Source organism: Calliphora vicina, chromosome 4 (assembly GCF_958450345.1).
Source record: "Calliphora vicina chromosome 4, idCalVici1.1, whole genome shotgun sequence".
Classification (NCBI taxonomy): domain Eukaryota; kingdom Metazoa; phylum Arthropoda; class Insecta; order Diptera; family Calliphoridae; genus Calliphora; species Calliphora vicina.
Window position 1 is genome coordinate 107,952,570 of NC_088783.1, and position 71,780 is coordinate 108,024,349.

At 32.0% G+C, this 71,780-nt stretch overlaps 2 protein-coding genes across 2 annotated transcripts; one reads left to right on the forward strand and one right to left on the reverse strand.

The window, feature by feature from the left end:
• Positions 1-18,703: 18,703 nt before the first annotated feature.
• On the reverse strand, positions 18,704-19,612 carry LOC135959174 (C-type lectin 37Db-like). The gene is made up of 3 exons (XM_065510245.1): positions 19,478-19,612; positions 19,328-19,404; positions 18,704-19,246 (listed from the first exon to the last, which is right to left on the reverse strand). Exons 1-3 carry the CDS (start codon positions 19,572-19,574, stop codon positions 18,878-18,880), a joined length of 543 nt encoding a protein of 180 aa, XP_065366317.1. The 5' UTR covers positions 19,575-19,612; the 3' UTR covers positions 18,704-18,877.
• A 19,824-nt stretch (positions 19,613-39,436) lies between these two features.
• Positions 39,437-53,140, forward strand: LOC135958663 (uncharacterized). Its single transcript, XM_065509556.1, has 3 exons — positions 39,437-39,479; positions 52,281-52,415; positions 52,663-53,140. The coding sequence occupies exons 1-3, from the start codon at positions 39,437-39,439 to the stop codon at positions 52,887-52,889; spliced, it is 405 nt and encodes a 134-aa protein (XP_065365628.1). The 3' UTR covers positions 52,890-53,140.
• Positions 53,141-71,780: the final 18,640 nt, after the last annotated feature.

Sequence of the window (71,780 nt, forward strand, 5' to 3'; positions counted from 1 at the left end):
TACAAACGCATAATACCCTCCCCACTATGGTGGTGAGGGTATAAAAACTCAATCGGAAATACCTTGAATAAAGCAAAAACCGATTTTTTTCAAAAGTTAAAGTTATAACTGAGGTTAAACATTTATTTTGAAGGCAATTGGAAGAACTTTCAGGCGAAATAACAAATTTTATAAATAAAGGTGAATTCGCTCAGTTATTACGTCTGGAATATGGTGGAAAACGGAGTTTCTTCAAACTCTAGGATAAGATATCTCGAAAACCTGAAGTAATGGGCGAATTATTAGGTCAAATTCGGGTTTAGAGCAGCTCAGAACTTTGGATAGTTATACTCTGGTCTCAGGGTTAACAATTTGTCGGCCTGTGGTATTGGTTAAAAAAAGTACAGAAATAACTAGCTGTATTTATCCGTTTTCTCCCCTAACAGGATAGAATTTTAAAAATGGACCAAACACTTGCCTGCACTTTTTTCCATGGATGAAGATGTGTTTTAAAAGTTGTTCGTAAATATATTATTTTAGAAGATATAAAGCTACATCTCTCATATCAGTGGAGTTACTGTTTTATTATTTATGAATAAAGATTATATCTAGTCACTATTCATGCAATAGTCTTTCAAAAAAATCCTTGTATAAATTTCTAAATCTCGCCGTTAATTGATACTCAAGTGCTTTTATATTTCCCCAAAATAAGCAAAACATATTTGTAACGTTTATTTACCACCTTTATGCTTTGTTAGACCGCCATTTGTTTTTCGTAACAAAAGCATAATAAAAAGTCATATATTTGTCTTTAAAAATTTCTATATAATGAAAAATCTAACTATCCCTAAGCCCCATCCTTTGAAGACCAAAACTTTGTGTATTTTTTGTGTAACATGTGCCTATAAATGTTAAGTTAATGATGATGTATTTTTAATGGCGTTTTAGGTTTTTACCTTTTTTTGGCTTTATGTTAGTAAATATACAATATATTTTGAATTATAGCTTTTTTTCAGTTTAAACAAAAATAGCAAAGAACACTTTATAATAAGCAACATTTATAATTTCATAAAAAAATCATGCTAATATGTGTTTTACCTTGGTTTTTTCCAAATTTCCTTCAGGTATTGTGGCATAACTTAAGGAGAAGTTAAAATCGTCTTTTCATAGCATAGCTTAAGGCAAAGTTTCATTTTTGCTTCGTCTGCTTTTAGCTGGAAATTAAAATACAAAATTACAAAAGCAATTATATGAAAATTTTCTGTTTCATTTTCATTAGTGTTGAAATAAATTACCAACATAAATTTAGTTTTCTTTTTGTAAACAATTTAAGAGTTTTATAGGGCATACTTTAAGGCTGGGTGGTGAATTAAAGTTAAAGTTTTGTTAATGCGGGTAATTATTTAAAATGCTTAAATTAAGGGTTATTAGAAAGGAGTTTTAAAACATAAATTTATAAAAAAAATAATTCCTTTTTATTATTTATTTATAAAATACATTAAGTAGAAAGGGTTTAATGATTGTAATTAATGTCCTTGATAAAAATGCCTCTATAGTAAACATTAGTTTAATGTTTTGTATCATTACTTTACAAAACTGTAATTAAATTTAAAAAAATCTATCTTAAAGTAATCTTTCATTTCCCCCTAAATACTTTCTTCTAAAGAAAGACCAACAACTTTTCTCCATCAATATAAATATTAAAATAATTGCTGCAATAAACAGCTTGTTTGTTGAACACATTATTCGCTTTATCCCTGAACAACCAAAATAACTTGGTTATTTAAAGAAATCCTGCTAATTTTAGCACTACATCAACAATTGATTTATTGTTGGAAAAAGTGCCACTTCAAGGGGTAATCACAGTTTATTGTTAAACATAGTCTACTTATAGGATTAGTTGATGTTAACATTGTTAGGTGTTTGAGGTAAATATTTATTTATCAGTTTGGTAAATACTGTAAAACGCCTCAAGGCATACTACATTTTTATATTTTAACTTCTCCCTTCCAGCTACTATACTTTACTCACGAAGTTTGGGTTTATCAAAAAATCAGCCTAAAAGTATGCTGGGATTTTCTCTCTACTACATACATATTTAATCTTTCATTTCATTTACCAAATAAATCCTTCATTTGCCATTGTGTATATTTACAAATTCGTGAATACCATAAAATATTTTATACTCAATTCAAACCATAAACGAAAACACTCGTAATGAATTCCGTTGAACATTTGTTGAGGGATTTCATGTAATGGCTTTAGAGGGTTGTTTCTTGATTGTAAATATAATAAGGATTTATTTTAGTAAGACATACAGCAGGATATATGTACATATGCGTAAAATGTATACATTTCCATTTGATATGCGAATGTAAGTAAGTATAACAGAAGCTGTACTTATTTGGTAACCTATACCTCTAATTTTTTGATGGAATATTACATGTATAAGGAGTGGATATTGTAGAACATACATGCAGACATAAGAGATTGTAATTGACATAGGACAGAGGGTAAACTTAGAAGGCTTTTAGAAGCTAGGCCTACTTAATGGAATGAACTCAAATGTCTCCAGAAAGATTAAATATATGGGGCATTTCATTTCAAGTGAACCAACTTTTGAAATCGATGTCTTCCGATAAAATTTGCACCAAGGTTAGTTCTATTGGATAGTAACTCAGACATAATTTTTCAACGGTCGAGAACTCTTTGAGTTAGAGGGGGTCAAAATTAGACATCTTGGCCAATCAGATGTTTTTTCTTATCCATGTATCTTATTGTTCTTAGCAAAATGTGTCCCTAATAGCTCAGATAGCTCTTTCTTCAAACTTTCGAAAAAAAATATTAAAAAAAACAAGTAAGAGTGCTATATTCGGCTGTGCCGAATCTTATATACCCTTCACCAAATTATACTTCAAAATAAAAATTTTAAATATTTTTAGGTAAACAAAATTTTTTTTTTCCAAAGTTGTTTTTTTCATTTTTTGGGAAAAAAAATTTCTAATTGTTATTTTAATTTTTTTTTTTTAAATTTAAAAAATTTTTTTTTTGTTTTTTAAATTTTTTTTGTGAAAAAAAAATTCTGGTTAAAATTTTTTTTTCCGATTTTGACTCATTGTAGGTCCAACTTACTATGGTCTTATATACGTCGTTGCAAATGTCTTTGAAATATCTATCATTAGATATCCATATTGTCTATATTAATGTCTTAGTAATCCAGATATAGGTCAGAAATAGTTCAAAAATCGAGGTTGTCTTGGTTTTTTCCTCATATCTTAGCCATTTGTGGACCGATTTTGCTGATTTTAAATAAAAATTCTCGAAAGCATGTCTGACAGAACTATTGAAGATTTGGATCCCGAAGATATCTGGGGTCTTCAGAAAATTGATTTCAACAGACAGACGGACAGACAGACAGACGGAAATGGCTTAATCGACTCCGCTATCTATAAGGATCCATATACTTTATAGGGTCGGAAATGAAAAATGTAGAAATTACAAACGGAATGACAAACTTATATATACCCTTCTCACGAAGGTGAAGGGTATACAAATAAAAAAATTTTAATATTTTTTTTCCGAAGTCTTTTTTTCAAAATGGGCCTTTTTTTAAAAAAAACAAATAATATTTTCTATTAATACTTATTTGGCCCCTTAATGGGATGCGAGTTCAGTATTTATCAAAATAAATGCTTGGTAACTTAAAACATATAATTTTTGACTTTTTTTTGCATTGACCACCATAAGTGGCGAATGAGGGTATATATAAGTTTGTCATTCCGTGTGTAACATTGAGAAATATTCATCTGGGACCCAACAAAGTATATATATTATTGATCCTTATGAAATTCTAAGTCGACTGAGCCATGTCCGTCTGTCTGTCTGTGTAAAACACGCTCACGTCCAAAATAGGCAAACAAAATTGGTAAACTTACAAAAAAAAATGTTTATTGTTCTCCTAAGCAGTTTGGTATTGAAAATCAGCAAAATCGGTTCAGTGGAACAAGAGTTATGAACCAAAATGTGAGACAACCTATAAAAAAACTTGATAATTTTAACATAGTTTTGTGCAAATATATTGCAGATAATACCATAAAATTGCACACACGTTATTTTTATGTTAAAGGGACTAACTCTGGCGAAAATTATAAGAATCGGTCCATTATTTATCCTAGCCCCAATACAAATTTTTTCCCGAAATATGGTTATATGGTCTGTAAATGCCTACAAAATTGCAGTATCCACACAAAATTCAGAAAAAATAAGTTTCGTGTTTAAAAAAATTACAATTCCAAATTTTTTGTGGGTCGGCCCATATTTGACCGTAGCTTTCATATAAGGTCCACTCCCGAAACTCACTAAAATCCTCATAAATTTGTTACAAATATAGTTATCAGGTTGAAATTCGAAACAAATTTATTCAATATATACAAAAATCGATGTACCAAATTTTATGATGATAGGCCCATTATTGGTCATAGCCTCCATATAAGAACCACTTCAGGAAAACACATTAACCTGCACAAAAATCTGTACTGAACCAAAATTTTACACCGATCAGTAATTTGTATTAAAGAATCGAGCTACAAGATTTTTTAAATATTAAGGTCCACTTTTGTTAATAGCGTTGTTTATATGAAATTCTACAAAAATAGGCCTCATATACTTAGGACTATAATAGGTCATAGCTTCCATATATTGAATCAAAATAGTACACTGATCAGTAATTTGTATTCAAAAATCATAATACTGAATTTTGTGAATATCGGTACACAATTGGCCACAGCACCCATATAAGTCCATAAAAATCACGTTAAAATATTTTATGACAATCAATACATAATAGGTCATAGCTCCCATATAAGTCCCACAACCAAATATTTTGAAATTTGACCAAATATATTTGTATACCCTTTTTTATACTCTGTTTCTTCACTTCAGTTTAACAGGGAAAAATGTTTATCCAAACGTATTAACTAATTATTATGTATATAAATTGTTAAATTTCATACGTTTTAATAGGAATTTAAATTATAAATTGCTGAATTAAATACAATTTTTTGTACACTTGAAATAAAATATCTTCTGCGTAAACTAGTCTTTCTAACAATTGTTATATTATTTCAGTTGTTATACCATCATATTTAGGTGGAGGGTATTTAAGATTCGGCACGGCCGAATATAGTACTCTTACTTGTTTTCAAAATGGACCCTTTTATAATTTTTTTCTAACCTCAAACAAAAGCTTAGATATTTTCCTTGAAGACCCTTAGTGGAATGCGAGTGGTATATCTATCAAATAAAATATTGTTACGTTTTAACCTTTTCAAAACGTTGGTTTATTTCTTTTAAATAAACCGGATACTTTTGATTGCAAATAAAAGCCGTTTAGTAGTTTGAAAATTGTAACAACTTTTTATTTATTTAAAATGTACAACAACAGAATTAAATAGTCACTCAGTGTTTTTTTATATACGTATTTAAATTCGCAGAAATACAGACACACTTTATAATGTCAAAGCTCGTATATTTGAAGCCTAGAGCACACGCCATCTCTGGTGAACTTTCTACAATGTTCTTTATCTGTCAAAGCTCGTATATTCGAATATACGAGTCGCTGCAAACATTCAGCGTTGCCATACTTACGATCAATGATCAACTCAAAGCATTTATTTAATGTTAATAATGCCCACATATATGTTACAGTTTGAGAGGAACTGCTTTCAAAGAGCATTATGCAACTTTAAATCAGCCATTAAAATCGTTACAATTTTTGAATTATTTTTACAAAATCCCTTTTTTTAAAATATTTTTTTTTTTGCTCAAAATAACATATCGCTCATTTGCTGCAACAACGACATAACTCAAAATCCGGGTATTTTGAACTGAGTGAGTAATACAAAATAGTCTTTCATATAGCTTTATCAGTTTTAAAAAAAAGTCAATTATTTTTTGTATGAGAGTGTTTTTTCGTTGTAAACGTCAAAATTAAAATTCATATTTTCTCGTATATTGAACAAGTAAAAATTTGGGTTAAATACAGATTAGAAAGATATTAATATCTACTATTTAAATCAGGTTTCATTTCTGAAATTGCATGATTTGTTGAAAATTTATTTAAGAAATAGTAAAATGTCATAAAATATTCAAAGCCGTTTTTCTCGAAACGACTTTTTTTGAATTATGTCGTTGTTGCGGCAAATGAGCGATTTATATATGTTTCTTTCACTCCTCGAGGGAGCATAGGGCCATAACAAAGTGGTTCTAATAATCTCGATCGTCTGATCGATACACTTCGTCCGCAATCTCGAAAGTTGTCGCTTCCAGGTATGAGCTGGTCTCCCAACTCGTCTGCTTCTCTGAGTGTTCCAGTCTATGCATTTCTTGGCAATGTCATTGTCTGGTTTTCGGAGGATGAGGCCTAGCCATTATTTCCGATCGAATGGGCTGCTGATTTGCCGACATCCAAAGTTTGTTCTTGGATATTGTTACAGACAAGAAAATCGGTAACTTCTTTCGGAGGCATTTATTAAGAAACACTTGAAGACTTTGTGTATCACGTGATGCCATTTTCCAGGTCTCACATCCGTATAACAGATAGATTTTATGTTGGAGTTAAATAATTTGATTTTGGTTCGTTTCGAAATATTAGTCGATTTCCTCAGCGAAAGCCGTCTTGCACATTTCTGATTGATTGGAGAATTGTTGTCGAGAGTCTTTTGTTCATAATATGTGCAATTATCTTATTTAACATGCTTAACAAGGTTATGCCTCTCTAATTCTTTCTATTGGTCAAATCACCTTTTTTGGGATGATTTATGATGACTCCATCGGACAGATCGGCAGGCAAAGATTCATGAGTCCAAAATGATTTTATAATGGGTTACAGCAGTCGTACATTGGTTATTCGATCGGCTGCAAGCAGTTCTGGAGAGATATTATCCAAACTAGGAGATTTTTTTGGTTTGAGAGATCTTATCGCTTCAGTAGTTTCACTTATTTCAGGGCAACCAGTAGAGATGTCACCATTTGGTGTATGTAAAGCACATCCGCTAATGGGTTGACATTGAGCATTAGTTGTTGATAGCATACCGGAGTAAAAGCTTTCCCATAGTGTAACTTCATTTTTTAAAGGTCTGCTGTCGATTATTTTTCAAAACAACCGCGCCATTTTTTGCTAATAGTAATGGTCTATTTGGATTTCCGTTCGACTTTCAGGAAATACCCAAGTGATTTTGTGAACTCTTGGATGAGGGAATAATGGTTCGCCAATGACAACATTATTAATCCTGCAGAAACATTTTTTCATTCTCCGTTAATCGTCCTAGCCCATACCTACCCATTGAGCTCTATACATTGGTATTTCCGGGGCCTACCTGAGCGTTAAAGTAACCCATCACAATGACAATGTCGCCTTTATGCACTGCTGCGACTACGCTATCAAGAAGGTCATAAAAATAATCTTTAGTGGAGTCCTCGGAGTCTCCGTGGGGGCATAACATTGGACAAACGTATTCTGGCAGTAATGATTCGGTCGGAGTGAGGCTTCCAATCTATTAGGGCACGTTTTACCTGTTTTGATAGAGCGAATCCAGATTTATTCCAAATGATTTATCACAATCAATTGGTCCTAAAGAAATTTGAAAATCTACAATTATAGGGACAAATATATGCAAGCCGACATATATGCAGATAAATATCAATTGGCTTCTGGAAGTTGTGAATGAATTCGTTCATATTCTAAACGAAAGAAAACTGATTCGTTCGCATAAATATGAAGTTAGGGAAACCAAAATCAGTTTTCTTTCTCTTAGAATGTGAAACTGAACAAAATCTTGCTTATTTTCAAAACTTATCTCAACTTAGTCTTAAAGGTAAAACTAAACAACTGAGTATATAGAATAAGAGAGCGGTTTTGTGGCTTTTCCATAAGCAATATTAACATTTAATTGCCAGTGATGACCTTAGTCCCAGTAAAGAAGACTTTATATGGATGATGGCTTTCAGTCATTATGTTAGTCATTTAAGGCCTTTTGAAAGGTACAATAACAAAGTATTTTGCCCGCTGAGATCTGCCTATTTTAAAGATATTATTAAACTGATGCCTTATACAGCCATTTTGTGATGTTTTGTTATGTTTAGAACAGCATTTGTATTATAGATTTAATGGAGGGTTCTTAAAGGAAAATCTAGTTAGTTACAAGGCGATATTTATTTTAAAGTATATGGAAAATAAATTTATATTATAATGAATTTAACGGACTAGAATGAGTTGGATATCGGAGAAGCTAGAGCGGGAGAGCTTTCCTTGAGAACATGTAGATTTATTATGCACAACAAGTTCCAATTGTTTTCTATTAGTCTGTTTTAGAGAAGGTCTCTATTTTAAAAATTCAATATCACTGTGTGTAATTTTTTAAGCCATGGAAATATAACCATATACGAACACCAGAACGCGATAAAAGACCAAAAAAAAGACCGGTGCACAGTGGTTTAAAAACTTTTTTTTTTTGGAAATAATTCGGTATCTTGGGAACTATTGGAGATATTATTACGAAATTTCACATGGTTTGAGCTGAGGTGTTTTTGAGTTGATTTACGTTTGTTCAGCTTCCTAGCACTAATGGGGGCAAGTACGTATCCCCTCAAAGTTGGTCACCTTGGGTCTCAAATTTAAAAAAAAAAATCGGCAAAAAAATACGCTTAGAAGTGTAGGTTATCTCTATTAGTTGAAGAGATATTCAGGTTTATTGATTTATTTTTTTAATTTTGCTCGATCTTTTTATGGTTTTATTTTCAAAATATTAGCTATTTTGGCGATAAAATTCTAAATAAAATAAAACCAACTTGCTAACAGTTATCTCTCCCCTATAAAAAGTTATACGCATCCAAAGTAGGAACTTGTCAAAAGGAGCGCATTTTTTACGTTTTTCCCCAAAAAGCCCATATATTTTTTCTTTTGTAGAAAAAAATTTCTGCGGGACTATATATAATTTTTATATGATCCGGAAAGATAGCTTAATGCAAAAGCGTGTAAAGAAAAATTTGTCTCACTTAAGGGCACATATCACCCCGCAGCCCTATCCAAACATGGCCAATTTTAAAAGAAAAATTTCGGTTTGAGTAAAAAAGTCTTAAAAGGCAAAGCACCGATCCACGATAAAGCCTCATATTTTTATAACCCCATATGTTTCTTAAATACCTACTAAGTACTTTTACTATCATGCAGTAAATAACTTCACAGTAGGCACTTTTCTAAAAAAACTCAGTTTTTTGAACACATTTTCCCCGATTTAGGAATTTCAGTATTTGAAAATAAAAAAATTCAAAAATTCTAATGCCATTGATTTAAGGACATTTGAGTTTATATTAGATCCAAATTTTGTTATGTTATCTTTAATTGTTAAAATTTTACATTAATTCAAATTTTATATTTTTATTCGTGGAAAATCTCCATATGATTTTTTTTTTAGTTTTTAAGGTAAATGAAGTCCCAAAATTTTATAAAATTATTTAGTTTTACTAAAATATCAATCCTCAAGTCATAGTGTTTTCAACAATATCAAATACTTATATTAAAAGCCTTTATTTACTCCTCAGAAATTCCACAAACCTTGCTCCATTTGACAAGTTTGTACGTTTTTTCATATAATGGGGGCCTTGGTGTAATTTTTACAAAAAAGTGATAATTTTGATTTACTCTCTGAAGCATAGTAGTAGCCCTTGTCATAAAGAACAAAAATTTTGAACATATAAAATCAAAAATAAAACTTCATCTTCAAGATCAAAATCGCAAAAAACTTTAAAAAATTCAGGGGGAAAAAGGTAAAAAAAATCGATTTTTTTTTAAGTTTTTTTCGTTTTGCACTGTGTATGTTGCCAGTAAAATGTTGCTTAATCGTTATAATATTTTATTTTTCATAATGCCGAGAAAATCTCTAGATGTAGCCATATATTTGTCTGTAACCTGTTTCTCGGTTTCGAATGAAAATCAAAACGAACGAACGTTTGTCGCTTGAAGTTGAATGGAATTGAATTCATCTATATCAATAACCTTTATTGGACTTTGGGTTTATGTTTGTCGAAAACAGGGCACGATATGTTGATACCTCGTAACAAACTATTATTTTTCATGTTGAGATAATGATGCCAAATAATAGGATGGAGAAATCGTTTGACATCATTATCTTACTTTCAATGAAAATGTTAGTTATGAGGTGTTAATCCATGACCATCGATAAACTATCTTACTTGGCTTGAATCTACATATTATTGATTTAATAATTTTCAATTTCACTTGGTTTCATTTCGGTTTTATTTTAATTAACCTACTTTTGGGCTTTGTAAATATCAAATCCATTTCAGTCTGTTGCATGTGAGTATCTTAAAAGAGTAGGACAACCTATTTTTATCACTAGAATTCTATTGAAAAAATTAGTTTAAAAATCTGAAAGAAAAGCAAAAGAGAACATAGATTTTAGTTCTTTGAACCTGGGATTAGTTGAGTTTCTTGTTAGAATTAAGGAAAGCATTTAGCTTCTTTATCAGAATTTGTTTCCCCACAACAGCTAAATAAGTTGAGAGATCCTAAAATCTATTATTTTGCACAATATTTATCACATCCCTGTCCTTTTAGCTTTAGCTATTTTCAGCAAATCTAATAAAACCATTGAGGCCAGCAAAGTATTTTAATAGACACATCAACCGACTAGCTCTAACAAGAGAAAATACAAAATCACTACTTCCAATTCTCCTCCTACTCCCTGCTAACAAGCTGCTGTAATGCTTTTACCACCAAAATGTTGTAATTGCATCATGTGGTGTGCTATGGTATGATGCTATGTAGTAATTGTTGTTGCAACAGCAGCAGTTGCCTGCTACATGTCTGTTAATGTTAATGGCAGCTGCTTAGGGTCAGTCGATTCCTTTTCCCATTGTGTGCTGTTGTATTTTTTTCTTGCTTCTTCTAACATTTTAATACCATTTTTTTTTTACCAATACTTTAAAGCCCTCTTTACTTTACTGACTATTGAGTGTTGGCTCAATCTGATTTGGTTTAAAACATGTTTTCCTTTACTTTGTTTGGGTTTTTTTTTGTTCGATTTTACTTTGAAGTCTATATAAACGGATTTTTACACTTCCGTTTAAATTAGAAGCATAATAGAAGAGCTGGCAATATGTTTTTTTTATATTTTTTATTCCATTTTATGGGTTATAAAAGGAAGGGTTTATTGTAGGATAAATAGAGAAAGGATGTATTATTTTTTTCCTTCTTTACTATCACATTCACAACGTTGTTCAGCTAAAATTTCCGTTTTTAAAATAATTTTATAACAATTCTTTTTATTTTTGTTTAGGAATTTATACTGTTCTAGTTCGTTCTAGTTCTGTTCTAGTTCTGTTCTAGTTCTGTTCTAGTTCTGTTCTAGTTCTGTTCTAGTTCTGTTCTAGTTCTGTTCTAGTTCTGTTCTAGTTCTGTTCTAGTTCTGTTCTAGTTCTGTTCTAGTTCTGTTCTAGTTCTGTTCTAGTTCTGTTCTAGTTCTGTTCTAGTTCTGTTCTAGTTCTGTTCTAGTTCTGTTCTAGTTCTGTTCTAGTTCTGTTCTAGTTCTGTTCTAGTTCTGTTCTAGTTCTGTTCTAGTTCTGTTCTAGTTCTGTTCTAGTTCTGTTCTAGTTCTGTTCTAGTTCTGTTCTAGTTCTGTTCTAGTTCTGTTCTAGTTCTGTTCTAGTTCTGTTCTAGTTCTGTTCTAGTTCTGTTCTAGTTCTGTTCTAGTTCTGTTCTAGTTCTGTTCTAGTTCTGTTCTAGTTCTGTTCTAGTTCTGTTCTAGTTCTGTTCTAGTTCTGTTCTAGTTCTGTTCTAGTTCTGTTCTAGTTCTGTTCTAGTTCTGTTCTAGTTCTGTTCTAGTTCTGTTCTAGTTCTGTTCTAGTTCTGTTCTAGTTCTGTTCTAGTTCTGTTCTAGTTCTGTTCTAGTTCTGTTCTAGTTCTGTTCTAGTTCTGTTCTAGTTCTGTTCTAGTTCTGTTCTAGTTCTGTTCTAGTTCTGTTCTAGTTCTGTTCTAGTTCTGTTCTAGTTCTGTTCTAGTTCTGTTCTAGTTCTGTTCTAGTTCTGTTCTAGTTCTGTTCTAGTTCTGTTCTAGTTCTGTTCTAGTTCTGTTCTAGTTCTGTTCTAGTTCTGTTCTAGTTCTGTTCTAGTTCTGTTCTAGTTCTGTTCTAGTTCTGTTCTAGTTCTGTTCTAGTTCTGTTCTAGTTCTGTTCTAGTTCTGTTCTAGTTCTGTTCTAGTTCTGTTCTAGTTCTGTTCTAGTTCTGTTCTAGTTCTGTTCTAGTTCTGTTCTAGTTCTGTTCTAGTTCTGTTCTAGTTCTGTTCTAGTTCTGTTCTAGTTCTGTTCTAGTTCTGTTCTAGTTCTGTTCTAGTTCTGTTCTAGTTCTGTTCTAGTTCTGTTCTAGTTCTGTTCTAGTTCTGTTCTAGTTCTGTTCTAGTTCTGTTCTAGTTCTGTTCTAGTTCTGTTCTAGTTCTGTTCTAGTTCTGTTCTAGTTCTGTTCTAGTTCTGTTCTAGTTCTGTTCTAGTTCTGTTCTAGTTCTGTTCTAGTTCTGTTCTAGTTCTGTTCTAGTTCTGTTCTAGTTCTGTTCTAGTTCTGTTCTAGTTCTGTTCTAGTTCTGTTCTAGTTCTGTTCTAGTTCTGTTCTAGTTCTGTTCTAGTTCTGTTCTAGTTCTGTTCTAGTTCTGTTCTAGTTCTGTTCTAGTTCTGTTCTAGTTCTGTTCTAGTTCTGTTCTAGTTCTGTTCTAGTTCTGTTCTAGTTCTGTTCTAGTTCTGTTCTAGTTCTGTTCTAGTTCTGTTCTAGTTCTGTTCTAGTTCTGTTCTAGTTCTGTTCTAGTTCTGTTCTAGTTCTGTTCTAGTTCTGTTCTAGTTCTGTTCTAGTTCTGTTCTAGTTCTGTTCTAGTTCTGTTCTAGTTCTGTTCTAGTTCTGTTCTAGTTCTGTTCTAGTTCTGTTCTAGTTCTGTTCTAGTTCTGTTCTAGTTCTGTTCTAGTTCTGTTCTAGTTCTGTTCTAGTTCTGTTCTAGTTCTGTTCTAGTTCTGTTCTAGTTCTGTTCTAGTTCTGTTCTAGTTCTGTTCTAGTTCTGTTCTAGTTCTGTTCTAGTTCTGTTCTAGTTCTGTTCTAGTTCTGTTCTAGTTCTGTTCTAGTTCTGTTCTAGTTCTGTTCTAGTTCTGTTCTAGTTCTGTTCTAGTTCTGTTCTAGTTCTGTTCTAGTTCTGTTCTAGTTCTGTTCTAGTTCTGTTCTAGTTCTGTTCTAGTTCTGTTCTAGTTCTGTTCTAGTTCTGTTCTAGTTCTGTTCTAGTTCTGTTCTAGTTCTGTTCTAGTTCTGTTCTAGTTCTGTTCTAGTTCTGTTCTAGTTCTGTTCTAGTTCTGTTCTAGTTCTGTTCTAGTTCTGTTCTAGTTCTGTTCTAGTTCTGTTCTAGTTCTGTTCTAGTTCTGTTCTAGTTCTGTTCTAGTTCTGTTCTAGTTCTGTTCTAGTTCTGTTCTAGTTCTGTTCTAGTTCTGTTCTAGTTCTGTTCTAGTTCTGTTCTAGTTCTGTTCTAGTTCTGTTCTAGTTCTGTTCTAGTTCTGTTCTAGTTCTGTTCTAGTTCTGTTCTAGTTCTGTTCTAGTTCTGTTCTAGTTCTGTTCTAGTTCTGTTCTAGTTCTGTTCTAGTTCTGTTCTAGTTCTGTTCTAGTTCTGTTCTAGTTCTGTTCTAGTTCTGTTCTAGTTCTGTTCTAGTTCTGTTCTAGTTCTGTTCTAGTTCTGTTCTAGTTCTGTTCTAGTTCTGTTCTAGTTCTGTTCTAGTTCTGTTCTAGTTCTGTTCTAGTTCTGTTCTAGTTCTGTTCTAGTTCTGTTCTAGTTCTGTTCTAGTTCTGTTCTAGTTCTGTTCTAGTTCTGTTCTAGTTCTGTTCTAGTTCTGTTCTAGTTCTGTTCTAGTTCTGTTCTAGTTCTGTTCTAGTTCTGTTCTAGTTCTGTTCTAGTTCTGTTCTAGTTCTGTTCTAGTTCTGTTCTAGTTCTGTTCTAGTTCTGTTCTAGTTCTGTTCTAGTTCTGTTCTAGTTCTGTTCTAGTTCTGTTCTAGTTCTGTTCTAGTTCTGTTCTAGTTCTGTTCTAGTTCTGTTCTAGTTCTGTTCTAGTTCTGTTCTAGTTCTGTTCTAGTTCTGTTCTAGTTCTGTTCTAGTTCTGTTCTAGTTCTGTTCTAGTTCTGTTCTAGTTCTGTTCTAGTTCTGTTCTAGTTCTGTTCTAGTTCTGTTCTAGTTCTGTTCTAGTTCTGTTCTAGTTCTGTTCTAGTTCTGTTCTAGTTCTGTTCTAGTTCTGTTCTAGTTCTGTTCTAGTTCTGTTCTAGTTCTGTTCTAGTTCTGTTCTAGTTCTGTTCTAGTTCTGTTCTAGTTCTGTTCTAGTTCTGTTCTAGTTCTGTTCTAGTTCTGTTCTAGTTCTGTTCTAGTTCTGTTCTAGTTCTGTTCTAGTTCTGTTCTAGTTCTGTTCTAGTTCTGTTCTAGTTCTGTTCTAGTTCTGTTCTAGTTCTGTTCTAGTTCTGTTCTAGTTCTGTTCTAGTTCTGTTCTAGTTCTGTTCTAGTTCTGTTCTAGTTCTGTTCTAGTTCTGTTCTAGTTCTGTTCTAGTTCTGTTCTAGTTCTGTTCTAGTTCTGTTCTAGTTCTGTTCTAGTTCTGTTCTAGTTCTGTTCTAGTTCTGTTCTAGTTCTGTTCTAGTTCTGTTCTAGTTCTGTTCTAGTTCTGTTCTAGTTCTGTTCTAGTTCTGTTCTAGTTCTGTTCTAGTTCTGTTCTAGTTCTGTTCTAGTTCTGTTCTAGTTCTGTTCTAGTTCTGTTCTAGTTCTGTTCTAGTTCTGTTCTAGTTCTGTTCTAGTTCTGTTCTAGTTCTGTTCTAGTTCTGTTCTAGTTCTGTTCTAGTTCTGTTCTAGTTCTGTTCTAGTTCTGTTCTAGTTCTGTTCTAGTTCTGTTCTAGTTCGTTCTGTTCTAGTTCTGTTCTAGTTCTGTTCTAGTTCTGTTCTAGTTCTGTTCTAGTTCTGTTCTAGTTCTGTTCTAGTTCTGTTCTAGTTCTGTTCTAGTTCTGTTCTAGTTCTGTTCTAGTTCTGTTCTAGTTCTGTTCTAGTTCTGTTCTAGTTCTGTTCTAGTTCTGTTCTAGTTCTGTTCTAGTTCTGTTCTAGTTCTGTTCTAGTTCTGTTCTAGTTCTGTTCTAGTTCTGTTCTAGTTCTGTTCTAGTTCTGTTCTAGTTCTGTTCTGTTCTAGTTCTGTTCTAGTTCTGTTCTAGTTCTGTTCTAGTTCTGTTCTAGTTCTGTTCTAGTTCTGTTCTAGTTCTGTTCTAGTTCTGTTCTAGTTCTGTTCTAGTTCTGTTCTAGTTCTGTTCTAGTTCTGTTCTAGTTCTGTTCTAGTTCTGTTCTAGTTCTGTTCTAGTTCTGTTCTAGTTCTGTTCTAGTTCTGTTCTAGTTCTGTTCTAGTTCTGTTCTAGTTCTGTTCTAGTTCTGTTCTAGTTCTGTTCTAGTTCTGTTCTAGTTCTGTTCTAGTTCTGTTCTAGTTCTGTTCTAGTTCTGTTCTAGTTCTGTTCTAGTTCTGTTCTAGTTCTGTTCTAGTTCTGTTCTAGTTCTGTTCTAGTTCTGTTCTAGTTCTGTTCTAGTTCTGTTCTAGTTCTGTTCTAGTTCTGTTCTAGTTCTGTTCTAGTTCTGTTCTAGTTCTGTTCTAGTTCTGTTCTAGTTCTGTTCTAGTTCTGTTCTAGTTCTGTTCTAGTTCTGTTCTAGTTCTGTTCTAGTTCTGTTCTAGTTCTGTTCTAGTTCTGTTCTAGTTCTGTTCTAGTTCTGTTCTAGTTCTGTTCTAGTTCTGTTCTAGTTCTGTTCTAGTTCTGTTCTAGTTCTGTTCTAGTTCTGTTCTAGTTCTGTTCTAGTTCTGTTCTAGTTCTGTTCTAGTTCTGTTCTAGTTCTGTTCTAGTTCTGTTCTAGTTCTGTTCTAGTTCTGTTCTAGTTCTGTTCTAGTTCTGTTCTAGTTCTGTTCTAGTTCTGTTCTAGTTCTGTTCTAGTTCTGTTCTAGTTCTGTTCTAGTTCTGTTCTAGTTCTGTTCTAGTTCTGTTCTAGTTCTGTTCTAGTTCTGTTCTAGTTCTGTTCTAGTTCTGTTCTAGTTCTGTTCTAGTTCTGTTCTAGTTCTGTTCTAGTTCTGTTCTAGTTCTGTTCTAGTTCTGTTCTAGTTCTGTTCTAGTTCTGTTCTAGTTCTGTTCTAGTTCTGTTCTAGTTCTGTTCTAGTTCTGTTCTAGTTCTGTTCTAGTTCTGTTCTAGTTCTGTTCTAGTTCTGTTCTAGTTCTGTTCTAGTTCTGTTCTAGTTCTGTTCTAGTTCTGTTCTAGTTCTGTTCTAGTTCTGTTCTAGTTCTGTTCTAGTTCTGTTCTAGTTCTGTTCTAGTTCTGTTCTAGTTCTGTTCTAGTTCTGTTCTAGTTCTGTTCTAGTTCTGTTCTAGTTCTAGTTCTGTTCTAGTTCTGTTCTAGTTCTGTTCTAGTTCTGTTCTAGTTCTGTTCTAGTTCTGTTCTAGTTCTGTTCTAGTTCTGTTCTAGTTCTGTTCTAGTTCTGTTCTAGTTCTGTTCTAGTTCTGTTCTAGTTCTGTTCTAGTTCTGTTCTAGTTCTGTTCTGTTCTAGTTCTGTTCTAGTTCTGTTCTAGTTCTGTTCTAGTTCTGTTCTAGTTCTGTTCTAGTTCTGTTCTAGTTCTGTTCTAGTTCTGTTCTAGTTCTGTTCTAGTTCTGTTCTAGTTCTGTTCTAGTTCTGTTCTAGTTCTGTTCTAGTTCTGTTCTAGTTCTGTTCTAGTTCTGTTCTAGTTCTGTTCTAGTTCTGTTCTAGTTCTGTTCTAGTTCTGTTCTAGTTCTGTTCTAGTTCTGTTCTAGTTCTGTTCTAGTTCTGTTCTAGTTCTGTTCTAGTTCTGTTCTAGTTCTGTTCTAGTTCTGTTCTAGTTCTGTTCTAGTTCTGTTCTAGTTCTGTTCTAGTTCTGTTCTAGTTCTGTTCTAGTTCTGTTCTAGTTCTGTTCTAGTTCTGTTCTAGTTCTGTTCTAGTTCTGTTCTAGTTCTGTTCTAGTTCTGTTCTAGTTCTGTTCTAGTTCTGTTCTAGTTCTGTTCTAGTTCTGTTCTAGTTCTGTTCTAGTTCTGTTCTAGTTCTGTTCTAGTTCTGTTCTAGTTCTGTTCTAGTTCTGTTCTAGTTCTGTTCTAGTTCTGTTCTAGTTCTGTTCTAGTTCTGTTCTAGTTCTGTTCTAGTTCTGTTCTAGTTCTGTTCTAGTTCTGTTCTAGTTCTGTTCTAGTTCTGTTCTAGTTCTGTTCTAGTTCTGTTCTAGTTCTGTTCTAGTTCTGTTCTAGTTCTGTTCTAGTTCTGTTCTAGTTCTGTTCTAGTTCTGTTCTAGTTCTGTTCTAGTTCTGTTCTAGTTCTGTTCTAGTTCTGTTCTAGTTCTGTTCTAGTTCTGTTCTAGTTCTGTTCTAGTTCTGTTCTAGTTCTGTTCTAGTTCTGTTCTAGTTCTGTTCTAGTTCTGTTCTAGTTCTGTTCTAGTTCTGTTCTAGTTCTGTTCTAGTTCTGTTCTAGTTCTGTTCTAGTTCTGTTCTAGTTCTGTTCTAGTTCTGTTCTAGTTCTGTTCTAGTTCTGTTCTAGTTCTGTTCTAGTTCTGTTCTAGTTCTGTTCTAGTTCTGTTCTAGTTCTGTTCTAGTTCTGTTCTAGTTCTGTTCTAGTTCTGTTCTAGTTCTGTTCTAGTTCTGTTCTAGTTCTGTTCTAGTTCTGTTCTAGTTCTGTTCTAGTTCTGTTCTAGTTCTGTTCTAGTTCTGTTCTAGTTCTGTTCTAGTTCTGTTCTAGTTCTGTTCTAGTTCTGTTCTAGTTCTGTTCTAGTTCTGTTCTAGTTCTGTTCTAGTTCTGTTCTAGTTCTGTTCTAGTTCTGTTCTAGTTCTGTTCTAGTTCTGTTCTAGTTCTGTTCTAGTTCTGTTCTGTTCTAGTTCTGTTCTAGGTCTGTTCTAGTTCTGTTCTAGTTCTGTTCTAGTTCTGTTCTAGTTCTGTTCTGTTCTAGTTCTGTTCTAGGTCTGTTCTAGTTCTGTTCTAGTTCTGTTCTAGTTCTGTTCTAGTTCTGTTCTAGTTCTAGTTCTGTTCTAGTTCTGTTCTAGTTCTGTTCTAGTTCTGTTCTAGTTCTGTTCTAGTTCTGTTCTAGTTCTGTTCTAGTTCTGTTCTAGTTCTGTTCTAGTTCTGTTCTAGTTCTGTTCTAGTTCTGTTCTAGTTCTGTTCTAGTTCTGTTCTAGTTCTGTTCTAGTTCTGTTCTGTTCTAGTTCTGTTCTAGTTCTGTTCTAGTTCTGTTCTAGTTCTGTTCTAGTTCTGTTCTAGTTCTGTTCTAGTTCTGTTCTAGTTCTGTTCTAGTTCTGTTCTAGTTCTGTTCTGTTCTAGTTCTGTTCTAGTTCTGTTCTAGTTCTGTTCTAGTTCTGTTCTAGTTCTGTTCTAGTTCTGTTCTGTTCTAGTTCTGTTCTAGTTCTGTTCTAGTTCTGTTCTAGTTCTGTTCTAGTTCTGTTCTAGTTCTGTTCTAGTTCTGTTCTAGTTCTGTTCTAGTTCTGTTCTAGTTCTGTTCTAGTTCTGTTCTAGTTCTGTTCTAGTTCTGTTCTAGTTCTGTTCTAGTTCTGTTCTAGTTCTGTTCTAGTTCAGTTCTAGGTTAGTTCAGTTCTAATTCAGTTCAATATCTAATAACAAAATTCGTACTTATTTATTTTAATTGATATTTTAAAATGTTTTTTATTTAAATGTAACTTAATGATGATCAAACTGTCTTTACTTGCTAAAGTATTTACTAGTATTAAATATTATATTATTTAAATAGTTAATTCATTGCTGTGTTTCAATATGACAAAACTGTCTTTATATTCTTTAAAACTAAAAGCTTGTATCTTTAAGTGGCATGTATTACTAAAGTTATTGGTTTACTAGCTTCACAAATATAATGTGCTATTTTATCGCAGTCATAATCATTCATTTCAAACTGGTTGTTTCTTTTCCACAATATTACGCAATTCTCGATGCCATCATTGTTATCCGGTTGATCAACAGACCATACAGTATAGGCTACACGTTCACCAGTACGATACCAAGAGAAATCATCCTCCGATTCTAAATCAGAGGCTGATATCCACCAATTTTTTTTTCTGGGATAATATTTAATTAAATGATCTGATAAAGCTTGCCATTCATCCAGGGTATGAAAAGAGGCTAGGTTAGCGCCCATAGTAGCACAAGTCAATAAAGCTTTGAACCAACTAACCTATGTAAGATAAAAGTAAAAACCAAAGAAAATTAAAAATATTTTTGAATATATTTGTTAGTGCAATAATATTAATCTTACCTCCTCATCTCGTGCAAAATGATAGTATTTACCTCCCACTTTTTTAAAGGGATGTTCGCGATCCTCATTCGGTAAAACTAAATAAAAAAAAATAAACTTGAAAACGTGAAATTCCTGTAGTTACACAACAAATTATTAACAAATAATTACGAGTGAGAGTTAGACTGGTCATCCGGGGACTGGCATAGCAAAATGCTACTGTTGTTGCAATTAGAAGAAAACAAATTTTAAAAATATTTTGCCACATTGTATTCCGCGAACATGTGAATAGTGCTGAAGTTGCAATGAATTTGAATGTAGATTGAAAACAGTTTGTGTTATTTATTTATACAAGTTCTAAAAAACATGTGTGTTTAGATTTTTAATTAGTAAAATAAAATTAATATTTTTAATTGGAAATTCTTTGGTAAAGATGCTTGCCATTAGTGTGGAAATTAGAGTTAAATGTAGATATTTAGGTTAAATAAATAAATAGTCATAGTCAAGAGAAGAGTATTTAAATTTCCTCTGTTATGGTTATTAGAGCTGAAATCTATTCTCAAGGTTTTTTAATCTAAGGGTAGGAATATGTGAGAAATTTAGTAAAATTTATTTTAAATTTGTTCCTTATTTATATTAAAATTTTTCTGGTTTGTGGGGTATTTACCTTTTTCTCGCCCTGTATTTACTTTTAAAATATATAAACAGCAGCTAAATTCAAGTGATTTTATTTAAAAATTATAAACGAATTTTTGAAATTTCGAAAAATTATTTAATTGAAAATTTATTGAAATCCCATAATTTTTAATTTTAATTACTTATTTTACATTGATAAGCAGCTAAAACTTAATTTAAGGCAAAAAACTAAATTTCGAAATTAAGTTTGAATTTTCGAACATAAGCTAAAATTTAATTAACAAGTATTCACTAAAATTTACTTTAAAATATATTAAAAGCAGCTGATTTAAGTGATTTTACTAAAAAATTATAAGCAAAATTTAAAATTTTTAAAAATTTCATATTTCGAACTTCGCAAACAATTTTGAAATTCAATGATTTTAATATCGATTTCAAAGTAAAATAATAAAACTTGTTATTAAACATAAGCTAAAAATAAACTAGATTTAATTTACTTTTAAAATATATTTAATTTGTATGAGAAATTATAAAAAAAAAATTTCAAACTTATTTCGAACTTCGAAAACATGTCGAAATTCAATAATTTTCAAGATTTATTCATGATTTTTTATTGATAAGGTGTTAAAACCAATTAAAAAAAAAAAAAAAAAAAATCGAACTTAAGTTCGAATTTTCGAAAATTCAATAAAAATTGTGTACTTTGAAAATATATTAACACTAGCTGACCCGGTGCGCTTCGCCACACCAAGTAGAAGAAAGAAATAGTTCTATTAAGTCTGCCGCTCACTCGGGTCCATATAATCTTTATTTCATGTTTCTAAATTCATTGGTGAAGAAGTTACTAAAAGTACTAGTACTAGATTTAATTTACTTTTAAAATATATTTAATTTGTATGAGAAATTATAAAAAAAAATGTCGAACTTATTTCGAATTTCGAAAACATGTCGAAATTCAATAATTTTCAAGATTTATTTATGATTTTTCATTGATAAGGTGTTAAAACTAATTAAAAAAAAAAATGGAATTAAGTTCGAATAAAGTATCCCCTTGAATTTTCACTCACTTAGGACCATATATACTTGTAGTTTCCCACTCACTTGGTTCCATACAAGCTTTATTTCATGTTTCTAGGTTCATTGGTGAAGAAATTACAAAAAGTACCATTAGAATAAATAAAAAGTACCAAAAAGTCTCCCCCTAGAATTCTCACTCACTAAGGACCATGTATGCTTAATTTCAAGTTTCTAAGTCCATTATTATAGAAAATTAAAAAAAGTACCGTTATAATAAAGAAAAGTACCATGAAGCATCCGCTTGAATTTTCACTCACTTAGGACCATATATGCTTAATTTCATATCCATTATTATAGAAAATTCCAAAAAGTACCATTATAATAGAGAAAAAGTACCAAAAAGCAGACACTTGTGGATTCCCACCCACTCTGGCCAATGTAAGCTTTATTTCATGTTTCTAGGTTCATTGGTGAAGAAATTCCAAAATGTACCATTCGAATAAAGAAAAAAGTACCAAAAAGTCTCCCTCTAGAATTCTCACTCACTTAGGACCATATATGTTTAATTTCATGTTTCTAAGTCCATTGTCATATAAAATTCAAAAAGTACCATTAGATGCATAAAAAAGTACCTATAGTTCAGTTCTCACATTTTGGTACCTAAATATTGTACCCTTCACTCAGATACATATCAGCTAACTTTAATGTTGATAAGTGAAATAATTTAAAATATTAAAAAAAGGTACCATTAGGAGAAAAGTACCAATTTCCCTTTTCCTCCTTGAACACCCCTCAAGTTTGAAATTTAAAAATATTGCATTTTGCAAAAGTTGTTTATGCTACAGACATGTCTCAATCGATTAAAATCTGTGTTAATGTGCCCAATAAAAAAATATGTTTTAAAAAAGTGCCAAATTGTTTACCCGGATTTGGCCTAAAATACACCATGGCACTCGAGTTCCAAATAACAACCTGTTAGTTAATTTTTGTATGAATCCAGGAACCAATGTTAAAAGAATTATCAAAATTGGCTTAATAATTTCAAATATAATGTATTTTCCCTATTTTATCCCCTTTTTGGTACTTTTTTTATCTCCATTGCGGTGGTAAAATATTATTAAAATAATTTTCTGTATCGTGGTGGGAGCTCATAGTAAAATATATCAAATTATAGAAAAACATATTTTATGAAAAAGTACCAAAAATAAACACAATTTTTATTCCTTAAGGGTTCGAATTTCCAAAAAGTACCAAACTTATATTTTTTTATTTTTTGTTAATTAAAGAATACGATTTAAAATTTGTTTCTATGTTTATTGGTTTAAAAGATACATAGGGTGCAAAAAAGTACCAAAATACGGTTTTTATCCGTTTTCTCCCCTAAAAGTTTCGAATTTCCTAAAAGTACGAAACACCTGTCAGCTTATTTTTTTAATGGAGTAACATGCTATTTTAAGTTTTTTTCTATCTTTATTAGTCTTGAAAATATATGGTTACCAAATTTACCCGTTTTTACCCTTTTTTACCCCTTAAACGTTCGAATTTCCAAAAATCCCTTCTTATCGGATCGTTTTGGGGAGGGAGGAACCCACAGTTAAAATTTCATGTGGGAGGAACCCACAGTTAAAATTTCATGATTCCAAAAATCATGTTCGAAATTTTAAAATTTCGAAAATCTGAAAAAAATTATGTCATTTTTTTTTTTAATTTCTTTTTCTAACTTCTAAAATCTTTCGAAATTCAATAATTTTCACGATTTATTAACGATTTTACATTGAACTAATTTTAAACCAAAAAAAAAAAAATCGAAATTAAGTTCGAATTTTCGAACATACGCTAAAAAGTTTATATAAATTGTATACTTTCAAAATATATTAATATAGGCTGTTTGTTAGAGTATTTTCCTAAAAATCATATTCGAAATTTTATAATTTCGAAAAACTTAGTAATTTCGAACATTTTAAAATATAAAATTTTTATGTTTTATGATCAATTAAAATTTTTACATTGAACTAATTTTTACCAAAAATCAAAATTTCGGAATTAAGTTCGAATTTTCGAACATAAGCTAAAAACAATGGAAAATGCAGCATTTTGAAACATTTTCCCTAACAAATTATGAGTTAAGCTTTAAAATTTCTCAATCTTTTGAAATTTCAAATGTAATTTTTCAACGAAATATAAATTTAGTAGGATAATAATAATTTTTTTTACCTATTTCAGTTTAATACTTTATTTAGAAGCATTTTTTCACCACCATTATTGTGCTGGGATTCTTTGAACACATTTCTATTTGGAATCTATTTTATAGTATTTTTCATTTATTTTTTCGCTTCATAATACATTTTATTTTTTGTGGTTATTGAATGTCGTTTGCAAATACAAGATTTTGTAGTTTGCAACATACATACATCAATGTTGCAGTGGTTTTAAGTACTTTATGCTGTTGCAAGTTTAATTTGCTATACAAACAAACATACCAGTATAAACAATTTGCAACTGAATTTAGGTTTCCAAATACATTCTCTATCCGTAGTAAAATTTTTTTCTATTTCTATTTGTCTGTTTTATTTATTTTTTTGCTACTTTTATTTTTGGTTTACGTGTTAAATGTTTTTTTTTTTCTGGGAGGATTTTAAAACTGTGAAACAAAAACTCTGGTAAAAACTATAAATTGTATATGCAAATATTTTAAATGGAAATGAAATAGATTTCTGTTTTGCATATATTTTAATAAGCTTAATGGATGAACTTGGCAGGATTTTGGTAGGGTTTGTTTTACTAAATAAGTAATTGAACTAAAAAGCGAGATTTAATGAAAATATTAAGTAAATTTATACATATATTATAGATATAACAATGCTCAAAACAGTTTTAATTTACTTATAATAATTTAAAAGGAAAACTAAAATAAAACAAATAAATTATCATTTGCTACAGTAAAGGGAATTGAGTATAATAATTACCCATTCACAAAGAACTTAGTAAATCTGTTTTTAAAGCAAAATAATGAAGGCAAGCCAATACTTTCATCCCTTCCCTATATAAAGCTCATTCTGCTCCAATAAAGCAAAGTAATTAACTTTGACTAGAAGGGCGTTTAACATAAACTAATTTACAATCAATAATTTCCCATTAAATATTTTATACAAGAGAACCTTAATAAAGTTTAAAAATTCATTGACCTGTTGACACAAAAGTGCAAAAATAATTTATTCATAGAAAAATATTGTGTCCATTCGGGCAAATCAAATTACGCTACAATTAATAAAGAAGATTTAAAATGTTGCGGCAGCTAATTAAAATAAAATTTTGGAAAATAAAGAAAGGGTAATTGTATAGTATGGAAACAGAAACAAAACTGAAAAGAACTAGATAGAACTAGAACAGAACTAGAACAGAACTAGAACAGAACTAGAACAGAACTAGAACAGAACTAGAACAGAACTAGAACAGAACTAGAACAGAACTAGAACAGAACTAGAACAGAACTAGAACAGAACTAGAACAGAACTAGAACAGAACTAGAACAGAACTAGAACAGAACTAGAACAGAACTAGAACAGAACTAGAACAGAACTAGAACAGAACTAGAACAGAACTAGAACAGAACTAGAACAGAACTAGAACAGAACTAGAACAGAACTAGAACAGAACTAGAACAGAACTAGAACAGAACTAGAACAGAACTAGAACAGAACTAGAACAGAACTAGAACAGAACTAGAACAGAACTAGAACAGAACTAGAACAGAACTAGAACAGAACTAGAACAGAACTAGAACAGAACTAGAACAGAACTAGAACAGAACTAGAACAGAACTAGAACAGAACTAGAACAGAACTAGAACAGAACTAGAACAGAACTAGAACAGAACTAGAACAGAACTAGAACAGAACTAGAACAGAACTAGAACAGAACTAGAACAGAACTAGAACAGAACTAGAACAGAACTAGAACAGAACTAGAACAGAACTAGAACAGAACTAGAACAGAACTAGAACAGAACTAGAACAGAACTAGAACAGAACTAGAACAGAACTAGAACAGAACTAGAACAGAACTAGAACAGAACTAGAACAGAACTAGAACAGAACTAGAACAGAACTAGAACAGAACTAGAACAGAACTAGAACAGAACTAGAACAGAACTAGAACAGAACTAGAACAGAACTAGAACTAGAACAGAACTAGAACAGAACTAGAACAGAACTAGAACAGAACTAGAACAGAACTAGAACAGAACTAGAACAGAACTAGAACAGAACTAGAACAGAACTAGAACTAGAACAGAACTAGAACAGAACTAGAACTAGAACAGAACTAGAACTAGAACAGAACTAGAACAGAACTAGAACAGAACTAGAACAGAACTAGAACAGAACTAGAACAGAACTAGAACAGAACTAGAACAGAACTAGAACAGAACTAGAACAGAACTAGAACAGAACTAGAACAGAACTAGAACAGAACTAGAACAGAACTAGAACAGAACTAGAACAGAACTAGAACAGAACTAGAACAGAACTAGAACAGAACTAGAACAGAACTAGAACAGAACTAGAACAGAACTAGAACAGAACTAGAACTAGAACAGAACTAGAACAGAACTAGAACAGAACTAGAACAGAACTAGAACAGAACTAGAACAGAACTAGAACAGAACTAGAACAGAACTAGAACAGAACTAGAACAGAACTAGAACTAGAACAGAACTAGAACAGAACTAGAACAGAACTAGAACAGAACTAGAACAGAACTAGAACAGAACTAGAACAGAACTAGAACAGAACTAGAACAGAACTAGAACAGAACTAGAACAGAACTAGAACAGAACTAGAACAGAACTAGAACAGAACTAGAACAGAACTAGAACAGAACTAGAACAGAACTAGAACAGAACTAGAACAGAACTAGAACAGAACTAGAACAAAACTAGAACAGAACTAGAACAGAACTAGAACAGAACTAGAACAGAACTAGAACAGAACTAGAACAGAACTAGAACAGAACTAGAACAGAACTAGAACAGAACTAGAACAGAACTAGAACAGAACTGGAACAGAACTAGAACAGAACTAGAACAGAACTAGAACAGAACTAGAACAGAACTAGAACAGAACTAGAACAGAACTAGAACAGAACTAGAACAGAACTAGAACAGAACTAGAACAGAACTAGAACAGAACTAGAACAGAACTAGAACAGAACTAGAACAGAACTAGAACAGAACTAGAACAGAACTAGAACAGAACTAGAACAGAACTAGAACAGAACTAGAACAGAACTAGAACAGAACTAGAACAGAACTAGAACAGAACTAGAACAGAACTAGAACAGAACTAGAACAGAACTAGAACAGAACTAGAACAGAACTAGAACAGAACTAGAACAGAACTAGAACAGAACTAGAACAGAACTAGAACAGAACTAGAACAGAACTAGAACAGAACTAGAACAGAACTAGAACAGAACTAGAACAGAACTAGAACAGAACTAGAACAGAACTAGAACAGAACTAGAACAGAACTAGAACAGAACTAGAACAGAACTAGAACAGAACTAGAACAGAACTAGAACAGAACTAGAACAGAACTAGAACAGAACTAGAACAGAACTAGAACAGAACTAGAACTAGAACAGAACTAGAACAGAACTAGAACTAGAACAGAACTAGAACAGAACTAGAACTAGAACAGAACTAGAACAGAACTAGAACTAGAACAGAACTAGAACAGAACTAGAACAGAACTAGAACAGAACTAGAACAGAACTAGAACAGAACTAGAACAGAACTAGAACAGAACTAGAACAGAACTAGAACAGAACTAGAACAGAACTAGAACAGAACTAGAACAGAACTAGAACAGAACTAGAACAGAACTAGAACAGAACTAGAACAGAACTAGAACAGAACTAGAACAGAACTAGAACAGAACTAGAACAGAACTAGAACAGAACTAGAACAGAACTAGAACAGAACTAGAACAGAACTAGAACAGAACTAGAACAGAACTAGAACAGAACTAGAACAGAACTAGAACAGAACTAGAACAGAACTAGAACAGAACTAGAACAGAACTAGAACAGAACTAGAACAGAACTAGAACAGAACTAGAACAGAACTAGAACAGAACTAGAACAGAACTAGAACAGAACTAGAACAGAACTAGAACAGAACTAGAACAGAACTAGAACAGAACTAGAACAGAACTAGAACAGAACTAGAACAGAACTAGAACAGAACTAGAACAGAACTAGAACAGAACTAGAACAGAACTAGAACAGAACTAGAACAGAACTAGAACAGAACTAGAACAGAACTAGAACTAGAACAGAACTAGAACAGAACTAGAACTAGAACAGAACTAGAACTAGAACAGAACTAGAACAGAACTAGAACAGAACTAGAACAGAACTAGAACAGAACTAGAACAGAACTAGAACAGAACTAGAACAGAACTAGAACAGAACTAGAACAGAACTAGAACAGAACTAGAACAGAACTAGAACAGAACTAGAACAGAACTAGAACAGAACTAGAACAGAACTAGAACAGAACTAGAACAGAACTAGAACTAGAACAGAACTAGAACAGAACTAGAACAGAACTAGAACAGAACTAGAACAGAACTAGAACAGAACTAGAACAGAACTAGAACAGAACTAGAACAGAACTAGAACAGAACAGAACTAGAACAGAACTAGAACAGAACTAGAACAGAACTAGAACAGAACTAGAACAGAACTAGAACAGAACTAGAACAGAACTAGAACAGAACTAGAACAGAACTAGAACTAGAACAGAACTAGAACAGAACTAGAACAGAACTAGAACAGAACTAGAACAGAACTAGAACAGAACTAGAACAGAACTAGAACAGAACTAGAACAGAACTAGAACAGAACTAGAACAGAACTAGAACAGAACTAGAACAGAACTAGAACAGAACTAGAACAGAACTAGAACAGAACTAGAACAGAACTAGAACAGAACTAGAACAGAACTAGAACAGAACTAGAACAGAACTAGAACAGAACTAGAACAGAACTAGAACAGAACTAGAACAGAACTAGAACAGAACTAGAACAGAACTAGAACAGAACTAGAACAGAACTAGAACAGAACTAGAACAGAACTAGAACAGAACTAGAACAGAACTAGAACAGAACTAGAACAGAACTAGAACAGAACTAGAACAGAACTAGAACAGAACTAGAACAGAACTAGAACAGAACTAGAACAGAACTAGAACAGAACTAGAACAGAACTAGAACAGAACTAGAACAGAACTAGAACAGAACTAGAACAGAACTAGAACAGAACTAGAACAGAACTAGAACAGAACTAGAACAGAACTAGAACAGAACTAGAACAGAACTAGAACAGAACTAGAACAGAACTAGAACAGAACTAGAACAGAACTAGAACAGAACTAGAACAGAACTAGAACAGAACTAGAACAGAACTAGAACAGAACTAGAACAGAACTAGAACAGAACTAGAACAGAACTAGAACAGAACTAGAACAGAACTAGAACAGAACTAGAACAGAACTAGAACAGAACTAGAACAGAACTAGAACAGAACTAGAACAGAACTAGAACAGAACTAGAACAGAACTAGAACAGAACTAGAACAGAACTAGAACAGAACTAGAACAGAACTAGAACAGAACTAGAACAGAACTAGAACAGAACTAGAACAGAACTAGAACAGAACTAGAACAGAACTAGAACAGAACTAGAACAGAACTAGAACAGAACTAGAACAGAACTAGAACAGAACTAGAACAGAACTAGAACAGAACTAGAACAGAACTAGAACAGAACTAGAACAGAACTAGAACAGAACTAGAACAGAACTAGAACAGAACTAGAACAGAACTAGAACAGAACTAGAACAGAACTAGAACAGAACTAGAACAGAACTAGAACAGAACTAGAACAGAACTAGAACAGAACTAGAACAGAACTAGAACAGAACTAGAACAGAACTAGAACAGAACTAGAACAGAACTAGAACAGAACTAGAACAGAACTAGAACAGAACTAGAACAGAACTAGAACAGAACTAGAACAGAACTAGAACAGAACTAGAACAGAACTAGAACAGAACTAGAACAGAACTAGAACAGAACTAGAACAGAACTAGAACAGAACTAGAACAGAACTAGAACAGAACTAGAACAGAACTAGAACAGAACTAGAACAGAACTAGAACAGAACTAGAACAGAACTAGAACAGAACTAGAACAGAACTAGAACAGAACTAGAACAGAACTAGAACAGAACTAGAACAGAACTAGAACAGAACTAGAACAGAACTAGAACAGAACTAGAACAGAACTAGAACAGAACTAGAACAGAACTAGAACAGAACTAGAACAGAACTAGAACAGAACTAGAACAGAACTAGAACAGAACTAGAACAGAACTAGAACAGAACTAGAACAGAACTAGAACAGAACTAGAACAGAACTAGAACAGAACTAGAACAGAACTAGAACAGAACTAGAACAGAACTAGAACAGAACTAGAACAGAACTAGAACAGAACTAGAACAGAACTAGAACAGAACTAGAACAGAACTAGAACAGAACTAGAACAGAACTAGAACAGAACTAGAACAGAACTAGAACAGAACTAGAACAGAACTAGAACAGAACTAGAACAGAACTAGAACAGAACTAGAACAGAACTAGAACAGAACTAGAACAGAACTAGAACAGAACTAGAACAGAACTAGAACAGAACTAGAACAGAACTAGAACAGAACTAGAACAGAACTAGAACAGAACTAGAACAGAACTAGAACAGAACTAGAACAGAACTAGAACAGAACTAGAACAGAACTAGAACAGAACTAGAACAGAACTAGAACAGAACTAGAACAGAACTAGAACAGAACTAGAACAGAACTAGAACAGAACTAGAACAGAACTAGAACAGAACTAGAACAGAACTAGAACAGAACTAGAACAGAACTAGAACAGAACTAGAACAGAACTAGAACAGAACTAGAACAGAACTAGAACAGAACTAGAACAGAACTAGAACAGAACTAGAACAGAACTAGAACAGAACTAGAACAGAACTAGAACAGAACTAGAACAGAACTAGAACAGAACTAGAACAGAACTAGAACAGAACTAGAACAGAACTAGAACAGAACTAGAACAGAACTAGAACAGAACTAGAACAGAACTAGAACAGAACTAGAACAGAACTAGAACAGAACTAGAACAGAACTAGAACAGAACTAGAACAGAACTAGAACAGAACTAGAACAGAACTAGAACAGAACTAGAACAGAACTAGAACAGAACTAGAACAGAACTAGAACAGAACTAGAACAGAACTAGAACAGAACTAGAACAGAACTAGAACAGAACTAGAACAGAACTAGAACAGAACTAGAACAGAACTAGAACAGAACTAGAACAGAACTAGAACAGAACTAGAACAGAACTAGAACAGAACTAGAACAGAACTAGAACAGAACTAGAACAGAACTAGAACAGAACTAGAACAGAACTAGAACAGAACTAGAACAGAACTAGAACAGAACTAGAACAGAACTAGAACAGAACTAGAACAGAACTAGAACAGAACTAGAACAGAACTAGAACAGAACTAGAACAGAACTAGAACAGAACTAGAACAGAACTAGAACAGAACTAGAACAGAACTAGAACAGAACTAGAACAGAACTAGAACAGAACTAGAACAGAACTAGAACAGAACTAGAACAGAACTAGAACAGAACTAGAACAGAACTAGAACAGAACTAGAACAGAACTAGAACAGAACTAGAACAGAACTAGAACAGAACTAGAACAGAACTAGAACAGAACTAGAACAGAACTAGAACAGAACTAGAACAGAACTAGAACAGAACTAGAACAGAACTAGAACAGAACTAGAACAGAACTAGAACAGAACTAGAACAGAACTAGAACAGAACTAGAACAGAACTAGAACAGAACTAGAACAGAACTAGAACAGAACTAGAACAGAACTAGAACAGAACTAGAACAGAACTAGAACAGAACTAGAACAGAACTAGAACAGAACTAGAACAGAACTAGAACAGAACTAGAACAGAACTAGAACAGAACTAGAACAGAACTAGAACAGAACTAGAACAGAACTAGAACAGAACTAGAACAGAACTAGAACAGAACTAGAACAGAACTAGAACAGAACTAGAACAGAACTAGAACAGAACTAGAACAGAACTAGAACAGAACTAGAACAGAACTAGAACAGAACTAGAACAGAACTAGAACAGAACTAGAACAGAACTAGAACAGAACTAGAACAGAACTAGAACAGAACTAGAACAGAACTAGAACAGAACTAGAACAGAACTAGAACAGAACTAGAACAGAACTAGAACAGAACTAGAACAGAACTAGAACAGAACTAGAACAGAACTAGAACAGAACTAGAACAGAACTAGAACAGAACTAGAACAGAACTAGAACAGAACTAGAACAGAACTAGAACAGAACTAGAACAGAACTAGAACAGAACTAGAACAGAACTAGAACAGAACTAGAACAGAACTAGAACAGAACTAGAACAGAACTAGAACAGAACTAGAACAGAACTAGAACAGAACTAGAACAGAACTAGAACAGAACTAGAACAGAACTAGAACAGAACTAGAACAGAACTAGAACAGAACTAGAACAGAACTAGAACAGAACTAGAACAGAACTAGAACAGAACTAGAACAGAACTAGAACAGAACTAGAACAGAACTAGAACAGAACTAGAACAGAACTAGAACAGAACTAGAACAGAACTAGAACAGAACTAGAACAGAACTAGAACAGAACTAGAACAGAACTAGAACAGAACTAGAACAGAACTAGAACAGAACTAGAACAGAACTAGAACAGAACTAGAACAGAACTAGAACAGAACTAGAACAGAACTAGAACAGAACTAGAACAGAACTAGAACAGAACTAGAACAGAACTAGAACAGAACTAGAACAGAACTAGAACAGAACTAGAACAGAACTAGAACAGAACTAGAACAGAACTAGAACAGAACTAGAACAGAACTAGAACAGAACTAGAACAGAACTAGAACAGAACTAGAACAGAACTAGAACAGAACTAGAACAGAACTAGAACAGAACTAGAACAGAACTAGAACAGAACTAGAACAGAACTAGAACAGAACTAGAACAGAACTAGAACAGAACTAGAACAGAACTAGAACAGAACTAGAACAGAACTAGAACAGAACTAGAACAGAACTAGAACAGAACTAGAACAGAACTAGAACAGAACTAGAACAGAACTAGAACAGAACTAGAACAGAACTAGAACAGAACTAGAACAGAACTAGAACAGAACTAGAACAGAACTAGAACAGAACTAGAACAGAACTAGAACAGAACTAGAACAGAACTAGAACAGAACTAGAACAGAACTAGAACAGAACTAGAACAGAACTAGAACAGAACTAGAACAGAACTAGAACAGAACTAGAACAGAACTAGAACAGAACTAGAACAGAACTAGAACAGAACTAGAACAGAACTAGAACAGAACTAGAACAGAACTAGAACAGAACTAGAACAGAACTAGAACAGAACTAGAACAGAACTAGAACAGAACTAGAACAGAACTAGAACAGAACTAGAACAGAACTAGAACAGAACTAGAACAGAACTAGAACAGAACTAGAACAGAACTAGAACAGAACTAGAACAGAACTAGAACAGAACTAGAACAGAACTAGAACAGAACTAGAACAGAACTAGAACAGAACTAGAACAGAACTAGAACAGAACTAGAACAGAACTAGAACAGAACTAGAACAGAACTAGAACAGAACTAGAACAGAACTAGAACAGAACTAGAACAGAACTAGAACAGAACTAGAACAGAACTAGAACAGAACTAGAACAGAACTAGAACAGAACTAGAACAGAACTAGAACAGAACTAGAACAACTAGAACTAGAACAGAACTAGAACAGAACTAGAACAGAACTAGAACAGAACTAGAACAGAACTAGAACAGAACTAGAACAGAACTAGAACAGAACTAGAACAGAACTAGAACAGAACTAGAACAGAACTAGAACAGAACTAGAACAGAACTAGAACAGAACTAGAACAGAACTAGAACAGAACTAGAACAGAACTAGAACAGAACTAGAACAGAACTAGAACAGAACTAGAACAGAACTAGAACAGAACTAGAACAGAACTAGAACAGAACTAGAACAGAACTAGAACAGAACTAGAACAGAACTAGAACTAGAACAGAACTAGAACAGAACTAGAACAGAACTAGAACAGAACTAGAACAGAACTAGAACAGAACTAGAACAGAACTAGAACAGAACTAGAACAGAACTAGAACAGAACTAGAACAGAACTAGAACAGAACTAGAACAGAACTAGAACAGAACTAGAACAGAACTAGAACAGAACTAGAACAGAACTAGAACAGAACTAGAACAGAACTAGAACAGAACTAGAACAGAACTAGAACAGAACTAGAACAGAACTAGAACAGAACTAGAACAGAACTAGAACAGAACTAGAACAGAACTAGAACAGAACTAGAACAGAACTAGAACAGAACTAGAACAGAACTAGAACAGAACTAGAACAGAACTAGAACAGAACTAGAACAGAACTAGAACAGAACTAGAACAGAACTAGAACAGAACTAGAACAGAACTAGAACAGAACTAGAACAGAACTAGAACAGAACTAGAACAGAACTAGAACAGAACTAGAACAGAACTAGAACAGAACTAGAACAGAACTAGAACAGAACTAGAACAGAACTAGAACAGAACTAGAACAGAACTAGAACAGAACTAGAACAGAACTAGAACAGAACTAGAACAGAACTAGAACAGAACTAGAACAGAACTAGAACAGAACTAGAACTAGACAACTAGAACAGAACTAGAACAGAACTAGAACAGAACTAGAACAGAACTAGAACAGAACTAGAACAGAACTAGAACAGAACTAGAACAGAACTAGAACAGAACTAGAACAGAACTAGAACAGAACTAGAACAGAACTAGAACAGAACTAGAACAGAACTAGAACAGAACTAGAACAGAACTAGAACAGAACTAGAACAGAACTAGAACAGAACTAGAACAGAACTAGAACAGAACTAGAACAGAACTAGAACAGAACTAGAACAGAACTAGAACAGAACTAGAACAGAACTAGAACAGAACTAGAACAGAACTAGAACAGAACTAGAACAGAACTAGAACAGAACTAGAACAGAACTAGAACAGAACTAGAACAGAACTAGAACAGAACTAGAACAGAACTAGAACAGAACTAGAACAGAACTAGAACAGAACTAGAACAGAACTAGAACAGAACTAGAACAGAACTAGAACAGAACTAGAACAGAACTAGAACAGAACTAGAACAGAACTAGAACAGAACTAGAACAGAACTAGAACAGAACTAGAACAGAACTAGAACAGAACTAGAACAGAACTAGAACAGAACTAGAACAGAACTAGAACAGAACTAGAACAGAACTAGAACAGAACTAGAACAGAACTAGAACAGAACTAGAACAGAACTAGAACAGAACTAGAACAGAACTAGAACAGAACTAGAACAGAACTAGAACAGAACTAGAACAGAACTAGAACAGAACTAGAACAGAACTAGAACAGAACTAGAACAGAACTAGAACAGAACTAGAACAGAACTAGAACAGAACTAGAACAGAACTAGAACAGAACTAGAACAGAACTAGAACAGAACTAGAACAGAACTAGAACAGAACTAGAACAGAACTAGAACAGAACTAGAACAGAACTAGAACAGAACTAGAACAGAACTAGAACAGAACTAGAACAGAACTAGAACAGAACTAGAACAGAACTAGAACAGAACTAGAACAGAACTAGAACAGAACTAGAACAGAACTAGAACAGAACTAGAACAGAACTAGAACAGAACTAGAACAGAACTAGAACAGAACTAGAACAGAACTAGAACAGAACTAGAACAGAACTAGAACAGAACTAGAACAGAACTAGAACAGAACTAGAACAGAACTAGAACAGAACTAGAACAGAACTAGAACAGAACTAGAACAGAACTAGAACAGAACTAGAACAGAACTAGAACAGAACTAGAACAGAACTAGAACAGAACTAGAACAGAACTAGAACAGAACTAGAACAGAACTAGAACAGAACTAGAACAGAACTAGAACAGAACTAGAACAGAACTAGAACAGAACTAGAACAGAACTAGAACAGAACTAGAACAGAACTAGAACAGAACTAGAACAGAACTAGAACAGAACTAGAACAGAACTAGAACAGAACTAGAACAGAACTAGAACAGAACTAGAACAGAACTAGAACAGAACTAGAACAGAACTAGAACAGAACTAGAACAGAACTAGAACAGAACTAGAACAGAACTAGAACAGAACTAGAACAGAACTAGAACAGAACTAGAACAGAACTAGAACAGAACTAGAACAGAACTAGAACAGAACTAGAACAGAACTAGAACAGAACTAGAACAGAACTAGAACAGAACTAGAACAGAACTAGAACAGAACTAGAACTAGAACTAGAACAGAACTAGAACAGAACTAGAACAGAACTAGAACAGAACTAGAACAGAACTAGAACTAGAACTAGAACAGAACTAGAACAGAACTAGAACAGAACTAGAACAGAACTAGAACAGAACTAGAACAGAACTAGAACAGAACTAGAACAGAACTAGAACAGAACTAGAACAGAACTAGAACAGAACTAGAACAGAACTAGAACAGAACTAGAACAGAACTAGAACAGAACTAGAACAGAACTAGAACAGAACTAGAACAGAACTAGAACAGAACTAGAACAGAACTAGAACAGAACTAGAACAGAACTAGAACAGAACTAGAACAGAACTAGAACAGAACTAGAACAGAACTAGAACAGAACTAGAACAGAACTAGAACAGAACTAGAACAGAACTAGAACAGAACTAGAACAGAACTAGAACAGAACTAGAACAGAACTAGAACAGAACTAGAACAGAACTAGAACAGAACTAGAACAGAACTAGAACAGAACTAGAACAGAACTAGAACAGAACTAGAACAGAACTAGAACAGAACTAGAACAGAACTAGAACAGAACTAGAACAGAACTAGAACAGAACTAGAACAGAACTAGAACAGAACTAGAACAGAACTAGAACAGAACTAGAACAGAACTAGAACAGAACTAGAACAGAACTAGAACAGAACTAGAACAGAACTAGAACAGAACTAGAACAGAACTAGAACAGAACTAGAACAGAACTAGAACAGAACTAGAACAGAACTAGAACAGAACTAGAACAGAACTAGAACAGAACTAGAACAGAACTAGAACAGAACTAGAACAGAACTAGAACAGAACTAGAACAGAACTAGAACAGAACTAGAACAGAACTAGAACAGAACTAGAACAGAACTAGAACAGAACTAGAACAGAACTAGAACAGAACTAGAACAGAACTAGAACAGAACTAGAACAGAACTAGAACAGAACTAGAACAGAACTAGAACAGAACTAGAACAGAACTAGAACAGAACTAGAACAGAACTAGAACAGAACTAGAACAGAACTAGAACAGAACTAGAACAGAACTAGAACAGAACTAGAACAGAACTAGAACAGAACTAGAACAGAACTAGAACAGAACTAGAACAGAACTAGAACAGAACTAGAACAGAACTAGAACAGAACTAGAACAGAACTAGAACAGAACTAGAACAGAACTAGAACAGAACTAGAACAGAACTAGAACAGAACTAGAACAGAACTAGAACAGAACTAGAACAGAACTAGAACAGAACTAGAACAGAACTAGAACAGAACTAGAACAGAACTAGAACAGAACTAGAACAGAACTAGAACAGAACTAGAACAGAACTAGAACAGAACTAGAACAGAACTAGAACAGAACTAGAACAGAACTAGAACAGAACTAGAACAGAACTAGAACAGAACTAGAACAGAACTAGAACAGAACTAGAACAGAACTAGAACAGAACTAGAACAGAACTAGAACAGAACTAGAACAGAACTAGAACAGAACTAGAACAGAACTAGAACAGAACTAGAACAGAACTAGAACAGAACTAGAACAGAACTAGAACAGAACTAGAACAGAACTAGAACAGAACTAGAACAGAACTAGAACAGAACTAGAACAGAACTAGAACAGAACTAGAACAGAACTAGAACAGAACTAGAACTAGAACAGAACTAGAACAGAACTAGAACAGAACTAGAACAGAACTAGAACAGAACTAGAACAGAACTAGAACAGAACTAGAACAGAACTAGAACAGAACTAGAACAGAACTAGAACAGAACTAGAACAGAACTAGAACAGAACTAGAACAGAACTAGAACAGAACTAGAACAGAACTAGAACAGAACTAGAACAGAACTAGAACAGAACTAGAACAGAACTAGAACAGAACCAGAACAGAACTAGAAAAAAATTAGCTCAGTAAAACAACTGATTTTTTGTACTTATTTTGTTTATATTCCTTCTTTTAAACATAAAACCTAACCTCCCTACTACTTTGATTTATTAACTATTTAGACACTAAATTATTCCATTTAAATTCATAAATTATAAAGTCTATTATATTTTATTTGTGTGTTAATTAGTTTTGATTTTATATTCTATTAAATGTTGAAAGTATATCACATAAAATGTCAGCATTTAATCTCTAATGATTTTTATTTTCTATTTTTTTATGCATTTAATATGCATGGAATTTTAAATATATAATTATAAATGTGTCGGTTGCGAGTATTGTTGGGAAAATATGTGAAAATGGGAAAAAGGTAAAGGTTGACTGAAGTGAACACTACGGAAAGAATTCTCAAAATAGGAAAATATGAATATTATACTTTCAGTAGCTTATAATAAGGTCAATTAGAAAACCGAACAATATTTTATATATTTTGGGGCTAATTCTTCTGGCCAATGAATTTGCTTTAAAATAAATCAGTTTTGTTGAACTAGCATTTAAAAAGTTTCAAGTTTTATTAATTCCGAGAACTTCTATTACTTCCTCCTGTACAGTAGTTCTCCTTAACAATAACCATAAACAGAAATTCTATGTGGCTTTTGCGGCTTTAGAAATGTAGTGCTAAATTGTTTAACAAAAAAAGTTTGGTTGTTTAAAGTCGTTTTTTTTCATAAAAATTCTATTATTAATGTTCAGTTATGCTGAAAAGTTGTTGCGAAAAAATAAACATTTATCATAAATATTTATTGTAGGGAAAAAATGGTAAATATTTAATATTAATTGTCAAGTTTTAAAAATGACTAGAGTTTTTCATGTTTTATTTTGCGGTTTGATTTAATTAGTTAAATTTTCTATGAAAAAATAGTAATTAATAAATGTTGTAGGTATAATTATGAAAAAATTAACATATTTTTGACTTAAAAATTTTTAAAAGCGATTAAAAATTAAAATGTTATAAGTCACAGCAGAGTTATTTGTTTTTATTTTTTTTTGGTAAACCGCATACAATTTGTTTGTTGTGATAAACTAATTGAGAGCAATGATTCCTTCAACTAACTTCTTTTATTACACCAAACTATGTTTAGTTGAGAAACCCAAAAAGTTATAGTTCTATTTTAGTTATGCTCATGTTTAAATTTTTATTTTATTTTATGTTTAATTTTTGAAAAGAAAAAATCTAAATTATTTTTCTTTGAACATAAAGTACCGACGTGCACACATATTTATTTGTATTTCCTTTAATTTTAAACAGACATCCTGCCCCATACAAACACAGGTGGTGGTAAATTCCTTTTTCTGTTTAAATATTCTCAAAGATTTTTTCCTCTTACGCTTTGCAAAAGGCATCCAGCAGAGCTGGTTTTCAAAAGATGGTTTTATTTAATCTAAAATTAAATAATTCTTTGTTTATTTTTTTAATATTATTTTAGAGAATGACAAAATATTTGTTTACAAAATTTATAAAATAACAATCATATACATATTTTAATAAACATGTCATTGTGCACAAAAGCAAAGAAAATTTTAAATATTGCATACCACCAGCTACCAGTTAGCAGGCTCCAACTATACCTGACAGCAACACAAGTGGAAAACTGAAAACTAAAAAACAAACATATTTGTGAGTCCACATTGTGTTTTAAAAGATACATAGACACAAACTTTCTACAGTATGCTGCAAGAACAGCTCTCAAATTCCATTTGTTCAAATTGCTAAAGTTGGTCAACAGAATAATGACAGCAGCAACTGACAGCTTTTAGCCTGTTTTCACTTTGTTTTGTTTAATTTTTGTTCTCTTATTTTTGGGGAATACAAAATAAGCAATAAACAAAAAAACACTAGTGGCTTCTTGGTCGTATTGACACATTTCTTTATGCTGGATAAGAAAACTTTTGGTAAATGCAAATGAAAAAAGTTTCACAACAGAATGTCTTATTTGCTGCTGCAAGTAAATGAAATTGAAATTGTTGGGAATTCCAGGAAAATGTTAGTGTTAGTTCCATAGAGACAAGACACTCAGTTTTGCCAAACAAAAGAACAACCAAAAAATGTTTTTATTGTTGTAAGAATTATGTTTTTCGCAGTTACGTCCCTACATTTCAATATTCTAGGTCTGTTGTAGTACTTTTCTGTTCTAGTTCTGTTCTAGTTCTGTTCTAGTTCTGTTCTAGTTCTGTTCTAGTTCTGTTCTAGTTCTGTTCTAGTTCTGTTCTAGTTCTGTTCTAGTTCTGTTCTAGTTCTGTTCTAGTTCTGTTCTAGTTCTGTTCTAGTTCTGTTCTAGTTCTGTTCTAGTTCTGTTCTAGTTCTGTTCTAGTTCTGTTCTAGTTCTGTTCTAGTTCTGTTCTAGTTCTAGTTCTGTTCTAGTTCTGTTCTAGTTCTGTTCTAGTTCTGTTCTAGTTCTGTTCTAGTTCTGTTCTAGTTCTGTTCTAGTTCTGTTCTAGTTCTGTTCTAGTTCTGTTCTAGTTCTGTTCTAGTTCTGTTCTAGTTCTGTTCTAGTTCTGTTCTAGTTCTGTTCTAGTTCTGTTCTAGTTCTGTTCTAGTTCTGTTCTAGTTCTGTTCTAGTTCTGTTCTAGTTCTGTTCTAGTTCTGTTCTAGTTCTGTTCTAGTTCTGTTCTAGTTCTGTTCTAGTTCTGTTCTAGTTCTGTTCTAGTTCTGTTCTAGTTCTGTTCTAGTTCTGTTCTAGTTCTGTTCTAGTTCTATTCTAGTTCAGCTCAGCTTTCTGCTTTTTTGTGATATTCATATTATTTATAAAATATTTTACAATATTGTTGCCATTTTGTAACAAAAAACTTTGTAATCGTTTGGTTTTAAATTTGTATTTAATTATCTTCGTGTTATAATTTGCTATTTTTAAACAAATTTTAATTACCCAATACAATTCCCTTAACACTCTGTAGATAATTTTAATACAATAATACCCTTAAGCTTTAAAATTAAATAAATATATAACAATTATAATCAATAATTTCAAACACATGAAATGTCATTTTCATAAACACATTTCCCTTAAAGCAACCCGATAGCACTTGGAACTAGTTACCCAACAACCTACTTGCAAGGGTTTAGCTATCGCAAGGGTTTCAATTTATCTCTTTTGCATAAGCATTTACTAGTGAAATTATGAGGAAATGTTAAGCTTTCTATATTCTACCTTTAAAGCTGCTGGATTATAAATCAATATTTAGCTAAAAATAATTCAATGCATTTTGTCAAGGTGTTAAATTAATGCTGGTTATGGTAATCATTTTTTCTATAAATTATCTTTAAATTATAAACCTTAAAGCTTATATAACTAGTATTTTGTTAATGAAACAAATTCCTTCTTGCTCCTTTTCAATTTCTCCTAAGCTAAAAAGTTTATTCTATTATACTATTTTTTCTTTTCATATTATTTTGCCGTTTATCTCTTCCTGTGTGGCAGGCAACTGGCTTATATTTGCTGTATAAACAACCTAAATTAGATTTTCCACTTGAGCTAATTTAATCTAAAACCAATTGTATTTTCTATAATACAATTCTCATGCATTTCAGTATGAGTAGTAGTAGGAAAAAAAGGTAAAATCCATGATTAGCTTAAACTTAAATAATGTTTATGCTTGAAAGAGATATTTAAAAAAGAAGGATATAAATATACTAGATAAATGTGTATTTAAATACGAAACCAAAGAACTTATGATATGATAAAAAAGTCCTTGGAAAGATTAAAGCCAGAAAAATGTAATAATATTAAATAAATTTTTAAAGGTTGTAAAGTAGTTACAATAGTGCCATTATGTTGAACAAACCAATAAGTAGAAAATTAAGGAATTTTTTATGTTTATGGGAAATAAGTACTACTAAGATGCTGTTAAGTAAACGAATACTTTACTGCAAGGAATAAAGTAAAATCCATGATTATCAGTTTGGTATACAGTTTATTTTGATTATAGATGTTGTACAACTTATAATTTGCTAGCGTGTAACAGGCGTGTGCTATTACGCTATAAAAATAAAAAGATTTTGTTTATTCGTTAAAAAAATAAACTTTTGTTTATAGTCTAGTCATAGTCTAGTCATAGTCTAGTCATAGTCTAGTCATAGTCTAGTCATAGTCTAGTCATAGTCTAGTCATAGTCTAGTCATAGTCTAGTCATAGTCTAGTCATAGTCTAGTCATAGTCTAGTCATAGTCTAGTCATAGTCTAGTCATAGTCTAGTCATAGTCTAGTCATAGTCTAGTCATAGTCTAGTCATAGTCTAGTCATAGTCTAGTCATAGTCTAGTCATAGTCTAGTCATAGTCTAGTCATAGTCTAGTCATAGTCTAGTCATAGTCTAGTCATAGTCTAGTCATAGTCTAGTCATAGTCTAGTCATAGTCTAGTCATAGTCTAGTCATAGTCTAGTCATAGTCTAGTCATAGTCTAGTCATAGTCTAGTCATAGTCTAGTCATAGTCTAGTCATAGTCTAGTCATAGTCTAGTCATAGTCTAGTCATAGTCTAGTCATAGTCTAGTCATAGTCTAGTCATAGTCTAGTCATAGTCTAGTGTCATAGTCTAGTCATAGTCTAGTCATAGTCTAGTCATAGTCTAGTCATAGTCTAGTCATAGTCTAGTCATAGTCTAGTCATAGTCTAGTCATAGTCTAGTCATAGTCTAGTCATAGTCTAGTCATAGTCTAGTCATAGTCTAGTCATAGTCTAGTCATAGTCTAGTCATAGTCTAGTCATAGTCTAGTCATAGTCTAGTCATAGTCTAGTCATAGTCTAGTCATAGTCTAGTCATAGTCTAGTCATAGTCTAGTCATAGTCTAGTCATAGTCTAGTCATAGTCTAGTCATAGTCTAGTCATAGTCTAGTCATAGTCTAGTCATAGTCTAGTCATAGTCTAGTCATAGTCTAGTCATAGTCTAGTCATAGTCTAGTCATAGTCTAGTCATAGTCTAGTCATAGTCTAGTCATAGTCTAGTCATAGTCTAGTCATAGTCTAGTCATAGTCTAGTCATAGTCTAGTCATAGTCTAGTCATAGTCTAGTCATAGTCTAGTCATAGTCTAGTCATAGTCTAGTCATAGTCTAGTCATAGTCTAGTCATAGTCTAGTCATAGTCTAGTCATAGTCTAGTCATAGTCTAGTCATAGTCTAGTCATAGTCTAGTCATAGTCTAGTCATAGTCTAGTCATAGTCTAGTCATAGTCTAGTCATAGTCTAGTCATAGTCTAGTCATAGTCTAGTCATAGTCTAGTCATAGTCTAGTCATAGTCTAGTCATAGTCTAGTCATAGTCTAGTCATAGTCTAGTCATAGTCTAGTCATAGTCTAGTCATAGTCTAGTCATAGTCTAGTCATAGTCTAGTCATAGTCTAGTCATAGTCTAGTCATAGTCTAGTCATAGTCTAGTCATAGTCTAGTCATAGTCTAGTCATAGTCTAGTCATAGTCTAGTCATAGTCTAGTCATAGTCTAGTCATAGTCTAGTCATAGTCTAGTCATAGTCTAGTCATAGTCTAGTCATAGTCTAGTCATAGTCTAGTCATAGTCTAGTCATAGTCTAGTCATAGTCTAGTCATAGTCTAGTCATAGTCTAGTCATAGTCTAGTCATAGTCTAGTCATAGTCTAGTCATAGTCTAGTCATAGTCTAGTCATAGTCTAGTCATAGTCTAGTCATAGTCTAGTCATAGTCTAGTCATAGTCTAGTCATAGTCTAGTCATAGTCTAGTCATAGTCTAGTCATAGTCTAGTCATAGTCTAGTCATAGTCTAGTCATAGTCTAGTCATAGTCTAGTCATAGTCTAGTCATAGTCTAGTCATAGTCTAGTCATAGTCTAGTCATAGTCTAGTCATAGTCTAGTCATAGTCTAGTCATAGTCTAGTCATAGTCTAGTCATAGTCTAGTCATAGTCTAGTCATAGTCTAGTCATAGTCTAGTCATAGTCTAGTCATAGTCTAGTCATAGTCTAGTCATAGTCTAGTCATAGTCTAGTCATAGTCTAGTCATAGTCTAGTCATAGTCTAGTCATAGTCTAGTCATAGTCTAGTCATAGTCTAGTCATAGTCTAGTCATAGTCTAGTCATAGTCTAGTCATAGTCTAGTCATAGTCTAGTCATAGTCTAGTCATAGTCTAGTCATAGTCTAGTCATAGTCTAGTCATAGTCTAGTCATAGTCTAGTCATAGTCTAGTCATAGTCTAGTCATAGTCTAGTCATAGTCTAGTCATAGTCTAGTCATAGTCTAGTCATAGTCTAGTCATAGTCTAGTCATAGTCTAGTCATAGTCTAGTCATAGTCTAGTCATAGTCTAGTCATAGTCTAGTCATAGTCTAGTCATAGTCTAGTCATAGTCTAGTCATAGTCTAGTCATAGTCTAGTCATAGTCTAGTCATAGTCTAGTCATAGTCTAGTCATAGTCTAGTCATAGTCTAGTCATAGTCTAGTCATAGTCTAGTCATAGTCTAGTCATAGTCTAGTCATAGTCTAGTCATAGTCTAGTCATAGTCTAGTCATAGTCTAGTCATAGTCTAGTCATAGTCTAGTCATAGTCTAGTCATAGTCTAGTCATAGTCTAGTCATAGTCTAGTCATAGTCTAGTCATAGTCTAGTCATAGTCTAGTCATAGTCTAGTCATAGTCTAGTCATAGTCTAGTCATAGTCTAGTCATAGTCTAGTCATAGTCTAGTCATAGTCTAGTCATAGTCTAGTCATAGTCTAGTCATAGTCTAGTCATAGTCTAGTCATAGTCTAGTCATAGTCTAGTCATAGTCTAGTCATAGTCTAGTCATAGTCTAGTCATAGTCTAGTCATAGTCTAGTCATAGTCTAGTCATAGTCTAGTCATAGTCTAGTCATAGTCTAGTCATAGTCTAGTCATAGTCTAGTCATAGTCTAGTCATAGTCTAGTCATAGTCTAGTCATAGTCTAGTCATAGTCTAGTCATAGTCTAGTCATAGTCTAGTCATAGTCTAGTCATAGTCTAGTCATAGTCTAGTCATAGTCTAGTCATAGTCTAGTCATAGTCTAGTCATAGTCTAGTCATAGTCTAGTCATAGTCTAGTCATAGTCTAGTCATAGTCTAGTCATAGTCTAGTCATAGTCTAGTCATAGTCTAGTCATAGTCTAGTCATAGTCTAGTCATAGTCTAGTCATAGTCTAGTCATAGTCTAGTCATAGTCTAGTCATAGTCTAGTCATAGTCTAGTCATAGTCTAGTCATAGTCTAGTCATAGTCTAGTCATAGTCATAGTCTAGTCATAGTCATAGTCATAGTCATAGTCATAGTCATAGTCATAGTCATAGTCATAGTCATAGTCTAGTCATAGTCATAGTCATAGTCATAGTCATAGTCTAGTCATAGTCTAGTCATAGTCTAGTCATAGTCTAGTCATAGTCTAGTCATAGTCTAGTCATAGTCTAGTCATAGTCTAGTCATAGTCTAGTCATAGTCTAGTCATAGTCTAGTCATAGTCTAGTCATAGTCTAGTCATAGTCTAGTCATAGTCTAGTCATAGTCTAGTCTAGTCATAGTCTAGTCATAGTCTAGTCATAGTCTAGTCATAGTCTAGTCATAGTCTAGTCATAGTCTAGTCATAGTCTAGTCATAGTCTAGTCATAGTCTAGTCATAGTCTAGTCATAGTCTAGTCATAGTCTAGTCATAGTCTAGTCATAGTCTAGTCATAGTCTAGTCATAGTCTAGTCATAGTCTAGTCATAGTCTAGTCATAGTCTAGTCATAGTCTAGTCATAGTCTAGTCATAGTCTAGTCATAGTCTAGTCATAGTCTAGTCATAGTCTAGTCATAGTCTAGTCATAGTCTAGTCATAGTCTAGTCATAGTCTAGTCATAGTCTAGTCATAGTCTAGTCATAGTCTAGTCATAGTCTAGTCATAGTCTAGTCATAGTCTAGTCATAGTCTAGTCATAGTCTAGTCATAGTCTAGTCATAGTCTAGTCATAGTCTAGTCATAGTCTAGTCATAGTCTAGTCATAGTCTAGTCATAGTCTAGTCATAGTCTAGTCATAGTCTAGTCATAGTCTAGTCATAGTCTAGTCATAGTCTAGTCATAGTCTAGTCATAGTCTAGTCATAGTCTAGTCATAGTCTAGTCATAGTCTAGTCATAGTCTAGTCATAGTCTAGTCATAGTCTAGTCATAGTCTAGTCATAGTCTAGTCATAGTCTAGTCATAGTCTAGTCATAGTCTAGTCATAGTCTAGTCATAGTCTAGTCATAGTCTAGTCATAGTCTAGTCATAGTCTAGTCATAGTCTAGTCATAGTCTAGTCATAGTCTAGTCATAGTCTAGTCATAGTCTAGTCATAGTCTAGTCATAGTCTAGTCATAGTCTAGTCATAGTCTAGTCATAGTCTAGTCATAGTCTAGTCATAGTCTAGTCATAGTCTAGTCATAGTCTAGTCATAGTCTAGTCATAGTCTAGTCATAGTCTAGTCATAGTCTAGTCATAGTCTAGTCATAGTCTAGTCATAGTCTAGTCATAGTCTAGTCATAGTCTAGTCATAGTCTAGTCATAGTCTAGTCATAGTCTAGTCATAGTCTAGTCATAGTCTAGTCATAGTCTAGTCATAGTCTAGTCATAGTCTAGTCATAGTCTAGTCATAGTCTAGTCATAGTCTAGTCATAGTCTAGTCATAGTCTAGTCATAGTCTAGTCATAGTCTAGTCATAGTCTAGTCATAGTCTAGTCATAGTCTAGTCATAGTCTAGTCATAGTCTAGTCATAGTCTAGTCATAGTCTAGTCATAGTCTAGTCATAGTCTAGTCATAGTCTAGTCATAGTCTAGTCATAGTCTAGTCATAGTCTAGTCATAGTCTAGTCATAGTCTAGTCATAGTCTAGTCATAGTCTAGTCATAGTCTAGTCATAGTCTAGTCATAGTCTAGTCATAGTCTAGTCATAGTCTAGTCATAGTCTAGTCATAGTCTAGTCATAGTCTAGTCATAGTCTAGTCATAGTCTAGTCATAGTCTAGTCATAGTCTAGTCATAGTCTAGTCATAGTCTAGTCATAGTCTAGTCATAGTCTAGTCATAGTCTAGTCATAGTCTAGTCATAGTCTAGTCATAGTCTAGTCATAGTCTAGTCATAGTCTAGTCATAGTCTAGTCATAGTCTAGTCATAGTCTAGTCATAGTCTAGTCATAGTCTAGTCATAGTCTAGTCATAGTCTAGTCATAGTCTAGTCATAGTCTAGTCATAGTCTAGTCATAGTCTAGTCATAGTCTAGTCATAGTCTAGTCATAGTCTAGTCATAGTCTAGTCATAGTCTAGTCATAGTCTAGTCATAGTCTAGTCATAGTCTAGTCATATTTAAATTGTGTTTATGCTTTTACGTATAGTAGAAATAATGTAGCAAAACAATTGACCGATTAGAAACTTTATGTTGACAATTTTCGCAGACCTACAACTTTTTATTTTCAAATATCAAAAATTGACAACATTATTTGGCAGATAGCAGAAAATATTTGTGATTTTGTAACCTTTGCAAAGTAACATTGCTACATTTATTAATTACAGTTAAAAATTCAAGTTATTTCTACCTTTTTGTATGTCAAAAGTTCATTTCATTATCTGAACATAAAAGCAGCTGAAGCTGCCATTTTTTTATCTATATAGTTTTCATATGAATCACTAAATAATCAGACACTGCAGGAGAATAAAACCTTATTAATGTTTGGCGAAACGATAAAAATATCCATAAATTACTGGCAGAAATACACTCACACACAAAAAAACAATGACAGCGGACAATTATTATAGGAGAAAAAGTTTACAACAAGTGCTTTAATATGTGTGCATATGTGTGTAAAAAAAAATTAGCCATATTTATAAATATATAAAAGGAGTTGCATACAAAAATGCCATAAATAATTTGCTACGACAAATGAACATTTCATTTGTGTTTTATTATTATTTTATGTTTTTCGTTTGAAAAGCTTCAATTTCAGACAAATTGAGGCTAAATAAAAATGTTTTTATTTTTTTTTTGGCTAAAAAACAACCTTTATATAACAACCCAATCAATATAGTTGATTGTCGTGTAGTCACAGCTACAAACCTGCAGGAAAAAAATTATAATTTAGTTTTTTCGTAAAGTATTAATTTTCTGTGGAACAAAAACAAAACATATTTTTATTTTCGTTTTAAATTATTTTTTACTTTACTATAAACGAAAACAGACAACACACCAAGCCGTACAAAAACAAAGGACGACTGTCAATTTTTATACGGAAATTCATATAAGTTTTTATGACTTTTTTCATGCTATTATTTTTCATATGCCAAAAAGTATACTACAGTTTTTTGGGATTTATTCAAACACACACACACACTCCCACATGCAGTAACAACTCTCTCACATATATTGAACAATCATTTTAACAATAAGCTACAAAAAAACAGAATTTATGTTTTTGAATCCTGATATTTACGTGCAAAAGTTAAGTGTCGCCTGTGTTGTGACGTTATGACACCCCCTTTTAGCCCAGCAACACTCATAGACTAGAGAATAAAAAAATATGTTTTATGCGTTTTATTGCACCAATGTATCTGGGTGTGTGTTTAGAAGGAGAGCAAGAGGCGGGAAGGACTGGCGGAGATAATTTTGTGAGCAATAGGTGAAAATGATATTATTGTAACGTAAATGCATGACTGTCTGTCCTTAAGTTTGTGCTTGCAAGTCTTCGTTTTGAAATTGTAGGTAATATATTTATAGAAAATAAATATTAGGTTATTTGATACGTATTCGAAAATGTAGCTTTTTAGCTTCATGTCAATGACATTTTCATTTTTAAAGCTTACATTTAAAATGTTTTTAAGTTTTTAGGAATTCCTAGATGTTAAAATTCACAACCAATTATACAACATTTGTATACGCATCTAATGAATAGGATCTGTAATAGATGTGGTCACACAGTGACCAGGAATTTGTAATTGAAGCTTCACCATATCTAAACAAAAAAAGCCTTAACTTTTATCTAATTAACAAAATGTCACAAAAATTGCATCTAAATCCAATAAAGATTCATGCATTGATTATTGTATAAAAACTATACATCTTATTAATATCATTTTTACGCAAATATGTTTAATATTAATAAATAATTAACTTTTTGCCTGAGTTGTCCTCCCCTCAACTGGCATTTCACCGCCAACCTTTATTAAACAAGAATGCTGCTTTGTGCTTTTGAACTTTTTTAATTAAATTCCATTTAGTTTTTCATAATTTTTAATAATAATTGCATAACGCGAACACACTATCATTGTTCGAACAACAACTGCAGCAGCAGCTGCAGCAACAGCTACACTGACTGGTTTTTATCGCGTATGCTTTTTAAATTGTTTCAAAATTTTCACAAATTAACCACAAAGTATTTAATATGTATGATATACATTGTATCTATATTTATTTTTTATTTTTTGATAGGCGAACGCTCATTTCCCTCGTTATTTTTTGTTTGGTAACCTTAAATAGGGCATTATCAATATGGTTAAAAATTGCATATTTGTGGTTTTGCCACCTTCATAATACATCAGAAAAACGTGCAGGATTCTGTACGTTAAACTGTTCACAGTTTAAATTTGCATTGTTGCGAAAGCAAAAAAAACTTGTAAAATAGTTTAATGCTAGGAGCGACAATTTAATAAACGTTTTACGTTAACTTTTTTTACTCATTTAAGTGAAATTATGTTACAAAAAAATATTAAAGAGAAATTTAATAATGTAATGAAAAATCTAATTGCGGGAAGCATAATTAAATTGCCACAAATTAACTATCCAGGAAACAAAGCTATATTCATTTTAAGCCCTGTTAAATGACTAGACTATGACTAGACTATGACTAGACTATGACTAGACTATGACTAGACTATGACTAGACTATGACTAGACTATGACTAGACTATGACTAGACTATGACTAGACTATGACTAGACTATGACTAGACTATGACTAGACTATGACTAGACTATGACTAGACTATGACTAGACTATGACTAGACTATGACTAGACTATGACTAGACTATGACTAGACTATGACTAGACTATGACTAGACTATGACTAGACTATGACTAGACTATGACTAGACTATGACTAGACTATGACTAGACTATGACTAGACTATGACTAGACTATGACTAGACTATGACTAGACTATGACTAGACTATGACTAGACTATGACTAGACTATGACTAGACTATGACTAGACTATGACTAGACTATGACTAGACTATGACTAGACTATGACTAGACTATGACTAGACTATGACTAGACTATGACTAGACTATGACTAGACTATGACTAGACTATGACTAGACTATGACTAGACTATGACTAGACTATGACTAGACTATGACTAGACTATGACTAGACTATGACTAGACTATGACTAGACTATGACTAGACTATGACTAGACTATGACTAGACTATGACTAGACTATGACTAGACTATGACTAGACTATGACTAGACTATGACTAGACTATGACTAGACTATGACTAGACTATGACTAGACTATGACTAGACTATGACTAGACTATGACTAGACTATGACTAGACTATGACTAGACTATGACTAGACTATGACTAGACTATGACTAGACTATGACTAGACTATGACTAGACTATGACTAGACTATGACTAGACTATGACTAGACTATGACTAGACTATGACTAGACTATGACTAGACTATGACTAGACTATGACTAGACTATGACTAGACTATGACTAGACTATGACTAGACTATGACTAGACTATGACTAGACTATGACTAGACTATGACTAGACTATGACTAGACTATGACTAGACTATGACTAGACTATGACTAGACTATGACTAGACTATGACTAGACTATGACTAGACTATGACTAGACTATGACTAGACTATGACTAGACTATGACTAGACTATGACTAGACTATGACTAGACTATGACTAGACTATGACTAGACTATGACTAGACTATGACTAGACTATGACTAGACTATGACTAGACTATGACTAGACTATGACTAGACTATGACTAGACTATGACTAGACTATGACTAGACTATGACTAGACTATGACTAGACTATGACTAGACTATGACTAGACTATGACTAGACTATGACTAGACTATGACTAGACTATGACTAGACTATGACTAGACTATGACTAGACTATGACTAGACTATGACTAGACTATGACTAGACTATGACTAGACTATGACTAGACTATGACTAGACTATGACTAGACTATGACTAGACTATGACTAGACTATGACTAGACTATGACTAGACTATGACTAGACTATGACTAGACTATGACTAGACTATGACTAGACTATGACTAGACTATGACTAGACTATGACTAGACTATGACTAGACTATGACTAGACTATGACTAGACTATGACTAGACTATGACTAGACTATGACTAGACTATGACTAGACTATGACTAGACTATGACTAGACTATGACTAGACTATGACTAGACTATGACTAGACTATGACTAGACTATGACTAGACTATGACTAGACTATGACTAGACTATGACTAGACTATGACTAGACTATGACTAGACTATGACTAGACTATGACTAGACTATGACTAGACTATGACTAGACTATGACTAGACTATGACTAGACTATGACTAGACTATGACTAGACTATGACTAGACTATGACTAGACTATGACTAGACTATGACTAGACTATGACTAGACTATGACTAGACTATGACTAGACTATGACTAGACTATGACTAGACTATGACTAGACTATGACTAGACTATGACTAGACTATGACTAGACTATGACTAGACTATGACTAGACTATGACTAGACTATGACTAGACTATGACTAGACTATGACTAGACTATGACTAGACTATGACTAGACTATGACTAGACTATGACTAGACTATGACTAGACTATGACTAGACTATGACTAGACTATGACTAGACTATGACTAGACTATGACTAGACTATGACTAGACTATGACTAGACTATGACTAGACTATGACTAGACTATGACTAGACTATGACTAGACTATGACTAGACTATGACTAGACTATGACTAGACTATGACTAGACTATGACTAGACTATGACTAGACTATGACTAGACTATGACTAGACTATGACTAGACTATGACTAGACTATGACTAGACTATGACTAGACTATGACTAGACTATGACTAGACTATGACTAGACTATGACTAGACTATGACTAGACTATGACTAGACTATGACTAGACTATGACTAGACTATGACTAGACTATGACTAGACTATGACTAGACTATGACTAGACTATGACTAGACTATGACTAGACTATGACTAGACTATGACTAGACTATGACTAGACTATGACTAGACTATGACTAGACTATGACTAGACTATGACTAGACTATGACTAGACTATGACTAGACTATGACTAGACTATGACTAGACTATGACTAGACTATGACTAGACTATGACTAGACTATGACTAGACTATGACTAGACTATGACTAGACTATGACTAGACTATGACTAGACTATGACTAGACTATGACTAGACTATGACTAGACTATGACTAGACTATGACTAGACTATGACTAGACTATGATTCGTCACTTAATTAACATAAAAACCATTTAAATTGGTTTTGCTTCGATGTATATATAATTCTCTTAAATATTATTACATTTCCCTTTAGTTTTTATTGGAGCTTAAAAAAAATTATACAAAATTATTAAAGTTTTTAACATCATCTCTTCCATTTGCAGTGTCAAGTCCCCCAACAACAATACCGCCTCCCACTACCACTACATTGGCAACCACAACAACAACATTCTGGAATGAATTGGACATGGATTTCAATGGCATTGAGCCAACAAACTCCATAATTGTTATCGATAAATGTAAGTTCGTTTTTATAAGGCATGTAATTTACAATAAAACGGAAAAAAGAAAAAAAAAAACAGCCAAAAATTAATAACAATGAAAAAATGGTTACTTCCTCATTGCTACTACATACTTTACATATCGAACATAGCAAGCAATCATTCATTCCTTCCATTTCGTTTTTATTCATTTATACAATATTTATTGAAATTTTTATTATTTTCTGTTTTCACTGTTAACAAATTTTTCATTATACATTCACAGTGGGCATTAAATATCAATCAAATTTAAATGAAATTGGCAAATCAGAACAAAAGCTTATGGGTGATACACCAAAGGGTTATGATTGGTCAAAGGATAAACAAGCATCAGCTGCAGCTACATTTAAGCCTCTACTGCTGTGTCATCATGTCTGGAACTATGAGTGTTTGGCTTTAATTTTAATGCTGAGGTTTGTATGGTTGAAATTTTGGAATTTAAAGGAAACGTAAAAGTTTAAAGAAACAATTTACATAACATAATCGCTTAAGTAAGCTACTTATATACAAAAATTAAGTTTAAGCCTAAATAAAATTATTATACAATAGTTAAAGTATGAAACTTAAATATAAACGAGATATAAAGAGCTTTTGTTTTTATTAAATGTTGTTAAATGTAAGACGGTAAAATTGTATGAAATTTATAATAAATTATACAAAAATAAATAAGAAGAAAATTAAAGAAAAATAAACAAATGAAGAAACTGAAGTTGGTTTAGAAAAAAAGTGCCAAAATTATAATAAATATAAAGTATTAAGATATCAAAAGTAATTTTAAAGGCTTTTTTGGTTTAAAGAAACTTTTCAAACCTCTACCTTACCTATGAATTTAGGTTTTGAAATTTTATTTTATTAAGCTCAGGTTCTAGTTCAGGTCTTTGTTCAGGTTCTGGTTTTAGATCAGGTTCTAGTTCAGGTTCCAGTTCTGCTTCTTGTTCAGGCTCTAGATATGGTTCTGGTTCAGGTTTTAGATCAGGTTATACATCATTTTCAACTGTATTTCATAAATTTCCAATTGAATTTCATAAATTTCCAATTGAATTTCAGAAACTTCTAATTTTACTTGAGAAATTTTCAAAATATTTTAATTATGTATATTTCAGAATTCTCCATTGTATTTCTATTTGTATACTAAAATTTTCCAATTGTGTTTTAGAAATTTCTAAATGTACATATTTCAGAATTTTCTATTATACTTAAAAAGTTTCTATTAGTATTAAAAGTCTGAAATGTAATTGGAATATTCTGAAATTCAATTAGAAAATTCTGATTTCTTATTGGAAACTTCTGAAATACAATTGGAAATGATGTACATCAGATTCTAGTTCTGTTCTAGTTCTGTTCTAGTTCTGTTCTAGTTCTGTTCTAGTTCTGTTCTGTTCTGTTCTAGTTCTGTTCTAGTTCTGTTCTAGTTCTGTTCTGTTCTAGTTCTGTTCTAGTTCTGTTCTAGTTCTGTTCTAGTTCTGTTCTGTTCTAGTTCTGTTCTGTTCTAGTTCTGTTCTAGTTCTGTTCTAGTTCTGTTCTAGTTCTGTTCTAGTTCTGTTCTAGTTCTGTTCTAGTTCTGTTCTAGTTCTGTTCTAGTTCTGTTCTAGTTCTGTTCTAGTTCTGTTCTAGTTCTGTTCTAGTTCTGTTCTAGTTCTGTTCTAGTTCTGTTCTAGTTCTGTTCTAGTTCTGTTCTAGTTCTGTTCTAGTTCTGTTCTAGTTCTGTTCTAGTTCTGTTCTAGTTCTGTTCTAGTTCTGTTCTAGTTCTAGTTCTGTTCTAGTTCTGTTCTAGTTCTGTTCTAGTTCTGTTCTAGTTCTGTTCTAGTTCTGTTCTAGTTCTGTTCTAGTTCTGTTCTAGTTCTGTTCTAGTTCTGTTCTAGTTCTGTTCTAGTTCTGTTCTAGTTCTGTTCTAGTTCTGTTCTAGTTCTGTTCTAGTTCTGTTCTAGTTCTGTTCTAGTTCTGTTCTAGTTCTGTTCTAGTTCTGTTCTAGTTCTGTTCTAGTTCTGTTCTAGTTCTGTTCTAGTTCTGTTCTAGTTCTGTTCTAGTTCTGTTCTAGTTCTGTTCTAGTTCTGTTCTAGTTCTGTTCTAGTTCTGTTCTAGTTCTGTTCTAGTTCAGTTCTAGTTCTGTTCTAGTTCTGTTCTAGTTCTGTTCTAGTTCTGTTCTAGTTCTGTTCTAGTTCTGTTCTAGTTCTGTTCTAGTTCTGTTCTAGTTCTGTTCTAGTTCTGTTCTAGTTCTGTTCTAGTTCTAGTTCTGTTCTAGTTCTGTTCTAGTTCTGTTCTAGTTCTGTTCTAGTTCTGTTCTAGTTCTGTTCTAGTTCTGTTCTAGTTCTGTTCTAGTTCTGTTCTAGTTCTGTTCTAGTTCTGTTCTAGTTCTGTTCTAGTTCTGTTCTAGTTCTGTTCTAGTTCTAGTTCTGTTCTAGTTCTGTTCTAGTTCTGTTCTAGTTCTGTTCAAGTTCTGTTCTAGTTCTGTTCTAGTTCTGTTCTAGTTCTGTTCTAGTTCTGTTCTAGTTCTGTTCTAGTTCTGTTCTAGTTCTGTTCTAGTTCTGTTCTAGTTCTGTTCTAGTTCTGTTCTAGTTCTGTTCTAGTTCTGTTCTAGTTCTGTTCTAGTTCTGTTCTAGTTCTGTTCTAGTTCTGTTCTAGTTCTGTTCTAGTTCTGTTCTAGTTCTGTTCTAGTTCTGTTCTAGTTCTGTTCTAGTTCTGTTCTAGTTCTGTTCTAGTTCTGTTCTAGTTCTGTTCTAGTTCTGTTCTAGTTCTGTTCTAGTTCTGTTCTAGTTCTGTTCTAGTTCTGTTCTAGTTCTGTTCTAGTTCTGTTCTAGTTCTGTTCTAGTTCTGTTCTAGTTCTGTTCTAGTTCTGTTCTAGTTCTGTTCTAGTTCTGTTCTAGTTCTGTTCTAGTTCTGTTCTAGTTCTGTTCTAGTTCTGTTCTAGTTCTGTTCTAGTTCTGTTCTAGTTCTGTTCTAGTTCTGTTCTAGTTCTGTTCTAGTTCTGTTCTAGTTCTGTTCTAGTTCTGTTCTAGTTCTGTTCTAGTTCTGTTCTAGTTCTGTTCTAGTTCTGTTCTAGTTCTGTTCTAGTTCTGTTCTAGTTCTGTTCTAGTTCTGTTCTAGTTCTGTTCTAGTTCTGTTCTAGTTCTGTTCTAGTTCTGTTCTAGTTCTGTTCTAGTTCTGTTCTAGTTCTGTTCTAGTTCTGTTCTAGTTCTGTTCTAGTTCTGTTCTAGTTCTGTTCTAGTTCTGTTCTAGTTCTGTTCTAGTTCTGTTCTAGTTCTGTTCTAGTTCTGTTCTAGTTCTGTTCTAGTTCTGTTCTAGTTCTGTTCTAGTTCTGTTCTAGTTCTGTTCTAGTTCTGTTCTAGTTCTGTTCTAGTTCTGTTCTAGTTCTGTTCTAGTTCTGTTCTAGTTCTGTTCTAGTTCTGTTCTAGTTCTGTTCGAACACGTTTAATAATATAAATTCTATCTAACAAATTTGTTGATTAACAATTTTGTCCCTTATTTTATTTAAAATTTGTATTTAATTATAAAATAGCATTCTTTCGTATTTGTTTAAGGCTTTTCTCTCATATTTAACTGTTTTTCTGTACAAATAAAAACTAAACCTATATCAAAACGCTTCAATGCATATTTGCATTGTTATTATTATAATTTTTTTTTGTAAATAATTTTTGCCATTATTTGAAATTATTTTGTAATAAAAACAAGATATTTAAATAAAAAAATTAATGTAAATATTATCAAAATCTATAAACAAACACACACTTATGCATAAAATATTTACACTAAAAATGGAGACAGAGTATTTGCTGAAATTGTAAAATAAACAAAAAAAGACCAGAGTTTTTGTTTTTAAATGGTTGTTATTTTTAAAATAGCAAATAATAATTATTTTGGACAAAAAACATTATTATAGAGAGGGAGATAGAGCAAATAGAAAAAAGAAACACAAAATTATAATCTAAAATCATAATATTCGCAAGCATTTAATAAAGAGTTTAGAGACTATTTGTTTACAAACGGCAAAAAAAGCGTTAAATAATTTAAATAAATTGTTAAAAATTTTGGCGTGAAAATGAGAAAAACAACAGCAGCAACAACTATATATCGAAATTTATATAATCAAAATATAAACTAAAGCAAAAACTAATTGAAAACCACTAAAAATAATTGTAAAACATAATAATAAATATTTACACATGTAATAAAATGAATTGAACAACAAACACACAGCTTAAATAAACATTTAAGTGAATAAAACTGTGAAATTTTTAATATAGACAACTCTATAAATTTTCTGGTAAAGTAATTTATTTCGAATTAATTTTGAAAAAGTTTCTTTTTTTCTTGTTGTGTTGTTTAATACTGGTAAATTTAAAAAGTAGAGTAATTTTTCTTACAGCTTTTAAGTTGATTAGAAATAGAAGTATAAGGAAGAATATTTTTGCAGGTGCTTAGATAAAGTAAGAAAATAGTGTACTTTTATATGAAGTATGTGTGTAGTTTTATGCAGCTAATATTCTAAGGAAAACATAATCAAAACTAAGAAAAGTATTAGCAGAGAATGGCAAAGATAAAGAAAATTGCTTTCATTCATTCTTTATAAAATGTAAGTAAAGCCGGCTTTTAGCTAAATGTGTGGCAAGTAGAAGAAATACAACGAACAAAACTAGATGCTGTATTAGTACTTAAAAAAAGCAAGAGATTTAAGTTTAGATGAATATGGACACTATGCAAGAAAAATAAGAAAGCCTTGATGTTTTTCAAATAAGAATGCATTTGAGTAAAAATAAGTTCAAGTGTATAATAGGGTGACTCTTATTTTGGTACCATTCGAATTGAAGACGACAGACCTTTATTATAAGTGTTGAAAAATGGATCCGTTTCGATAACCCGAAGCGTTAGAGATCATTCATGAATACAGGCCAACCAGTCGAATCGACACCAAAGCCAAATATTCATGGCGCTAAGGTAATGCTCAGAATTTGGTGAGACCAAAAGCGTCTTATTTATCAAAAAATGTTTTGTGTTGATATATTTTTAAAAAAACTTCTTTATATAATGATATTATTACTGTTTAAAAGCCAAAAATATGATTTTAAAGTCTTAAACTCTATTTAACCAAGATTAGTTAAACTTGGAATATGGATGTTTAGTGAAACTTAATAACTTTATATGATTTATAATCAAGAGAATATTATTTATCCATTAAAGTTTTTTGGTGTTGCCATATTTTTGGCAGGATTTTTGAAAAAAAAAATTTTAAATATGGCGTAAATATAAAAATGTTTCTTTTACGATGTGGTTAACTGCCTAACGAACTGTCGTATAGTGCTAACTTTTTTGCATTTATGATCTGTAGACTCTGGCAAATCATCACGAATTGATTGATGCTTGAAAAAGGCTACCAAATTATCCAAAGTTACTTTGAAAATCTGTCATCAATTAGCACACTGTTTTATGCTCAAAGACCGGCCAACCAGCCGAATCGACACCAAAGCCAAATATTCATGGCGCTAAGGTAATGCTCAGAATTTTGTGAGACCAAAAGCGTATTATTTACCAAAAAATGTTTTGTGTTGATATATTTTTAAAATAATTAGTGAAGAAAATTTTTAAAATATTTGCTTGAATATAAAAAACTTATTTATATAATGATATTACTACTGTTTAAAAGCCAAAAATATGATTTTAAAGTCTTAAACTCTGTTTAACCAAGATTAGTTAAACTTGGAAAAAGGAAGTTTAGTGAAACTTAATAACTTTATATGATTTATAATCAAGAGAGTATTATTTATCCATTAAATTTTTTTAGTGTTGCCATATTTTTGGCAGAATTTAAAAAAAAAAAAATTGTAAATATGGCGCAAATATAAAAATTTTTCTTTTACGAAGTGGTTAACTGCCTAACCAACTGTCATATAGTGCTAAATTGTTGGCATTTATGATCTGTAGACTCTAGCAAATCATCAGGAATTGATTGATGCTGGACCAACGCTTCCAAGTTGTCCAAATTTACTTTGAAAATCAGTCATTAGCGCACTGTTTTATGCTCAAAATTTCAGCGTTTATAAAACCATTCTAAGAGATAATTTTTTATATGTGCGCCATATTTCAAAAATTCTACCAAAAATATGGCAACACCAAAAAAATTTAATAGAAAAATAATATTCTCTTGATTATAATTCATATAAAGTTATTTAATTACACTAAACTTCCTTTTTCCAAGTTTAACTAATCTTGGTTAAACAGAGTTTAAGACTTTAAAATCTTATTTTTAGCTTTTAAATAGTTTTAAATTAAAATCAAAAATTTGGCAACACCAAAAAAATTTAATAGATAAATAATATTCTCTTGATTATAAGTCATATAAAGTTATTTAATTACACTAAACTTCCTTTTTCCAAGTTTAACTAATCTTGGTTAAACAGAGTTTAAGACTTAAAAATCTTATTTTTAGTTTTTAAATAGATTTAAATTAAAATCAAAAATTTGGCGATAACTTGATTTCGAGAAATTAACCTACAAATTGGGCTCAAAGAGTGTGCGATTTGAGACCTCTGGACTACTTGATGTGGGGCAACATGAATTTAATGGTTTATGCTGACAAACCAGCAAAAATTGACGCATAGGAGGCCAACAATGTTGGTGTTATTCGGCCAGCAACACTCCAAAAAGTGGCCCAAAATTTGTGGTCCAGAATACGCTTCATCAAGAACAGCCATTAAGGTGGCCATATGCCCGAAATCTTTTTCAAATCTTAATTTTATGTATTGATCTTTCGAATAAAAGTTGTATTGGTCTTATAAAACAGCCTTTATATTGAAATTTTGAATTGAATTTAAGTAATAAAATTCTCAGCATTTGGTTTTTAAATGAATGATAGCAATGTTAGACCTTAGGAGCATCGAAACTCCAAAATGAGCAAAACATTTTATATATTTGACCACCAATTTTCCAAAACAATGGATTTTTAAAGAATGATTTGATATGTTAAATTTCAATTTCAATGATTGTGAATTTGAAAGTCTCAAAAAAATCTAAATTTCTAATTTTCTTAATTTTTCTGTTAATTTTAACGTTAAGATCTCTAGCAAAATATACTAAAATGCTGACTATTAAATAAACTTCTTAAAACTAAGCAAAAAATCCTGCTAAATCCTTACCATACATTCCTCGTATGCACTCTTAAAGCAAATCAAAACCAAGTACTGCAAAAACACTAACGATTTAATATTAATATTTAATAACTATCGCTATAATTAATATGTAAACCATTAAATCGTTTCATATAAATGCTGGGCAAACATTTTATTATTTATAAGTTAAAATCATATTTAATTTATAAGTACTTTAACAAACAAGTATTTAGTAAAAAAATACAAAAATTTATTAAAACTTCCCATATAAATTAATAAACAAATAAATGAGTTTTAAGTTTGTAACATAAATACATAAAAAAATCAAAAGTATTAATAAACAGAGATTAAAAACTATAATAAAAAATCAAATTAAATTAATAGGAAACAATTAATTTCATATTTAAGTATATTTTTTAAAACAACATAAAGTAAACATTATAGTAATAATAAAAAAAAAATAAAAAAAACATTAAGGAAAACTAATTAAAACAAAAAAATATCAATTAAATTTAAATGAAAGTATATTTATGGTTTAACAACAAATGCTATTGTAATTAATAATAAATCATAATAAAATCAAATCAAATAAAATAAAATCGAATTGAACACACACACAAACACAATTAAAATATTTAAACATATAAATTATATTATAAATATAAAAAATATTAATATAATTAAAAATAAAACGTATTAAAAATAAAATTTGTTAAATGATGCCAAAAAATAATAATAATAACAAAAAATCGTATATATAAATATAGTAATAAAATAAAACCAACAAAATATAAAAAAAAACACATAAAAATAAGATGAGGAATTTAAATATTTGGTTTGAAATTTGTTTGTTAAGGTAAAATGTTTAAATGAATTGAAAAGAAATAAAAAGAAAAAAAAAAATAAACGAGATAATTAAACGAAATGCAATTTTCAGCCTTAAGATATGTGATAGATTTTTGCTTTACTATCCAAATCACTTCATCGTTGCAACAACAACAAGGGTCGTTACGATAGAGTTACAGCGAGTGCTCCTAGTGAATATTAATGAGCGCCACACAGTGGTATATACAAAATAATGAGAGAAATAAATCTCTAACTTCTAAATCCTTAGTCCGATTTGAATAAAATTGTTCGTGCTCAAAGAAGAAGTGTTGTCAAGTTTAAGTTTTGAAGTTTGACCGCATGGAACCACCAGGGGTGCGGCCAGGAGTACCTAAAGTAGTAATTTTTTTTAACAGTATTGCCATCGCTCTTTTGTATGATAAGATGTGATCTATTGTATTGTTGACATCAATGAATTCTTACCGAGTTTGTAGTAGAGAGAATGATAGGTTTATTGTCGGAAATGTCGGAAATGTGTTGCCTTTTTTTGAGATAAAGGCACTATAATCACCCTTATTCTGTTAGGCGTCGATCGTCGTCAATTTTGAGTCAACATCACTTTAACACAACGTCAATGCTAATTTTGTATTCTCTAACATACAACACACATATCTAATAACTGAGTCAGCTGATTCATTTTGTTTAAATTATTTGTGAATAAATAAAAATATTGTTATAAATAATTAAAATAAAATGATTTTCATTCCGATTCGGATTCCAGTGACCAAGAAACTAATAGTGGAAAGAAGATTTATTCCGTTCGATAAGAATTCCACTTTTTTTGTCGTGGGCGAACTTTTTTAAGGGTTTTTGAGAATTGGTTTTTGATGATTCTGTTGTTGATAGTGTTGATATTATTATTGTTGTTGTAGCAACAGTGTTTGCTGAGTTGAAAGCCATTGGTCGAGTGAACTCGGGTCATTCCGGTGCGTAGAACCGGCTGTCGTAGTAATATTGATGTTATTATTTTCAGCAATTGGAGCAGATTTGCCAGAGCTGCCTCCAAGGGACTCAGTATATTTAGCGTATTCGCAATACTTTCCCACTGTTCCTCAAAATTTTTATGAAAAGTGCCCCTGCGAAATCCTTTGGCAAGAGATGGATTCTTTTCCAACTCTTCCACCAGCTTTAATTAATTTTATTTTTATTTCATTTATTTGTAATACAAAGCCTAAAAAGAAAAATTTAAAATACTTTTTTGAATACAACAGCAGACGACACCAAAAACGGCGTCGACAAAATGTAAGGCAACATCAACGTCAATTTTTCTTACAGAATACCAAACAAATGTTGACAGTCATCGATAAGTGGCATTATTGTCAACGAGAATACGGATTTATAACAAATGATTAAAAACGGCGTTGTGTTGTGTCGACGACGCCTAACAGAATAATGGTGAATATGTTGTTTTTCTATTTATTTGGACAATAAGTCTGAGACTTGAAATAACCGTTTATCATTTTACGAAAATTTTCAACTATGTTTTGAAAAACCAAAAAATCGAATCAACATATTTTTAAACAATTAAGAGAGCTATATTCTGCTGTGCTGAAACTTATATATCCTTCACCAAATTATTCTTTAAAATAAAAATTGCAATATTTTTATGTAAACAAAATTTAAAAAAAAACTTTTTTCAAATTTATTTTTTTTAATTTTTTAAAAATTTTGTTTTTAATTTTTTTAAAAATTTTATTTTTTAAAATAATGACTTATTAATCCAGATATAGATCAAAAATAGATCGAAAATCGAGGTTGTACAGATTTTGCCTTGTATCTCAGCAATTAGTGGACCGATTTTAAATAGCAACCAAACCTCGATTTTCGATCTATTGATGTACGAAACATGTAATGAGTTTATTTCAACATACAGACGGACATATCGCACACCCAGTTCAAAAGTGACACAAGACAAAACTTATATTTTTCAGAAATCGAAAATAAATACATATATTCCAATTGAAACATAATTAAAAACGTTAGTGTTTTTTTTAGCCACAGTTAACAACAACAGAATACACTGATATCTTTTGTATATATAAACAAGTATATTGTGCATAGTTTAAGCATAAAATTCCTTTTTCGGGTTTATATAACCCTACAAATTAATTTTGAGTTGTGTCACTTTTGAACTGGGTGTGCGATATGATTCCGCTATCTATAACAGCCGCAAATGAAAAGTGTCAAAATTACAAACGGAATGACAAACTTATATATACACTTGCCACTAATGGTGAAGTTTACAAAAAGAACTCTAAGACTTGAAATTTATTTGAGGAAATCCCATTACATTTTCGATCAGGTTTTGAAAATCCAAATCCATTTTTAAAGAAATAAAAAAATTTAAATTCATAAAAGTACAAGGAAAGCGACTTTTGTCCTTGTACAACCATAACTAAATACTTATTACGTTTATAATTTATTAATTTCATATCTACAATTATAATTGTTGTAAATAAATAAAAAACACTAGGTGTATGTGAAATATTTTATCTGAAATATCACTCATACGTATTATTCAATATATCTAAGGAAAACTATCGCTGGCTTAACATGCAAAAGCTCTAAGTCCATATTTTAAAATTTTACAGAAGAAACAAAAAACATTCAAACTTTTCTTTCCGTAAACATTTTTGAATTCTGTAAACACATGTGCGTAAAAGCCAAATGATAAAATAAGTATTTGCCGAGATAAACGCTTTTTTGGACTTACAGCTTTTTCTATTGCTTAGTTTGTATTTTTTGATGGACTTAGGTCATTTTCTTAGAACTTGTCTTTCATTTCTTATTTACTATAATTAAAGTATTGTAATTTTCCACTTCACAATGAGTGGCAAGGGTATATATTAGTTTGTCATTCTGTTTATAATTTCTACATTTTTCATTTGCGACCCCACAAAGTATCTATATTCTGGATCGTTATAGATAGCGATGTCGATATAGTCCATCTGTTTGTTGAAATCAACTTTCCGTAGCCCCCAAATAACTTACATATATGATTCATACATCTGTATATCGGGAATTCTACCGGCTCGGTTGCTATCAAAATCGACAACATCGGCTCACGGTGGCTCATATCTCAATTTCATCGGCCAAAAGTCCAACTTTTTGTTAACTCCGATTTCAAAAATTTTAATGACATTCAATAGTAAACACATTGAAACTAAAGTAGCCAAAAAATTAGATAAAAATATTGTCAATTGTGTGCGTGGCATGCTGTTAGAGTCAAATATTTTATGTCATTTTATAAAAATGTGATTTTTGTAAATTTTATCAGAATTAAATTATCATTACTCTCAAACTATTATCGATAATTGAATGATTTTTTTTTTGTTATGTTGGTAGGACAATAGTCTTTAAGAGCTGATCTGATTTGTCACTGTACCGTTTATACCCGATGTGTTATTAATTTTTTTCTCAGGTACTATATTTGAGCCAAATTTGAATTTCAGTGGAGTAAAAGTGCTTAGGGTCAAAAGGGGTTAAACAAATTTTACAACCAGGAGAAAGTCCAAAGTGTCCTCTTTAAGCCAATATATACTTGTTGACCTGTTTTGACCTGTTTGTTGAACACTTTTTTCATTTGAATGAAATTACTCCCAAATTTTTGTTCTATTTTTATTTTATTTGTTCATATGACTGGCGCAAAGTCTATTGAAAATTACTGAAATCGGTCTACTATTTCACCTAGCGCCCATACAAATGTTCTCCCGAAGTTATACTTTATCGGTCGTAAATGGTTAATTTATATATATATATCTACACAAATTTTGCTCCAATTTTATGATGATCGGTCCATTATTAGTCATAGCTCCCATATAAGACCCGCTTCCGAAAATCACTCTAACCAGCATAAATCTCTTAAAAATGTTGGTATAAACACAATTCAATAGAAATAACTTCCATATAGACATAAATCACACGACCTAATTTCATTGCGATCGGTTCATTATTAGTTATAGCTCCCATATAAGACCCGCTTCCGAAAATCATTCACGAAAATAAATTATAGTGTAGGGTATTATATAGTCGAGCTTGGCCGAACATACTTCCTTACTAGTTTTTATCTGCTGATAACTTTTTTAATAAGTATAGCTGTAATGCGATTCACTAACTTTTATAACGATAATCGTATCGTAAAAAAAATATAACGAAAATTTATCGAATTTGCTATTCAGTAACATTTTTAACGATATTCGCTGTCGGTTGAAGTCAGCTGTTACTTTAAGCAGTTTTTTTTTCGTTATGTTAGCGACAATAATTTAAGTTATGTTTATTTAATCGATAAAGTGTATTTGCAATTTTTTCTTCGTCGTCTTCATCTTTTGTAGCTGGAACTATAGTAAAAATAATGGAAACACAATTTTGTTTACTTAACTTATTAATATTTACAATAAATTATAAAAAAATAAGCTGAAAAATAGGGGAATTTGAAGATTATACTACTAATTATTCACCTGGAAGAAGTACTTATTTTTGTTTGCGATGTCCCAAAAGTAATCCTTTACATTTTGGACGGAAATAAGCTGATTTGTTAGTAGAATTATTTATTATACCCTACACCACCATAGTGGGGAGGGTATTATGCGTTTGTGCAGATGTTTGTAACGCCCAAAAATATTAGTCTAACACCCACCTTAAAGTATACCGATCGACTTAGAATCACTTTCTGAGTCGATTAAGCGATGTCCGTCCGTCCGTCTGGTCGGCTGGCTGGCTGGCTGTCCATGTAAACCTTGTGCGCAGAGTACAGGTCGCAATTTTGAAGATATTTCGATCAAATTTGGTACATATTATTTTTTCGGCTCAAGGACCAAGCCTATTGAAACTGGCTGAAATCGGTCCACTATTTCACCTAGCCCCCATACAAATGTCCTCCCGAAATTGGACTTTATCGGCCATAAATGTTTAATTTATATATGTATCTCCACACATTCCGCTCCAAATAAGTTTTATATACACAAAATTCATGTCACCAAATTTTGTTACGATCGGTCCATAATTAGTCATAGCTCCCATATAGAACCGCTTCCGAAAATCAATTTAACGTGCATAAATCGCTTAAAAATTTTGGTAAACACACAAAATTCAACATAGTTAACTTTAATATAGACATAAATCACACGACCTAATTTCATGGTGATCGGTCCATAATTGGTCATAGCCCCCATATAACCCCACTTCCGAAAATCACTCAAAAATATAAATTATTGAAATTTTAGAAGAAAAATTTTTTTTGCTCTTTTACTTATTATATGGTCGGGCTTGACCGACCATACTTTCTTACTTGTTAAATTATGTATTTACTAAAATAAATAAAAAAAGTAAGTCGCAGCCAAGTGTCGAACCAACAACCTTCCGATTGCTAGTCAACGTTGTACTCACTACACCACTGGTTAATTATTTCATTGTGTGTCAAATAATGGTTTTCTACTTTTCGCTTATTTTGATATTTTGTAGACAGAGATATCATATCTTAAGCAATCGTTAAAAATAAATTACTGAATCACACTATCGTTACTGCAAGCGATTATTTATGTCGATACACATTACGATTGTCGGTTCGTTAAAAGTTAGTGAATCGCACTACTGATTCAAAAAACAAAAAATTTGCATTTTCATACTAAATGCTATAAAAAATTAAAAGTTCAACTTTAACCTTAAATTGCGCAACAAATGCTGAACCCATTATAATGAAATTAAAACTGGAGAAAAACTCAAGAAGTTATCTGTCCACCAAAAAATTCTAAAATATCTCTATCGGTTCAAAAGTTAGAGAGTTTTGGCCGATGAAAAACGAAAATGAGCCACTGTGCGGCCCACAAAGGTCTGGAATATAAGTAAAAAACCGGGACAACCTCGATTTTTGGCCAATTTTTTATCTATACCTGGATTACTAAGTCATTAATATAGACAATATTGATATCTCTGTGGTCACAAGCAATAACCGCCTAATTAAAAAAAAACATGTTTTTGAGAAAAAGCTATTTTTATTTATAAAAGCGTTTCTGAATCAAAGCAGAATCAAAGATTCTTACCCCCACAATGCTAAAATGAAAAATTATAACGAAAGCTTTATTTATTAGAGAAATATTTAATAAAAATAAATATCATCGCTTAATGCAACTCAGAAATACTAAATTGAAAATGCTAATGTCTGATTAGGCGTTTGTTGAAAATAAGTGTTTTCATTTTTGCTTGGCATATGTTGAGTTAAGCTGTTATTACATATTTAAAAATTGACATGACAAGTAATTAAGCCAATTTGCAATAATCGCTTATCTTTAGTTTGGCTCTTATAACAGCACTCTTATTTATGAAAATTTATTTCGTGAAAAATATACAATAACAACTAAAGTCATTATAAGTTATTTAAACAAAATAAAATATAATTGAATGTTTTCTTAAGTATATTTTGGCGCTTATTGTAAATGCAATAGTCTTCCTTGGGACTTAAGTCAATATGTTTCTAATTAATAACTTTTTAAATAAGAAAGTTAGGAAGGTATGGATTTCACGTATACATAGAGTTCTATGAACAGAATAATGTAGCATATATAACTCAAATCTTTCTTAAGTCGACTTAGGTGGTTATTGCTTATGACCACAGATCTAATGATAGATATTTCAAAGTCCATTACAACGATGTATATAAGGCTATAGTAAGTATAGTAAGTTGGACCTACAATGGGTCAAAATCGGGAAAAATATTTGTTAAACTCGAATCTTTTTTTTCATAAAAAAAAACATTTTTGATACAAATTATTTTTCCAAAAAAAAAAATTTTTAAAAAAAATTTGGAAAAAACTTTTTTAACTTTAGATTCGGCACAGCCGAATATAGCTCTCGTACTTGTTTTTCACTAATAAATTTAAAAAACAAAAAAAAAAATAAATTAAAAATTAAAAAACTAAATTATTAAATAATTAAAAAAACAATTTAGAAAAAAAGCCTATTGAAACTGGCTGAAATCGGTTAACTACCTCCCATACAAAGGTCCTTCGGAAATACTTTATCTGTCATAAATGTTTAATTCATATAGGTATCTACACAAATTTAGGTCTAAATAAGTTTTATATATACGGAAATCATGTCACCTATTTTCATGCCGAACGGTCAATAATTAGTCATAGCTCCCATAAAAGACCCTCTTCCGAAAATAAATTATTGAAATTTTAGAAGAACAATAATTTTGCTCATTTACTTACTTATTTTAATACATGTCATTGAACAATTTTACATAAATGGTTAAACTGTACTTTTTATAGGGACTTGGAGCTTTTTCTTGTGATAAACTGTGATAAATTCGACTAAGCGCTTTTGATCATCACTACAAAACAACAACAAAAATCGAAATAACAATTTTTTTCTGTGTAATCGATGTATTTTTACTTATTGTACATTACTGCATTAAAATCTCAATTTCTCAAAAAAAGATTTGCATGTTAAGCCAGCGATATACATTAGCGTGGATATCAGACTTTATGCACAAATATTCACGGCATGCTTTATTAATAATTAAAAATATATAGCAAAATAAATAAAATTGGCTATAACTCGAAAACTGTTGATGTTTTGCAAAAATGATCTATAAACCAAATGTAAAGGATTTAATTATAAAAATTGTGTAAAAACTTCTAAACATGTAGTTATGGAATATCAAGAACCTTTGACGAATTATCTTTTAATTCCCAATGCTACAATATATTATAATATGTTTAAAAAGGCTTTTTTATTCGAATATTAAAAAATCGTGTAAATTTAGAAAATTTCCATATCCCTTGAATATCACGAGAAATTAAAAAAAATACATGATTTTCGAAGAATAAAATTAAAATAGGTTTTAATTGTTATTTTAAAGAAATTCACTAATGACATATTTAATTTGGAGGGCATTTAAAATGGATGTGCTTAAAAATTCATGATAATATTATTCATCAATTTTACAATTTTGCTACTGGCATGACGTATGTGATATTTTTTTTTGAGAAATCACTCATACGTCTATGCCACTACATGGCAGAATCTGTGTCATATATTGGCTAATTGGTCATATACAGTGTACACTGTTAATGATTTTTTGCAATTCATTATAATAAAAAAAACTTGCAAGGATTTGTAGAAGACTAAATTCACAAATGGTTAAATAAAATATGTATACACTAAAACCTTTTTAAAAATATTTTTTACATACATATATTTATACCCTACACCACCATAGTGGGGAGGGTATTATGCGCTTGTGCAGATGTTTGTAACGCCCAAAAATATTAGTCTAACACCCACCTTAAAGTATACCGATCGACTTAGAATCACTTTCTGAGTCGTTTAAACGATGTCCGTCCGTCCGTCCGTCTGGTCGGCTGGCTGGCTGGCTGGCTGTCCATGTAAACCTTGTGCGCAGAGTACAGGTCGCAATTTTGAAGATATTTCGATGAAATTTCGTACATATTATTTTTTCGACTCAAGGACCAAGTCTATTGAAACTGACTGAAATCGGTCCATTATTGCACCTAGCCCCCATACAAATGTCCTTCCGAAATTGGACTTTATCGGTCATAAATGTTTAATTTATATTTGTATCTCCACAAATTCCGCTCCAAATAAGTCTTATATATACAAAATTTATGTCACCAAATTTTGTTACGATTGGTCCATAATTAGTCATAGCTCCCATATATAGTGTACCCGCTTCCGAAAATCACTTTAACGTGCATAAATCGCTTAAAAATGTCGGTATACACACAAAATTCAACACAGTTAACTTTAATATGGATATAAATTACACGACCTAATTTCATGGTGATCTGTCTATAATTGGGCATAGCCCCCATATAAGGCCCACTTCAGAAAATCACTCAAAAATATAAATTATTGAAATTTTAAAAGAAAAATGTTATTGCTCTTTTACTTAGTGTAGGGTATTATATGGTCGCGCTTGACCGACTATACTTTCTTACTTGTTTTTTTATTTGAGACAGACATTTGTTGTGAGGGAAATATGTGGATCTGCTGTTATCAAAAAACTGGAGTGGGTAATATTTTTAAAATTTATGTGCTGTTTTTCTATAGCGAATGAGCGTTTTGAGTGGACGTTTTACATGTATTTTGTTTTTGTTACAATAACAAAACACATGTTAAATTTCCACTCAAAGTACTCGTTCGCTATACAAAAAAAGCACATTAATTTTCAAAAAATGGGTACCATACGAATTGAAATTGAGAGATTTTAAAAGCCAATTTTGTATACTTGCACTCAATAAAAGAAAATAATTTTTACACTAAGTCATTACTTGCGCTGAAAAATTGCTCCATTACTATAACCTGAAGCACAATATATCGTATGTGAAGCCCGGCCAACCATCCGAACCGACACCAAAGCCAAATATCCATGGCGATAAGGTAATTCTCTGTATTTGGTGGAACCAAAAGGATGCTGCTATCTATTATGAGCTGCCAGACCATCACAGGGATACAGGTTACATTGGCCGACAAAATGTCCAGACTATGCGACCAGACATGAAACTGTAATATTCCAAAAAACGCTCGGCTACATGCTGTAATATCAGTTAAAATGTATTTACAACTAGCTGATCCGACAGACGTTGTCCTGTCCAAATTAAAGAATGCTTGTGTTCGATTTGTGAATTTGTGAGAGGCGGTTTGAAAAGGGTAAAAATAGTTAAAAAGAAAAAAACTTATTATTGAATGATAATTTCTATTCATATAGGACATAGAATAAAATATACATAGAAGCGCTACTGAGAGACAAAGAACCTAAGTTTGTTGTCTTGCAATAACAGAATACATGTAAATTAATGTACATAATCGAATTTTGGTCTGAAAAATGAGTGATTACAGATCGAGCTCCTTTTCTTGATTAAACGCTTATTGGGCAAGTTATTAGCGAATTTAGATATTTTGAGTTTTTATATAAAAAATCGATTTTTGGTCAGAAATATGAGTGATCAAAGATCGAGATCCTTTTCTTGATTAAACGCTTATTGGGCAAGTTATTAGCGATTTTAGATATTTTGAGTTTTTAAAAAAAACGATTTTTGTTCAGAAATATGAGTGATCACAGATCGAACTCCTTTTCTTGATTAAACGCTTATTGGCCAAGGTATTAGCGAATGTAGATATTTTGTGTTTTTATATAAAAAATCGATTTTTGTTCAGAAATGTGACTGATCACAGATCGAGCTCCTTTTGTTGATTAAACGCTTATTGGCCAAGGTATTAGCGAATTTAGATATTTTGAGTTTTTATATAAAAAATCGATTTTTGGTCTCAAAAATTAGTGATCACAGATCGAGCTCCTTTTCTTGATTTAGCGCTTATTGGCCAAGGTATTAGCGAATTTAGATATTTTGAGTTTTTATATAAAAAATCTATTTTTTGTCAGAAATATGAGTGATCACAGATCGAGCTCCTTTTCTTAATTAAACGCTTATTGGCCAAGTTATTAGCGAATGTAGATATTTTGAGTTTTTATATAAAACAAAACGATTTTTGTTAAGAAATGTGAGTAATCACAGATCGAGCTCCTTTTCTTGATTTAGCGCTTATTGGCCAAGTTAATAGCGAATTTAGATATTTTGAGTTTTTATATAAAAAATCGATTTTTGGTCAGAAATATGAGTGATCACAGATCGAACTCCTTTTCTTGATTAATCGCTTATTGGCCAAGTTATTAGCGAATTTAGATATTGTGAGTTTTTATATAAGCAAATCGATTCTTGACCAGAAATATGAGCGATAGTTAAATCGGTCCAGGCGTCCTGCGATTTATAATATATCAAAAAAAAATTGGCGTGGTCAATTTTTCTTTCAGTAAAAACTTAAATTTGATTACTATGATCATTTAAACAGAAAATTAGCCAAATCGATGTAGGCGTTTTCCGATTTTAGATGAATCGAAAAAAGTGGGCTTAAGAGTGGGCGTGGTCAATTTTTCATTCCGTAGAAACCTAAGTTGGGCTATGACCAACATTTAAAAAAAAATTTGTCTGAATCGGTCCGGCCGTTCTCTACTGATGCAATTACCAACGAACAACATTTGATTTTTATTTATATAGAAGATAGATAAGTGTAAATAGTATCCGATATTGACTTGATACGTTCTTGGCCTCAAAAGATGAGCAGTTGTTTTGAGTCGAAATCCATATGTTGCCAAAAAGATGGGAAAAGTTCATAGCTTACAATAGCCACTTAAAATAATTCAAAATAAAAGCTAAAATTTTAAAAGATTCCTCATTTTTAAGTCATCATATGATTGCTGATATTTTGTTTGAACAAATCAAAGCATCTCACCTCTATATATAATTTTCTATAGTCTGTAATTTTTATGTATTGAGAT

Coding starts and splice junctions, on each gene's coding strand:
- LOC135958663 (XM_065509556.1), top strand. CDS start 39,437: ATGAAAAAAGTTTCACAACAGAATGTCTTATTTGCTGCTGCAA. Junction 39,480..52,280: donor TGTCTTATTTGCTGCTGCAA/GTAAATGAAATT, acceptor TTCCATTTGCAG/TGTCAAGTCCCCCAACAACA. Junction 52,416..52,662: donor CATAATTGTTATCGATAAAT/GTAAGTTCGTTT, acceptor ATACATTCACAG/TGGGCATTAAATATCAATCA.
- LOC135959174 (XM_065510245.1), bottom strand. CDS start 19,574: ATGTGGCAAAATATTTTTAAAATTTGTTTTCTTCTAATTGCAACAACA. Junction 19,405..19,477: donor GACCAGTCTAACTCTCACTC/GTAATTATTTGT, acceptor TTTTTTATTTAG/TTTTACCGAATGAGGATCGC. Junction 19,247..19,327: donor ATTTTGCACGAGATGAGGAG/GTAAGATTAATA, acceptor TATCTTACATAG/GTTAGTTGGTTCAAAGCTTT.